We start from the raw sequence: 72,089 nt of genomic DNA on the forward strand, positions 1-72,089 counted from the left end.
AAGTCCATCTGGGCATAACGTCCCTAGGTGATATATCCAAAACGACTCTCTTCTTAATAATATTTTTTGTTTCCGCCCTTAATATCCAGATTTACTGCTTCTATACCCAAAAATTGCATGCATTGAGGCAGGGCCGGACTGGGACCAGAAATAGGCGCTGGCATTTTGAGCACACAGGCACACCAGACGTGGTCGGGACCCTTGCGCGCCGCAAAAAGGGGGTGTGACCTCATGGAAAGGAGGCGTGGCATCACAAAAAGGAGACATTACACATTATTGAAAACACCGTAATGCTCATTATACATTGCCAGATACACATGACCCACAGTGCCAGATACACATGCCCCACAGTGCCAGATACACATGCCCCACAGTGCCAGATACACATGCCCCACAGTGCCAGATACAGGCAGATCTCAGAAGCTGCTTAAGTTGAGCTGGCATCCCAGTCACTTATAGTCAGCCTCCACAGCAGTACCTTGGCGGATGTAGTGTCACCACAGGTCCCCCGTAGTTTGATCCGTCCCTCGGCGGTGTCCTTGTTGTAGCTGCCTCCTGCTTGCACTGCAGGCAGGCAGTGTCCATCCTCACAGCACAGAGCTCAGCGGCTTTCGGCCGAGACACTGCTCTCCGATGATGTCACCCGGCGTCGCAATGACCCCGGAGCTCTGTGCGCTCAACACAATGAAGGCATCAGCAGTGCTACTGCACTGCTGCAGTCTTTACAAAAAATCGGCCCACAAGGCCATCGGCCCTTCTGGCATTTGCCAGAAGAGCCAAATGGCCAGTCCGGCCCTGCCTCGAAGGGTCTCCCCCTTGACAAGTAAGAAAATGCAGAGGCACACTATGATTGGTCACTCGTTTTTTTTTATATTTCTATGGTGTTCCAATATATGTACTTTAAGTACCCTTTTTGTTTGCCCTATATAGCGCTTTCCACAAGGACAGATGAGAAGATAAACTAGATAAGTTGTATTACAGTTGATTAACCCTTTTATATGTCAGATTTTCTCTCCTTTACCTTCAACATCTTTCAAACCTTTTAGTCCATGCGGACACATTTTACACCGTCCACAACAACAAAAAATCCCTGTGAGGGGTGAGACAAAAAAAAGGTGCCAGGCTTACTTTGGGTTCCAAGGGAAACAGACTGGGTGCTAATTTATTTTGTACTAGCTGACCCGCCCGGCGTTGCCCGGGAAAACCTTTGGATTTCTTTATTTCCAAAATTGCTGAAAAATGTCATCTTACAGTATGCTGTGCCAAAGAACTAAGATTGTAATTTGTTATAGATTCCACCATAATGTTAGAATGTGTTTGCATTGATACTCAATGATGGCAATGAAATCAGGTGTGGTGTTGTTGTTTGAAACACAATGCTCCTGAGTTGATAACTTGTATGTGTTGATGAATTCCACATCCACTCCTGAGATTTAGCACCTACTGTATGACATATCCTCCAACATCTGAGGGTCAGAAATCGGTACAAAATCAGAAAGGGACGTGGCCACACCTCCATTTCTATACTTTCAATACTACAGTTTCTAGGGTGTGTAATTACAGGCACTGAGTGCGTGGGGACCGGGGTGGGCGTTACTTACCGCGCCATAATTAATAAAAAATTCACTGCTCCCTGCCACTGCCACTCCCCTCACCGAACCTGCCTGCAGCATTCTCTGAGGTCTGGGGATCTGTAAAGCACATGCACCGGGCATCTCTACCAAACAGTGGGGCAGCACCTGAGTGTGGGAGCAGGTCGGCGGGCCTGGCCACATGATGTCATGACGCGACGCACGCTACCCGCACCACTGTAATGCCCCACAGAGAATGGGTGCAATGGGCCAAATTCTTCCCTACACCCGCCGGGCCAATCCACTGATCCAGCCATCACAATCATCAATGGGTGCATTGATAAGGTTTGGAGTGTAAGAAGTTGAATTGCCATGTTACAAAGTGTATAATTTACTCAATAAATCGTGAAAAAAAATGTAAGTGTACATAGAAGTACAATCAAGAAATGAAAGTAGGATTAAATAATAAGTTCTGATTCAAACTGATAATTGTTTGGATGGGGTGGGTTGTGAAATTGGTGTTTGTTACACCTACAGGGGGCCCTCAATTGATGGGATTTTCACTACACAGATTGTCACAGTCACAGTGGGGCAGATGTATTAAGCCTGGCGAAGAGATAAACTGGAGATAAAGTGGAAGGAGATAACGCACCAGCCAATCAACTTTCAACTGTCATATTTCAAACACTGCTGATTGGGTGGTGCATTATCTCCTTCCACTTTTTCTCCAGTTTATCTCTTCGCCAGGCTTAATACATCTGCCCCAGTGTCACCATAGGGGGATTTCCAATTGAGGTCCAGGTGGTCTTTTAGGAACCCTTTAAAATCCTGTATGTCTCTTCTCCTTGAGCTTACGGTCTCCCTTAATGATAGTCAATCACTGAGGGAGACCGTAGGCTCCAGGAGAAAGACCAATGGGATTGTAAAGGGGTCCCTAAAAGACCCCCTGAACCCCAATTGGAAATCCACCAACGGTGACACTGTAGTGAACATTTCTCATCAACTGGGGACCCCCTGTAGGTGTACCAAACACCAATTATGCCCACAATATCCATACCCCCTCCACCTATAGATTTGTTTTGCAACCCACCGCCATCCAAACAATTATCAGTTTGAATCAGAATTTATTTTTTAATCCTACATTCATTTCTTGATTGGACTTCTATGTACACATATTTTTTCACGATTTATTGAGTAAATTGTACACTATAACGTGACAAATCTTCATCTCAGTCTTATTCTTCAACTTCTTACACTCAAAACATTCAAACAAATGCATGCAGCGCTCATGCCCATCGACCAAACATTATCTATGAACAAAAAGAGTCTGGGAAACCCTTAAGGCAGAGCAGTGCCTGATATCCAACTGACTAACAGGGTGAGTGCAGTGTACCCACTTTGTATTGATCAATGGGTGCAATGGCCAGGACAAAGATTTCTCAGTGCAACTGGCCGGGGAGCGCAGTGACAGGCTGGAGGACTGGAGAGACGGATATGGGGAACATAGTAGAAACGGTACATTAGGTATAGTTTTTGTTTGCCGGTACAGACTGTTAAATAAACTGCAACTAATTTTGTATGTGTTCTGTGTGTTTGTGTGTGTGTTGTACTGGATGTGGTTGTGTGTGTTGTATTGTATGTATCTGTCCAATGCGTAAGTGTGTGAGGTGTGCTACGTATATACAGTATGTGTGTGTTGTGTCTTTGTGTATCTGTGCAATGTTTAAGTGTGTGTTTTGTGTGTGTGTTGTACTGTTATTTGGGTGTATGTGGTGAATGTGGGTGTGTGTTGTGCTGTTAGAGGTATGTTATGTGTGTGTGTTGTGTGTATCTGCCCTATGTGTAAGTGTGTAAGGTGTGCTATGTATAAATCTGTGTGTGTGTGTGTGTGTGTGTGTAGTGTGTGTGTGTATCTGTGCAATGTTTAAGTGGGTGTGTTCTGTGTATTGTACTGTTTTTGGGTGTGTGTTGTAGTGAATGTGGGTGTGTGTTGTACTGTGAGTGTTGTGTGTATCTGCCGAATTTGTAAGTTTGTGAGGTGTGCTACGTATATATGTGTGTGTAGTGTGCTGTGCGTATCCTGGCAATGTTTAAGTGTGTGTGTTCTGTGTGTTTGTTGTACTGTTTTTGGGGTGTGTGTTGTAGTGTGTATAGATTTGTATTGTACTGCATGTGGTGTGTTGTGTGTGTGTATCTGTCCAATGTGTAGGTGTGTGAGGTGCTCTACGTATAAATGTGTGTGTTGTGTGCTATGTGTGTGTATGTGGTATACTGTGTGTGTGTGCGTGTACAATGTGTACGTGTGTATGTGTGTTATGTGTGGTCTATGTATATCCTCAATTATTTCCTAATTGTTTAAAGCCTTCACCATAATGTTAGTATGTGTCTGTCATACTCAATGACAGCAATGGAATCAGGTGTGGAGTTGTTCCTTCGCAACAGTTTCCTAGATCGTCGATCTTTTCCCCAGATCATCAATGAAGGAAAATTAAAACTTGGTGTTTTTTAAATTTCTAAGTGAAATTTCCCAAAAACGGCTTCGAGGTGCACACCACCGGGTCCAGAGGTATCTTGTTGCCGAATTTGGTGTCTCTGAGTGCCACGGTGTGTCCGCAATGCGACGGACACGCACACACACACACACGCACACAGACTCTTCAACTTATTATATAAGATGATGGTGGTGGCCTTTCTAAAAATGGGGTGTCTTTTAATACTTGATCCATTTTCAGGACGGACCAGTGCTTAGTTAAACTTCTACGAAATTCCAAGTTTTGAACATTATACTGGGTAACAAAAGGACAAAAGAATTCTGTGGTCTTCGGTTTTCTTTCTCTTTATTGGATAAGCTCTCCTCGGTCTAATGCCATATTAATAAGATTTTCCTCAAACTGCAAAACAAATATCTGCGCTTGTTGGTCAAAGAGTTCCAGAGAACTACAATTGCATCACAATCGTAGCAATTGTGAATATGGCAGGTTGGATTTCCATTTTTTTTTAAAGATGGCCTGTATTGCAACTTGAGTTATCGGTGAAATGTTTTAAATAGCGAGCATATGATTTGGAAGGGGGTGTGTGTTGTTTTGTTTAATTAAAAAGCGGTTACAGAGTAAGATGTACATGTGAGTTGCGGGAGGGGAGTTTGTGGGGGTCCGCAAATTGGGAGGGGGGGGGCGTGAGTCGAGTGAAGGGGGGTCCGCAAATTGCGGGAGTGGGGGTTGTGGGGGTCCGCGAATTGCAGGGGGTGCCGGGAATCACGGAAGGGGGGAGTGCGGGATGGGCGTGAATCATGGGAGGGGGGCGTGAATCCCGGGAAGGGGGGTCACGGGCATCCGCAAATTGCAGGAGGGGAGGTTGTGGGGGTCCGCGAATCGCGTGGTGGGGGCGCGAATCGCTGGAGGGGGGAGATGCTTGTCCGCAAATCTCGTAAGGGGGGCGGGGTGCCATGAATCGCGGGGGGGGTGCGTGACTCACAGGAGGGGGGTAGCGGAGTCCACGAATTGCAGGAAGGGGGCTTGTGGGGGTCTGCGAATCGTGGGAGGGGGGCCGCGAATCATGGGGGGCAGGGTCGCTGGGGTCCGCGAATCTCAGGAGGGGGGTCATAGGGGGTTCCGTGAATCGCACGGTGGAGCTTGAACCGTGGGAAGGGAGGGTCACAGGGGTCCACAAATTGCGGGAGGGGGGTTTGTTGGGAGGCGAATCATGGGAGCGGGGGTCCATAACACTGAAGCTGCCCAGCTGCCTGGCGTCCAGCTCCCGGAAACCGCCTGGTGTTCACCGCCGCCTGCCAGGTTCTTCGCCCACTGCATCTCCTGTCGGCACCACCGGACCAGCGTCTGACGTACCCAGTCAGGGTCCGGCACAATGGGACGTCCCGGCCTTGCTCACCTCCTTCTCGGCGACTCCATCTTCAGGATCTCCACTGCACCTCCAGGACCACCCACAACAGGAGTCACATCTCCAGATGGACCAGTGCACAGCGCCGGCGCATCGGTCACCGGGGGCTGCGGGAAATCCACTAACATCGGCTTGACGGGGTGAGTATTAACTCCTGCGTCACTCAGTTTACACAGTTGGGCTCTATATCAACCTCTCTCCTCTCTCTTCTCCTGGGAACCGTTTTTGCAACGTCTCCCTGGTCCCCTTATATCCATTTTTCTTTAGCTTGTGCAGTCTAACTTTATTGTACTGTTCTTGGACAGTCAGCACCAGCCTGCCCTCGAGCTTAGCTGGAGCACAGTCTGCCAGTCTCCCATGTACTGAGGCTGCTTGACCATGACAAGTCCCTGTGCTCTCCAGCTTCACTATATTTGGTGACATTAATACACATACATGTGTTAAGGTTTTCCAGTCAACTACATTATCACCCTACAATCATTTCTACATGACAGCATGAATTTTCAGGACATTACAACTTTTCCCGGCTAAAACAATGCCTGTCCTCAGGTACTCTATAATTTTCTACAAAACATTAACTTATTATCGCATCACTTGGATCTTCCACTGTCGTAAAGAGTCTATATGCGGTATCGCATGGGCAAGACGCCTCTGCTACTTCGCACTGGTCTCTCAAGTGGTCGAATCTGAGTTTTTCCCTCATCTTGCTCCACTAGGTCTACTTGATCTATTCTAGGACTCTGAGGGGGCTCATCTATTGAGTGGCAGTTACTTTTCTTTCTAATCCCAATCTGAGGGCTGCAGACAAGCATGAGTATGTTCGTGGGATCAGGGGTGGACCCGTTTCCGGTCCGTGGCATATCTTCACGTGACAATTGATCCAATGTTGCCTTGCACGGTTTCAATTGTTCTCTCGCCACAGTAATGATGGGGCCGCTCCGCCCTTGTTGAATTTGATAGACATGAACGTCCCCAGTCGGCACTCCAACGACAGTGTAAGGCTGGGTTTCCCACCGAAGGTCTAATTTGCTACTCCCTCTATTCTTGTTTTGCCACACCTGTTCACCAAGGCTGAGCGGAATTTCACATATATCGGAGTCATAGTTCCTTTTCTGCCGCCGGTGAACGCCTTCCATTCGTTTGTTCACCACTTCCTGAACCGCCTCCATTTGTCGTTGATGTTCACCGACCCAGTCACTTGTTAGACCTTCGGTTTCTGCGAAGTCTCTGTATAATTCCAGATCTTTTGGCAATTTGCCATGGCGTCCAAACATCAGATAAAATGGAGTATAACCCGTGGAGCAGTGGGTTGTGTTGTTATAGATGTACTTAAGGTTGGACAACAGATTGGGCCACCGACTACGTTGCTCTGTCGATAATGCCCGGTGCATTCCTATAACGGTCTGGTTGGCTCTTTCACATAGGCCATTCGCCTGTGGGTGATAAACTGTTGTTCGTATTTTTTTTACAGCCATACAAGGAATATAGGGGCAGATGTATTAAGCCTGGTGAAGAGATAAACTGGAGATAAAGTGGAAGGAGATAACGCACCAGCCAATCAGATCCCAACTGTCATATTTCAAACACAGCTGATTGGCTGGTGCGTTAACTCTTCGAAGTTATCTCCACTTTATCTCCAGTTTATCTCTTCTCCAGGCTTAATACATCTGCCCCATAGGCCCTTATTCTGGTTGGTGCGGTAATATCCGCGTGCGTTCGTGCCGCCGATGTTTTGTGTCTGCGCAAGTGCAGAGGCGTCTCTGCGCATGTGCGAGCGGGGCGTACGGCCAAATCCTGGATGAAATGTGAACACTCCGAACAGGGGGTGAAGAAGGGTGTGAAGGGCTATTTGGGCTCATTACCATATGCATACGCCCCGCGTTTAATGGGCGTTCCCATGCAAACGCTGGGCGTGCGTATGGTAATGCAGTCGTGACGCATGTGTAGGGGGCGGACATATGACATCCCGGATGTCAGCTGCCCGCCCAGATCCCTGCTTTTGCATGGAAAAATGTCCGTGTGGTCTGAGGTTGCGGGAGCTGGTGGACCACTCGTTCCTGCATTCGATGGTCTGCGACCATCGAATGATGGGGGAGGTTCCCTGAGATGGAGGAGGCGTCTTCCATGAAAAATACACGTGCGGTCCGTTCGGCCAGCTTCTTACCACGTACGGACGGAGTTGCCGATCCATATGGAAGGCGGGGTTTCGCACGCACGGTCCTGGCCGCATATTCGGATCCGGCCGCACCGATCAGAATAAGGGCCATAGTTTGTGGAACAGCATGGCTTCAAAGGCTGAACAGCGATCGGTGAGAACTTGTTCTGGGGATCCGTATGGTTGGATAAAATGCTTGAGGAACACTCGAGCTGTTGGTTTTGCAGAAACATCTCGAACCGGTACCACCACCAAGAATTTTGTAAAATGATCAGTGATGGTTAGCGCGTACTCCACCCCACTGATGCTCGCTTCCAGTTTCACATGATCCAGAGCCACCAGTTCTAATGGACGTTGACTTTTTATGGGGCACAACGGATCTCTCTGTTTTGGATCTGGTGTTATCTTCAATGCACACGTGACACAGTCCTGACACTATCGTTGGCTATCCTCCTTCATCCCTATCCAGAAAAAACGTGTCCGCAAGATCGCCTCGGTCTTGACCATTCCGAAATGACCGGACTGGTCATGATACGCCTGCAAGAGGGATGAGGCTTGCTGCCTGGGCACCACAATTTGTATGATTTTGTCGTGAGTGCCTGGATCGCAACTGACTCGGGTTAATAAGCCGCTTTGCATCTGTAATTTGGGCTTAGTAATTAGTAATTTAATCAATTCAGGGGGTGCCATTGACCTTTCCAACGCGTCCTCTGCGGTTTAGGGACAAACGCGGGTATTTCAATTTCCTCATTCTCATCTTCTCCTTCAGATGACATCACAGTCGGCATACGGGATAAGACAACCGCGTTAGCGTTGGATTTTCTGCTCCGGTAAGTAATGGTATAACGAAAGTTGGCCAACCGGGACATCCAACGTTGTTCCAAAGCACCTAAATGCTCTGTATCCAGATGAGCCAGCGGATTATTGTCAGTGATATTCTGGTTGGTGCGGTAATATCCGCGTGCGTTCGTGCCGCCGATGTTTTGTGTCTGCGCAAGTGCAGAGGCGTCTCTGCGCATGTGCGAGCGGGGCGTACGGCCAAATCCTGGATGAAATGTGAACACTCCGAACAGGGGGTGAAGAAGGGTGTGAAGGGCTATTTGGGCTCATTACCATATGCATACGCCCCGCGTTTCATGGGCGTTCCCATGCAAACGCTGGGCGTGCGTATGGTAATGCAGTCGTGACGCATGTGTAGGGGGCGGACATATGACATCCCGGATGTCAGCTGCCCGCCCAGATCCCTGCTTTTGCATGGAAAAATGTCCGTGTGGTCTGAGGTTGCGGGAGCTGGTGGACCACTCGTTCCTGCATTCGATGGTCTGCGACCATCGAATGATGGGGGAGGTTCCCTGAGATGGAGGAGGCGTCTTCCATGAAAAATACACGTGCGGTCCGTTCGGCCAGCTTCTTACCACGTACGGACGGAGTTGCCGATCCATATGGAAGGCGGGGTTTCGCACGCACGGTCCTGGCCGCATATTCGGATCCGGCCGCACCGATCAGAATAAGGGCCATAGTTCGTGGAACAGCATGGCTTCAAAGGCTGAACAGCGATCGGTGAGAACTTGTTCTGGGGATCCGTATGGTTGGATAAAATGCTTGAGGAACACTCGAGCTGTTGGTTCCAAAGCACCTAAATGCTCTGTATCCAGATGAGCCAGCGGATTATTGTCAGTGACAATCGTGAATGAGGCTGCGGTTAAGTAACTGCAAAACTTTTCGGTTACGGCCCAGATTACGGCCAGTAATTCCAGTTTAAAAGCACAGTAGTTCTCCGGGTTACGTTCCGTTTTCTTTAGGCCCCGGCTAGCATACGAGATAACTTTCTCCTGGCCATTTTGCATTTGTGCTAACACAGCGCCCAAGCCGGTGTTGCTGGCATCGGTATTGACCCGAAAAGGCTGGTCGTAATCTGGATAAGCAAGAAGAGGAGCGTCGACCAGGGACGTTCTCAACTGTTCGAATGCCAACTGATGTTGCTCAGTCCAATCCACCGATGTATTGCCTCTCCTTTTTGACCCCGATCAGCCCCTGAGCAATGCATGTAGGGGAGCAGCTATTTTTGTGAAGTGACGAATAAATCTTCTGTAGTAGCCTACAAAGCTGAGGAAGCTTTGCACATCCTTCACGGTCTTTGGAATGGGCCATTCAGTCACAGCTCTAACTTTCTCTGGGTCTGGCTGAACTCCCCTAGCGCTCACAATGTGTCCTAAATAATATACTTCGGGCTTTAGCAGATTGCATTTCGCTAGATTTAATTTCGGCCCATTCTTGGCCAGTTGTGTGAACACATCCCCCAGATGTTCAAGGCGTTTCTCATAGTCACCGGAAAAGATGATTATATCGTCCAAGTAGAGAAGGATCATTTCAAAGTTGCGATGACCCAAGCAATGTTCCATCAATCTTTGAAAGGTGGCTGGGGCGTTACATAGTCCAAAGGGCATTCGCTCAAATTCGAACAATCCCATGGGCGTCGTGAATGCTGTCTTTTCCCGATGTTCGGGGGCCACTGGAATTTGCCAATACTCGCTGGTGTGATCTAAAGTGGAGAAGTATTGTGCCATTTTCAGGGCAGTTAACGATTCTTCTATCCTCGGTAGTGGGTAGGAATCTTTGTGTGTCACATTGTTCAATTTCCGATAGCCTACACAATATCGTAGGCTCCCGTTCTTCTTTCGCACCAATACGATAGGGGCTGCCCAAGGACTGTAACTTTCTCTGATCACTCCAGGATGTTTCATCTCGGCCAACATCTCTCGTACAGGCTGATATAACGCCGGGGGCAAGGGCCGATGTCTTGTATGATCCACAGTTGAGATGTAATGGAAAACATTCTCTGCTTTTCCGAAGTCTGAGGGATACTGGCTTAAGGCTTCAGGAAACTTCTATATGACCTGCATCACTCCCTCCCTCTGCTCCGGGGAGGTGCACTGATCTCCAATCTGTATGGTGCTCCACCAGGGACTGCTTTCCGCCTCCTCTGTTTGGGAGAACCCTGCGACTTGTTGTGGAGCAACTAAGGCTTCTCCATCAAAAACATCTTCGAAATCCACTTTGGTTAACTTAGCGACTGGGCAATTCCGGAACAATTTGATCAGGAAACTATGGGGGTTAAGTACTCGCACAAACACCTGACCTTGGTGTACTTTGGCCACTGCTCTCGCCACAGCAAAGGGGTACTGTCCATCAGGATCATGAGGTTCGACTACTGCTTCATAATCTCCTCCGCCTACCCCAAAGCGAGCCTTACATCACACCATCATCTCCGAGTTTGGCCGTACAAGGACAGGGGTCCGATCGCTGATTCGGGCTTTACCGATCTCTCCCCGATCGTTAGTGAAACTTCCCACTCCTTTAAGGCACCTCACGGTCTTCCACAAGGCCTTCCTTTCTTTGTTGTTAGCCCTATCCATTTTTAGCTTGAGGGATTCCACCAACTCCTCCGGGCAGTGTCGGAGGACGTTCATGCCCAGGATAATTGGAGGTAGTTGTCCACTGCATTCTTTAGTGATCAAACACCCTTGGTGAGGAAGCAGGGCTCTCCCAATTGTCAGGTTAGCCTCCCAGTATCCGCAGTATTCGATGGCTTGACCATTACTGGCCAGCAATTGTAGCCAGTTATCCGGTGGTGTCATAATGTCATCCTTGTTCCAGTATTTCTCGAATTCGGTGATACAAATGGTTGACGGGGTTGGACCTACTGGGGCAGATTGTCCCGAGGGTGGGTCCTTGACCTCGGGTCTTCCCTGTTTAAACGCTCTTCGGGGCAATATCTCTCAATGTGGCCGCTCTGCTAACAGCGTCGGCAAATGGGCTTCCCCTGGTCATCGAACTTGTCCGAAAGTTGACGTCCTCTACCGGAGGTCGTTGACCATTGTGTTCGGCCTCCGCCACTTGCACCTAAATATTCTCCTCTGCGCTTGAGAATTATCTGCTCTTGTCGAAGGTCTTTGAGCTCTTTTCCCATTTCTGCTAGGTTCTTTGTAATAGCATCCAGCTTCTCTGCCAGAGGTTCGGAGAGGACTCGCCCCGCTTGTGACTGTTGGGCAATGATCCCTTTCCCCTTACGGTTAAACACTTTGCTGGTAACTTTTTGCAAAGATTATCGCAGAAACCCCGTACTGTGTTTAGGGACCATTAATTGTTCTACTATGAAAATTTTAGCAGTTTCATAAATGTGGTTACAGAACTGAAAGCATTTAACGTGTGACTTTGTATCTGTACATATTCTCCTTACTGTGCATAGTGGGTTAACCCTTTTAATTCAGGTTATACTGGCATCATTTCTACATGACAGCATGAATTTTCAGGACATTACACATTACCTTACAGGTATCATGGGTCAGGGCCGGCTCTACCATTAGGCAGCTTTGGGCAGCTGCCTAGGGCGCTGGGATCTGGGGGGCACCACCAAGTCTGCCTATCAAAAAAATCAATGCTGTCTTTGAGGATCCTTGTTGTACTTAATGCAGGTGGCTGCTGTGAAACTTCTAAAATCTCACTTCCATACTTTCCCTTGAAGCATACTGTATTTCCCTAATTTGCTGCACTATTCTCCTTGTACTCTGTTGAGGGTGGCAAAGTTAGGCCTTTAGGGAAAGCAGGTACTGGGAGGACCACACAATTTTGGGAGCCTTGCCCACAGTGTCTTTTTGCTGCCACCTCCAAATAAACAGCCATTTCGCAGATACTCCAATTCTTTAGTGTCACAATACTGGTGTCCCAGTATCGGTAATGTTAAATAATACAAATGCTTTGATGTGGGCAGGTCAAAGTTTGTTTTTTGGATAGTGCTTCTTGATTGGGTTAAAGCAGTCACATGACCATGTCTGTAAAGACATATGGTGTGATAGGGTAGAGGTACTTCCCCCCCAAGTGGCCTTATCTATTGATTTTTTAGCACATTTTGGTATGCAACTAAAAACTGGCGTGTGGGTTTTCCTGCATACCATAATGTGGTAAAAACCATGATACTGGTTTATAATAGTGCATCCCACCCTTAATATGATATTTTTACATAAGAATGTTTGTACAATGGACGAGTACTGTATATGGCAGGTGTGTGCTTTTGGAGTGTTCTTAGGTTTACCATCTTTGTTTTAAGAGATTACAGATCATAATCAAGATAAACCTGGATGCAGCTGAGTATCATGAGGTGTCTGAAGAAAGACTGCAGCATTTGGGTCTGTCATGTGATCACCATCCTCTCCCTGCTGTGGGCAGGTAAGTACATACTGACATAATACAGTGCTGACAGCCAGTGCACCTGTCATGTGATCACCATCCTCCCCCTGCTCTGGCCAGGTAAATACATACTGACATAATACAGTGCTGGCAGCCGGTGCACCTGTCATGTGATCATCAACCTCCCCCTGCTCTGGTCAGTTAAGTACATACTGACATAATACAGAGCTGGCAGTCAGGGCACATGTCATGTGATCACTTCCACCCCCTGCTCTGGTCAGGAAAGTACATACTGACATAATAAAGTGCTGGCAGCCGGTGCACCTGTCATGTGATCACTTCCACTCCCTGCTCTGGCCAGGTAAGTACATACTGACATAATACAGAGCTGGCAGTCAGGGCACCTGTCATGTGATCACCATCCTCCCCCTGTTCGGGCCCGGTAAGTACATACTGATGTAATACAGTGCTGGCAGCCAGGGCACCTGTCATGTGATCACCATCCTCCCCCTGCTCTGGCCAGGTAAGTATATACTGACATAATACAGTGCTGGCAGCCGGTGCACCTGTCATGTGATCACCATCCTCCCCCTGCTCTGGTCAGGTAAGTACATACTGACATAATACAGTGCTGGCAGCTGGTGCGCCTGTCATGTGATCACCATCCTCCCCCTGCTCTGGTCAGGTAAGTACATACTGACATAATACAGTGCTGGCAGCCGGTGCACCTGTCATGTGATCACCATCCTCCCCCTGCTCTGGCCAGGTAAGTACATACTGACATAATACAGTGCTGGCAGCCGGCGCACCTGTCATGTGATCACGCTCCTCCTCCTGCTCTGGCTAGGTAAGTACATACTGACATCATACAGTGCAGGCAGCCGGCGCACCTGTCATGTGATCACCATCCTCCCCCTGCTCTGGCCAGGTAAGTACATACTGACATAATACAGTGCTGGCAGCCAGTGCACCTGTCATGTGATCACCATCCTCCCCCTGCTCTGGCCAGGTAAGTACATACTCATATAATACAGTGCTGGCAGCCGGCGCACCTGTCATGTGATCACCATCCTCCCCCTGCTCTGGCCAGGGAAGTACATACTGACATAATACAGTGCTGGCAGCCAGTGCACCTGTCATGTGATCACAATCCTCCCCCTGCTCTGGCCAGGTAAGTACATACTGACATAATACAGTGCTGGCAGCCGGTGCACCTGTCATGTGATCACCATCCTCCTCATGCTCTGGCCAGGTAAGTACATACTGATATAATACAGTGCTGGCAGCCGGTGCACCTGTCATGTGATCACCATCCTCCCCCTGCTCTGGCCAGGTAAGTACATACTGATATAATACAGTGCTGGCAGCCGGTGCACCTGTCATGTGATCACCATCCTCCCCCTGCTCTGGCCAGGTAAGTACATACTGACATAATATAGTGCTGGCAGCCAGTGCACCTGTCATGTGATCACCATCCTCCCCCTGCTCTGGCCAGGTAAGTACATACTGACATAATACAGTGCTGGCAGCCAGTGCACCTGTCATGTGATCACCATCCTCCCCCCTGCTCTGGCCAGGTAAGTAGATACTGACATAATACAGTGCTGGCAGCCGGTGCACCTGTCATGTGATCACCATCCTCCCCCTGCTCTGGCCAGGTAAGTGCATACTGACATAATACAGTGCTGGCAGCCAGTGCACCTGTCATGTGATCACCATCCTCCCCCTGCTCTGGCCAGGTAAGTACATACTGACATAATACAGTGCTGGCAGCCGGTGCACCTGTCATGTGATCACCATCCTCCCCCTGCTCTGGCCAGGTAAGTACATACTGACATAATACAGTGCTGGCAGCCAGTGCACCTGTCATGTGATCACCATCCTTCCCCTGCTCTGGCCAGGTAAGTGCATACTGACATAATACAGTGCGGGCAGCCGGTGCACCTGTCATGTGATCACCATCTTCCCCCTGCTCTGGCCACGTAAGTACATACTGACATAATACAGTGCTGGCAGCCGGTGCACCTGTCATGTGATCACCATCCTCCCCCTGCTCTGGCCAGGTAAGTACATACTGACATAATACAGTGCTGGCAGCCAGTGCACCTGTCATGTGATCACCATCCTCCCCCCTGCTCTGGCCAGGTAAGTACATACTGACATAATACAGTGCTGGCAGCCGGTGCACCTGTCATGTGATCACCATCCTCCCCCTGCTCTGGCCAGGTAAGTGCATACTGACATAATACAGTGCTGGCAGCCAGTGCACCTGTCATGTGATCACCATCCTCCCCCTGCTCTGGCCAGGTAAGTACATACTGACATAATACAGTGCTGGCAGCCGGTGCACCTGTCATGTGATCACCATCCTCCCCCTGCTCTGGCCAGGTAAGTACATACTGACATAATACAGTGCTGGCAGCCAGTGCACCTGTCATGTGATCACCATCCTTCCCCTGCTCTGGCCAGGTAAGTGCATACTGACATAATACAGTGCGGGCAGCCGGTGCACCTGTCATGTGATCACCATCTTCCCCCTGCTCTGGCCACGTAAGTACATACTGACATAATACAGTGCTGGCAGCCGGTGCACCTGTCATGTGATCACCATCCTCCCCCTGCTCTGGCCAGGTAAGTGCATACTGACATAATACAGTGCGGGCAGCCGGTGCACCTGTCATGTGATCACCATCCTCCCCCTGCTCTGGCCAGGTAAGTACATACTGACATAATACAGTGCTGGCAGCCGGTGCACCTGTCATGTGATCACCATCCTCCCCCCTGCTCTGGCCAGGTAAGTACATACTGACATAATACAGTGCTGGCAGCCAGTGCACCTGTCATGTGATCACCATCCTCCCCCTGCTCTGGCCAGGTAAGTGCATACTGACATAATACAGTGCGGGCAGACGGTGCACCTGTCATGTGATCACCATCCTTCCCCTGCTCTGGCCAGGTAAGTGCATACTGACATAATACAGTGCTGGCAGCCGGTGCACCTGTCATGTGATCACCTTCCTCCCCCTGCTCTGGCCAGGTAAGTACATACTGACATAATACAGTGCTGGCAGCCAGTGCACCTGTCATGTGATCACCATCCTCCCCCTGCTCTGGCCAGGTAAGTACATACTGACATAATACAGTGCTGGCAGCCGGTGCACCTGTCATGTGATCACCATCCTTCCCCTGCTTTTGCCAGGTAAGTGCATACTGACATAATACAGTGCGGGCAGCCGGTGCACCTGTCATGTGATCACCATCCTCCCCCTGCTCTGGCCAGGTAAGTACATACTGACATAATACAGTGCTGGCAGCCGGTGCACCTGTCATGTGATCACCATCCTCCCCCTGCTCTGGCCAGGTAAGTGCATACTGACATAATACAGTGCTGGCAGCCGGTGCACCTGTCATGTGATCACCATCCTTCCCCTGCTCTGGCAAGGTAAGTGAATACTGACATAATACAGTGCGGGCAGCCGGTGCACCTGTCATGTGATCACCACCCTCCCCCTGCTCTGGCCAAGTAAGTACATACTGACATAATACAGTGCTGGCAGCCAGTGCACCTGTCATGTGATCACCACCCTCCCCCTGCTCTGGCCAGGTAAGTGCATACTGACATAATACAGTGCTGGCAGCCGGTGCACCTGTCATGTGATCACCTTCCTCCCCCTGCTCTGGCCAGGTAAGTACATACTGACATCATACAGAGCTGACAGCCGGTGCACCTGTCATGTGATCACCATCCTCCCCCTGCTCTGGCCAGGTAAGTACATACTGACATAATACAGTGCTGGCAGCCAGTGCACCTGTCATGTGATCCCCATCCTCCCCTGCTCTGGCCAGGTAAGTACATACTGACATAATACAGTGCTGGCAGCCAGTGCACCTGTCATGTGATCCCCATCCTCCCCCTGCTCTGGCCAGGTAAGTACATACTGACATAATACAGTGCTGGCAGCCAGTGCACCTGTCATGTGATCACCATCCTCCCCCTGCTCTGGCCAGGTAAGTACATACTGACATAATACAGTGCTGGCAGCCAGTGCACCTGTCATGTGATTACCATCCTCCCCCTGCTCTGGCCAGGTAAGTACATACTGACATAATACAGTGCTGGCAGCCAGTGCACCTGTCATGTGATCACCATCCTCTCCCTGCTCTGGCCAGGTAAGTACATACTGACATAATACAGTGCTGGCAGCCAGTGCACCTGTCATGTGATCACCATCCTCCCCCTGCTCTGGCCAGGTAAGTACATACTGACATAATACAGTGCTGGCAGCCGGTGCACCTGTCATGTGATCACCATCCTCCCCCTGCTCTGGCCAGGTAAGTACATACTGACATAATACAGTGCTGGCAGCCGGTGCACCTGTCATGTGATCACCATCCTTCCCCTGCTCTGGCCAGGTAAGTACATACTGACATAATACAGTGCTGGCAGCCAGTGCACCTGTCATGTGATCACCATCCTCCCCCTGCTCTGGCCAGGTAAGTACATACTGACATAATACAGTGCTGGCAGCCGGTGCACCTGTCATGTGATCACCATCCTCCCCCTGCTCTGGCCAGGTAAGTACATACTGACATAATACAGTGCACATGTCATGTGATTATACTGTATATTGTAATAGAATATATGAAAAACAAAAAAAAGTAGGGTGAAGTCTTTGCTGATAGTTTAGCTTTGTTTATTTATATAGCAAACACATATCATGCAGCACTTTTAAATAATATTTGAACATTTATATCAGTTTCTGCCCCAGTGGAGCTTACCATATAAATAAAAAAAATAAAATAAAAAACATCCCTGGTAGTGTCTTTTGATTTTTGGCCAGGAGCCGTGGGGGTGTGCAGGGGAAAATACAGGGGGGAGGGGAGTTTGGGGGCACAGGGGGAATCACCACCACAGACAGCAGCATGGATACCCGCCATCAGCGTTGTTTCACGGCTGCCCTGCTGTGCCATGGAATCAGCATAATGCATTATACAGTTACTCCCGCCCCTGACCAATGGGAGTATGGGGGATGGGGTTAAGCGTATAGTGCACTATGCTGATTTCGGGGCAGCAGCAATCAGAGCTGCGGTCCCCAGGGAATCAGAAGATGATGTAGCCTGGAAATTTTCTGGGTTAGCCAGCGCCAACAGCGCAGAATGGCACACTGTTCTATTCTCCATCTACAACATAGCGGATGGTGGGTATGAAATACCGTCTGTCGGCACGTCGGCTCAAAAAAAGTGAAAAACTCATGTCAACCTTTTAACAGTCGAGCTTCCCATTGTTGACCTAATGCTTATGTCGACCTTACAACCCTGTCGACATTAGTCATGTTGACGTATTTCTAATGCTAATGTCGACCTTCAGTGTTTGACCCAATGTATGTCGACCTTAATTGAGTCGACCTAGTGACCCTATAACTATATAGATATATCATTTTAATAGTGATGACTTATGGCTGACTGTGCGGCCAGCTGGACAGTTTGTCATCATCCTGCGGCCATGGAAATGAATCTCTATCTCCTTTTTGTTAGTCACTCCGTCTAAAGGGTTATACATGCGGGACTCGGCTCTGCAATTTCCACTAAGCCGAGTCCTTAATCAAGATGTAGTCAGCCGTCAGAGATAAGATGGGTAACTACATCCTGCCTTCCCCCAGCCCAGCCAAGTACACTGTGACAGGAAGCTTAGTGACCATTGCCTTGCCTGCACAGCCTACCGGGCAATAGTGACTCTTTGGGGGGGGGGGCTGCACATTGCTGTTGCCCGCTGTGTACACACTGAGCGATTCTGGCTATCCTTCTAGGCTTGGCCGAGTCACACTTTACGAACACCTCTTGAGTATCCAGTCAGCTTTCAAGTGTCAATTATCCAGCACAGTCTGTACAATGACAGAAGCTGATCTGAGTAACCTCTAGGCTTTCAAGGCCTGATACATCTCCCACTATGCACATACAGTAGCTCCCAACTTTTTGCTTGCCACTTAGAGGGACAAAAAAGGCCAAAATTAGGCGATGCTATGATTGTGACGCTTCCTGCAAGGCGATGTCCCGTTTTTACCAGTGTGGAGGCATGGCCAGTTCTCTATGAGCTGCTGGCCATGCACTCTGGTCTCCTCTCTCCCAGTGATTAGATGCTAATCAGAGCAGAGAGTGACAGGGAGTCTCCCAACTTCCCCCCTCCCCACATGAGGCACTGGTGCCCATGGGTGGGATGCAAGATAGTCACAAATATTGTAACTGTCCCAAGAAATTCAGTTGGGAGGTATGCGTGTATATTGTGCTGTCCTGCAGTGTATTACATAGGTATGTGAGTAATCAGTCCGTGCATCTCCCCACAGGTCACACGTGTCAGGATCGGCCTGGTTTTTCCATCCAGCTGAGTCGTGATGTCACTGTAGAGGAAGGTCTGTGTGTCACCATCCCTTGTAGTTTTACTGCTAAACATCGGAGAAAATTCACACGTTCCACAGGATACTGGAGGAGAAGTGACCTGGTGACTGTAGCCTCTAATGACAGAAATACTCCTGGGGTAAAACCAAACTTCCGTCTGACAGGAGATCCGGATACTGGAGACTGCACGCTGACAATAACTGGGGCCGGGAGAGAAGATACCGGGGAGTATTATTTCAGGTTTGAAAAATTCCCAAGGAGTAAATTCAGTTATAACTATCTACCCACAGTATCTGTGACAGTAACAGGTGAGCGTTTTTTTCTGTTTCCCATGTGTGCATGAATATGACTGATATTATATTTATACTGAAATGCATCCACATGCTCGTGCAGCGCCTATTAGCTGTACCCCATTATGTCACCTGAGAATACGCCACTATCACACCCAGCACAGAAGCCGATCTCCATCATCCTCCCCTGAGCCCAGCTTGTGTCATCAGGATGTGATGGTTTTACACACAGGAGTCTTGGGAGGTGGAATGGAGGGGAGTTTATTATAAACCAAAGAGCTTCTTAAGACCCCTAATCCAGGGGTATAGGGAGGGTGGCTCCAGTGGAGCTTGTGCTCCAGAAGCCAAAGAGGAGAGAGTGTGCACCTCCAGCTTCCTCTCCTCCTCCTCCACTTCCCTAAGTGATATAGAAGCTGGCTGAGGGAAGCAGAGCTGGGAGGGGGGTGCAGAGTCTCCATTCACATACAGTCAGAGACCCTGCACCCCTTCAAAAATGGCCTCCACCTTAGAGGGGACACAGACGCTAGAGGTTCTCCTGCATTTCTAGCATCTGGCAGGGAGAGCAGTGCAGATTCCGTAAGTGCTGGCATGCGGTATACCTACCCCTGAGCAACAAGCATGTAATCTCTCCCTGGGCCATTGGCAATGAGCATGTAAACCTCCCCCGAGGCAACAAGCATGTAGTCCTCCTTAAGCAGTGTGCCATGAGAATGTAATTATTTCCCGGGAGAACACACATGTAATCTCCCATGAGCACTGGGCAACTAGCATGTAATCCCTCCCCCCCCCCCCCCTGGCAGTGAGCATGTAACTTCACTGGCAACAAGCATGTAACCCCTGCTGGAAACGAGCCTGTAATCCCCCTGGCAACAAGCATGCAACCCCTATGACAACAAGCGTGAAACCTCAGGCAGGGAGCAAGTAACCCCTGGCAATGTCCATGTAGGTAAGCGGTACTTCAGAGGGCAATATGTGTGTAAGGGGCATTTTTGTATGTGGGACATAAAATGGTGTGGCAAAAGTAGCAGGTACATTATTATGCTGTTTGGCATAAAGTGAAATAAGCATTATGGTGTGTGGCATAATGTCTATTGGTCATCATTACAGTGTGGGGCAAAATGTGTAATGGGCAGAATGGTGCGTGGCAAAATGTGTAAGGGGCATTACAATAAGAATGACTGGGGGTGGGGGGGTGGGGGGTAATATACCATTGCTCCAGGCACCATATCACCTAGCTACTGGCTGTATCTCTAATAGGGTTGGGTGTGATATATTGACATTCGTCAGTTAGTGTAGACAGGGATGAAATGTGTTATAAGATTGAGATATGATTGTCCAAATGTAATAGCCAATAGTTCAGCGGTTGTGTGTGATGTCGGCTGAACTCTGAGTTTTATTTAAAGGGGCAGCCCTTTACAACACAAAACCACACCTAGTAAATGAGTGTCCCTTTAAAAAAAAAAAAAAGTATTTTGCCTGCATCTCGCACTGCCAACAAACTCAGAGGCTATTACAATTGGCCAATGGCCTTATTCTCATTTGAAAGTAAAACAAAAAAACAACTGGGGAAAACCATGCTGCATTGTAGGTGGGACAGATGTAAAATGTGCAGAGAGCGTTAAGCTGGCCATCCACTAGTGCGGTTTTGGCACCTTTCATCAGATTTTGTTAATTCCGATTTGATGCGCATCGGAGTCGGAAATCGCAAGGACTGCACTATAGAGTCATTGGATCCTTCATACCCACTGCCTCCCTCTTCCATCCCTCTGTCACCCTTTTCAATCCCCCCATTACCCACTTCCTCTGCAGTAACTTACTAGGGTCCTGTAATAAATGTATATTTTCTAATGGGGTCCCAGAAGACAATAGTATGGAAACCTCTGCTCTAGCATAATAGCAGGAGAATTAGATATTTGTGTTTTTATCTTTTTTCAGTAGTGTGAGGAGCCTGGACAGTGAACAAACTGCAGCAGAATAGCATCTATTGGGGGGTTGTGCCTGATGATATCTGTATAAAAAGTGAAGAGGTTTAGCTTTTCAAAACAAATGTAATGCCACCTCTAGATGGTATTGTGTAAACGGGATGCGGTCATTTGGTCTACTGCATTATGGTCGACAGTCATTAGGTCAAATCCATTAGGTCGACATGCTAAAAGGTCGACATGACTCTAGGTCGACATGGGAAAAGGTCGACATGATTCTAGTTCGAAAGGTCATTAGTTCGACAGGTCATTAGTTCGACAAGGTCATTAGTTCGACATTGTCTATGTCGACATTCACAAGGTCGACATGGGGTTTTTCACTGTTTTTTGAGCCAACATGTGCCGACAGGCGGTATTTCATGCCCTACCATCCACTAGGGCGTGGTGGGAGAATAAAATAGTGTGCCGAGCGTAGCGAGGCACCGTGCCCGACGCATCGCGAGCGCAGCGAGCGATGCGAGGGGATGCAGTGCACTTTAAACTGTGTCCATGTCGACTGTGTTGACATTCAGGTAAAAAAACAGTGAAAAACCCCATGTCGACCTTGTGAATGTCGACATAGACAATGTCGAACTAATGACCTTGTCGAACTAATGACCTGTCGAACTAATGACCTTTCGACCTAGAATCATGTCGACCTTTTCCCATGTCGACCTAGAGTCATGTCGACCTTTTAGCATGTCGACCTAATAGATTCGACCTAATGACTTTCGACCATAATGCAATAGACCAAATGATCCCAACCCGTTTGTCTGTTGTTACCCAGTTTGTTTTATGACTGTCTACTATTGTAAAGTACAACGGAATCTGCTGCGCTATATAAGAACCTGTTAATAAATAAATAATGCCACACAGTTATGCTGCTGCCATTATTTTATGTCCCACATACAGAAATATCACTTACACATATAATGTTCCCTGAAGTGCAGTTTACCTACATGCTTGTTGCCAGGTATTACATGCTCATTGCCAGTGGTTACTTGCTCCCTACCTTTGGTTACTTGCTCCCTGCCTGGGGTTTCTTGCTCGTTGCCATCAGGGCCAGATTAACAATGGGCAGGGTGGAGCTGCAGCTCCAGGCCCCCCATTAAAATAGGCCCAGTGGACTGCAGTGTTGCTGCAGCCAGGAATTTTTTTACCTGCTACAGGCTGCATCCTGCGGGTGGCTGTCCCATCCATCCACCCGCCCCCTTCTGGCCAGGACCCGATCTCCAACCATTCCCCCCATACCTCCCAACATGACCCTCTCCAGGAGAATTGTTCTGCTCCTGCTCTTCCCTCTTAATGTATGATTGCCATCACCTGTGGTGAAGCACCTTTCTTATCAATTACCTAGCTCCCCACCGGTGATATCAATCCTACATTACCAGGGAAGACCAGGAACAGAGCATTATGTCCATCCTGGAGAGGGTCCTGTTGGGAGGTATGCTCCCCCCACACACACGGTTGTGGCTGCTGCTAGGCACTAGGGACAGAGGCTGGTCCTGCTCCTGTAGCTGCTGAGCTGCTGGAGCTAACAAAAATGGCTGCTCCATATAGGCTTCAAAAAGATGGCTGCCGTCCACCTATCAGAAGCTGAGGTTTCCTTTCATAAAAACACTAGAGCTGGGTAGTGAGAAAAAAGGGGGTGGTGCTTAATGGAGTGCTATGTGCTGGGGAGAGGAGATTAAGAATGAAGTTATGATGCAACCTCAGCCCATACTTATCTACTTTTGAAAACTAGTTTCAGGGAGATTATAGTTGGTAGTAGAATTTGCTCCACTTAAAGGGTGTGTCTAGTTCCATATATGGAGATATTGTGAAAACAGATTGTGAACGTATTACAGGGTTGCCGGAGAGGAGACTTTCAGCAGGAGCTCGGGGGCGGGGCTTAAATGTGACATCATTAAGCTGCGCCCCCATGAAGGAAAGCTACTCAATTTGCCTATCTCTGTGGAGGGGGCGGGGCTAAATGACACGATTATGACGCTTTAGCCCTGTCCCCTCCCCGGAGATCTGCAGACATAAGGTAATTTAAACGCCGCGGTCAGGGGGGGGGGAGCCGCAATTGGGGGGGGGGGGGGGGCGGGAGTCCCCCAGAATCCGGGAGGGTTGGCCACCTTTCCGGGGGGGGGGGGGGGGTGACCCGATTTCCGATTTTCCCATGTATTATCTAGAAGCATGGGTGTGTACTGCTACATCTGAGAGGAATCTTTTAAAATTACTTATATCCAAAATGTAGTAAGAGATACTATACTTGGTAAAGTGCTGGGAAGTGGTGCTGATGATTCAATGTAAATGTATCTGTCCCTCATTCCTTTTTCCCCAAAAATGTAACAGTGTAATGTGGGCTAGTTGACTATCTATCTATCTATCTATCTATCTATCTATCTATCTATCTATCTATCTATCTATCTATCTATCTATCTATCTATCTATCACCATGGGTCTGCAATCTGTGGCCCTACATGTTTACACATACATTGCCACATTTTTCCTATAAGAGCATGCCAAAACTATCAGGGCAACAACATCTTGAGGGCCACAAGTTGAAGACCCCTGTCTTACACAATATATTTGTCAGTGTGATATATAAAAGCTCTGCGGGTGTGGGATGTAATTTAGCTAAGAATATGTGTCGGGCAGAATTCGGGATACATACAGATGACTGACAGTTGGAATGACGGGGTCAGAATACCGACGCCAGCATCCCAAAAGGATGCCGGGTGCCTGCCCGACAGTCGGGGGGATACAGTCATAGCGGTCTACAGCAAATAGGTCAACAAGCATTGGGTCGACACCAGTGGCGTAACTATAGCTCCGCAGCCCCCGCGGTGGCGGGGGGGCGCAGAAAAATTGGGCACGCCGCCGGGGGGGCTGCGGGGCTATAGTTACCCGCGGTCTGCGTCTCGCTTGGCTCTCTGCCGGGACCTGCCTGACGTCAAGGTCCCGGCCGGCTCCTGCTGCAATGAAAACTGACAATTAGAAAATGGCTGTTTTCTGTCTGCAGTATGGGGCAGCCATTTTCTAAGAGTCAGTTTTCATTGCAGCAGCAGGAGCCGACCGTGACCGTGACGGTCAGGCAGGTCCCGGCAGAGAGCCAAGCGAGACGCAGACCGCGGGTGCAGGACAGGTACAGGTAAGAAGGGGGGGCAGGTTAGGTGTGTGCGGGGGGGGAGGCGCCGAAAAAAACGTGCGTCGGGGGGGGGGGGGCGCAAAATTGTTAGTTACGCCCCTGGTCGACACCACTAGGTCGACACCACTAGGTTTTTCACTGTTCTTTGAGCCTCTTGTAATCTGTCTGTCTCCCCTTCCTACTAGATTGTAAACTCCTCCGAGTAGGGCCCTCTTCCCTCCTGTTGTCAAAGCCCACTTCTCTTCACATTTCACTCACAGCTCTCCTTTACTCCAACACTCAGTGACCATCTTCATACTCATCTCCATCATTGGCCTCAAGCCTCTAGTTGTATGTTGATTGGGTCCTCACTACTTACATTTAAGCTGTAATGTGTATTGAACTGTGGTGCTCTTTATTTGTACTGTATTTTTGTTATTTATTCAATGTTATGCCAAGTTTTGTCTCCCTGTATTGTTCCTTTGTACGGCGCTGCGAAACACTTGTGGCGCCTTATAAATAAAATTATAATAATAATAATAATAATAATAACTTACAAACAAACTCTGTTTAAATAATGAACACTGCGCGCTTCAGCCAGGGTCCACGCCCAGCCAGGCGGCGCTACCAGATGACATCATCAAACGTTACTAAGTTGCAATGTCTAAAGCAATATATCAACATAGAAAACATAATCAAAATCACCTACTTAGTGATATATAAAACCATCCTATACCATATAAGTCCATTGTAAATGAACAATTATTATAATGACAATTCGGACTAAAATCCTTATTCAGTATCATTAATTAAACGTGATATATAAATAGACACAGCAAAAAAATAACAAAATAACCAAAACCACTTATAAATAAATAACAAACAACATGTGCCCATGTGGCTTAAGCTACATCGGGAAAACTGAGTGTAGCTTTAAAGATCGAATGCCTGGACATCGATCTTCCATCTCTAAGGCTATTAAAACTGGTAAAAGTGAACAGCCAGTAGCTCGCCACTTTGCAATTGCTGGACATAGTATTGCATCTTTGAAATACCGTATGATTGACCACGTGGCACCCTCTCTACGGGGGGGTGATCGTGGTCTTCGTCTATTACAATGTGAATCTAGATGGATCATAAGACTAGACACAGTTGCCCCAAAAGGGCTCAACGAAAATATGGGTCTTAATGTTTTGCTGCAATGATTCTAGTGAATTGATTTCATAACTTTCATAATTTTTATGATTGATGTTTGATCGATGGTTCTTCGATATCCTCAATATTTGATCTGTGATTCACATCGTTGTTATGCTAACCCATTATAGAGACTGTCCGCTGTATGTTACATGTTGTTTGTTATTTATTTATAAGTGGTTTTAGTTATTTTGTTATTTTTTTGCTGTGTCTATTTATATATCACGTTTAATTAATGATACTGAATAAGGATTTTAGTCCGGATTGTCATTATAATAATTGTTCATTTACAATGGACTTATATGGTATAGGATGGTTTTATATATCACTAAGTAGGTGATTTTGATTATGTTTTCTATGTTGATATATTGCTTTAGACATTGCAACTTAGTAACGTTTGATGATGTCATCTGGTAGCGCCGCCTGGCTGGGCGTGGACCCTGGATGAATGGCGCGGTGTTCATTATTTAAACAGAGTTTGCTTGTAAGTTCAATGAGCCTGACGATAATACTTAAGTGTATTGAAACGTTGCTGTGTCATCGTTGTTTGCAATAAAAAGCTTTCTAAACGGGCTGGAGTGCGACACCTTTGTGGATTATAATTAGCGTGTTTTGCTGTGTGGGCACCCGCCGGAGCTGAACCTATAAGTGGCTGTGCCGGATCCTCTGTGGACTATATATATATATATATATATATATATATATATATATATATATATATATATATATATATATATATATATATATATATATATATATATATATATATATATATATAACAACATAAGACGTACATGTGAATGCACCTGCCATGCATCCCGCCCGGGGTCCGGTGACGTCACTCATGTGCGATCACACTGACTGCCGGACACCCCCAGGGGGCGTGGCTACAACCCAACACTCAGGTAGCATGGCAACCCATTGTATGCATACTTCTGCAACGTCTCCTGCCTGCTGGAGAATATCCATAGGGCTGTCAGAGCTACACTGACGGCCGGACTCCATCTGGATACGGTCATTGGGTCACCAGCCAGTTGTTAAGACAGTCATTAGGTCACCATGCATTTAGGTTGACATGCAAGAAGGTCGACATGGGTTAGGTCGACGGTCAAAAGGTCAACATGGGGATTTTCACTGTTTTTTTAGCTGACATGTGCCAACAGGCGGTATTTCATGCCCTACCATCCATTAGGGCGTGGCGGGAGATTAAGGCAGCAAGACATCTTGCCCGATGCATGGCGAGTGCAGCGAGCCAAGCGGGGGGGACACGGTGCACTTTATTATTTATTTATTAACATTTTCGTATATAGCGCATACATATTCGCAGCAATTTACTTTATCCCGTGTCCATGTCGACTGTGTTGACATTCAGGTGAAAACCCCTATGTCGACCTTTTGACTGTCGACCTAACACATGTCAACCTAATGACCCTGTCAAACTTATGACCCTGTCGACCTAACCCATGTTGACCTATACTCAGGTCGACCTTCTTGCATGTCAACCTAGACACATGTCGACCTAATGGTGTTGACCTAATGACTGTATAACAATTTGCTGGTGACCAACTGATCCACAGCCCTGGGGACAGTGATACGTATATAGTAAGCAATCCTGCAGTGCCTCTGATCTTAATGGCATTGTACAAGAAGACAAATCTTTACTGTATCCCAGGCTTGCCTACCCTCCAGGAATTGCCGGGAGGCTCCCGAAAATCGGGTCCCCCTCCCGGCTCCCCGGGAAGGTAGGCAATCCTCCCGCATTGGCCAGGCAGACCCCGCACCCTCCTTCCCTGCAGCACAAAATTATTATTTTTTCATGGGTCCGCAGCGAGGGGCAGGGCTAAAATGACACGAATCGCGTCATTTTGCGTAATTGTAGCCCCTTGCGTTGTTTGACTGTCATGGGGGCAGGGCTTGATAATGCCTGCCTGTCCCGCCCCCCTGACATGCTGCTGTCGTGTCTCCTCTCCGAACTTCTCCTGGAGAGGAGAAATTTTCTTTTGGCAAGTATGATGTATCCGCCAGTGGCGGAAATCCCGGAGGCAATGGAGTCTTCTGCCGCCGGGCGCCAGCCTTAAGGGGGGCACTGGCTCCATTGCCTCCTGATGTTCCAAGCCAGCAGGGACAGAGACTCCGCAGAAGTGCCCCGGGCACCAACACAAGTAGATCCGTAATTGTATGATGCAGCTGGGTCCTGGTCCCCGCTCATTAGATATGCAGGAGCGGGGACCCAAGACGGAAGTTGTACTCTCCAGGCTGTCAGTTGCTTGCAGCATCCAGGGCTGTGTGGGGATGATTCGGTCTGCAGCACTGTGCAGCGTGCACGGAGGGAGGCTGTGACGCCTGGTGATCCCCATGTCCAGGGCTTTGTGGGGATGCTGCGGCACGGAGGGAGGCTGTGACGCCTGGTGATCCCTGCGTCCAGGGCTGTGTGGGGCTGCTGCGGCACGGAGGGAGGCTGTGACGCCTGCTGATCCCCGCGTCCAGGGCTGTGTAGTGATGATGCGGTCATTAGCACTGTGCAGCGTGCACCGAGGGAGGCTGTGATGGCTGCTGATCCCCGTGCTGATGTGACTCCGGGACTCACTTTCTGCACTGCAGGTCAGAGACTGTAGTCTCCTGGGCCCAGCAGCGGCTGTTTGAACATCCAGGGCTGTGTTGGGAATGCTGCGTCCGGCACTGAGTGCTCTGCCACTGCACTTATTACAGTAAGTGGCTCAAGCTGCACAGGAATTGTTCAGATGCTGTACTATAGTTTTAGTGTTCCTGCATATTTCAAGAGTCAATTTAAAACCTTTATTTTGACGCCTGTTTGCACAATGCTGAACTCTCTTTCAAATGAACACTCAATGCTGTAGCAGCTCACATAGGTTACACAACAATCAGCTAAACTACCCTGTTGACATAACTTTACCTTTCTACCAGTCCCAAATGTGTCTTTCCCTCCACCCATCCGTCTGTGCCCCCTTCTCCTACACCCATCTGTTTGTGCATCCTTCTACTCCACCCTTGCCCCTTCCCCCTCCCCCTATCTGCCTCCTTCGCCTTCACCTGTCCATCTGTGCCCCCTTCTCCTTCACCTGTCCGTCTGTGTCTCCTTCCTCTTCACCTGTCTGTCTGTGCCCCCTTCTCCTCCACCCGTCCGCCTCCTTCCTCTACACCTGTGCCTCCTTAGCCTCCACATATCCACCTGTGCCCCCTTCCCCTCCACCTGTCCGCCTCCTTCCTCTACACCTGTGCCTCCTTAGCCTCCACATATCCACCTGTGCCCCCTTTATCTCCACCCATCCCCTTTACTCCCCATCCACCTATGCCCCTGAAACCTTCTCTTCCTTGATACTCTCTCTCATATCACTGACACCCTCTCTTCCTCTTTCTCTGTCCTATCCTCCCTGACACACTCCCATTTGCAGCCTTCTCTTTTGCACCTCCCTATCTCCTGAAATCCTCCCTCTGATGTCCTTTCTCTCTCATCCCTTTCTCTCTCTTTCTCCCTAAATCCCCCTCTTTCTTTTCCTTCCCTCTTTTTCCCTGAAACCCTCTCTCTCTCTCTAACTCCCATCTGTGCCATATTCTCCTAAGGGGAATTGTACTGACAAAGGATGGGGTAGGGGCTTTTCAAAATTTGGTATGGGGCCCACAAAGTTCTAGTTATGCCCCAGCTGCTAAGGCAGCAGAGAGCAAGGAGCCAGGCAGGCTGTCTGCCTGGCATGATTAATTATTATATATATTTTTTTAATGTAGTGTGCTGTGGTGTTATTGCAGGGGGGAGGATATCTGTGAGTGTAGGCCGACAAATTGCTTAGGGCCGGCTCTGTGCATCATATTTAATAAAGTGGTGGTGGTTGGGGGGGGCACAAAAAAAATCTTGCCTCGGGGTGCCTGGGACAAACTTACGCCACTGGTATCCGCGTATGCATAACTAATGCCTATAAAAATGTCAATATGCTATGAAGAAGAGAGATATCTGTATGGGAAAATCTCATATAGTCTGAGACTTTGTGATGCACAACCCAAACTAATAACGTCGCCAATAACAGGCAACCTTTCATTGTACTCACTGAACTACAAAAAGGCTGTGCAGTATATGACAACAGTTCATTCAGTCCTTTTGGCTGTACTGTTTGCAAAGTATAAATCCAAAAGGCTTCTCTTTGAAGTAAGATCCGACCCCTGTCACCTCCCCTTCTGTCAGGGGGTATCCAGTCAATCATTTTGAATTTAATATTTGAGATGTTGTGCTGGAACCAGGGGCGGATTGGTCCGCCGGGAAACCGGGCCATTTCCCGGTGGGCCAGCCCAAAACTCATTAAAAACAGGCCAGCCGCGCTCCCCCCCACCCCCCCCCTGGGCTGCCCAAGGCACTTTGCCCAAATCCAAAATGGCCATGGGAGGGCTGGTGCACATGCAAACAACACCACCCATGAGTCTTCAAGCTGGCTCCCAGCTCCTGTTCCCCTCCGCCCGGCTACCCGGCTAGCAGAAAGAAGATGATACTATCTATGTATAATGATAATGGGATTACTCTGCTATTCCCCTACTGTATTGTTTGATGTATTGTAATGCAGTGAGAACAATAGGCCTTGGCTCACCATAGCTCACCATGGCTATTCAGAGAAGGCTGGCTGGGGAGGGTTCCATCTGTATGCGTTACATATACATACACCGCCGCTGCCACCACCACCACACTACTTATACCGCTGCCGCCACTCGCCCCCCCCCCCTGCTTACACCACCACCACTCGTCCCCCCACCCACCTGCGTGATGATTCCCGGGCCGGATTCAAGTCCCAATCCGCCCCTGGCTGGAACTCCTTATAGTGCCGTCCTACTGGTTGGTACTACCCTCGACAGCTGCTCGGATGTGGGACCTGTGTAAAGCAAGTCTCTCTTTTATTTGTCTAGTGGTCTTGCCAATATATAGCAAGCCATATTTAATTTGATATGCCACAAACCGACTTGTGCACGTAAGCGGGAATTTGATTTTGTATTGTTTCCCTGTGTGTGGGTGACAAAATTTGTCACCAATTTCCATCGTGCTGCACGTCATGCAGCCTGTGCATCTATAATTGGCCAGTTTGCAGGTCAAAAAAATGGTTTGGTCTAATGAGTCCCATATCAGTGACGTCATAGTGAACCACTATGTTCTTGATATTTTTACTTCTACGATAGGATGGTAAAATGTTCACATCCAGGAAAGATTGTAAAGTTGGATCCTGTGTAATAATCGGCCATATTGCTTTTGCTTTTTGCATCAAATTGGAACTAGTTGTAGTAAATTCCTGTGTCCATACAATCGATTGTTTTGCAGACAGTTGTTGTTTGCCCGCCAAAGCCTTTTGTCTAGGCATCGTCAGAGCTTTAGTTTTAGCTTGTACCAATGTCTTATGGTTGTAACGCCATTTCAAAAATGTAAGCAGCATGCCATCCATCTGTTTACTGGCATCCTCTTGATCACTACATAACCATCTTACTCGCAAAAATTGCGAGTATGCTAAAGACCTTTCCAGTGACTCTGGAAGATGACTTTTGCTGTGTAGTGTGTTTTCCTGGAAAGGTTTTAATAGATAATCTCTCGACTAATATGATTTATGGGTCGCCTATTCAGAGTAAAGGGATATCTCCCCTAGATCCCCAGTATAAGACACAGAAAAAAAGTAATTTTACTCAAAAATTGGCGCCCCTTTCACGGACAATAGAATAGGACAATAAATGAATATTCAGGAATTATGTTATACTCTCCTTTTTCATGTATTCTCTCCACTGCTCCACTTTTCATAAACTTTTCTCTCTCTCAAAAGTGGTCCTCGATGTTTATATGTAAATAAAAGACATACAAGATCCAATGTGTAAAGTACGTTTTTGTTAAACTGTTGTAGTTATTAAAGTTGCATAACATAGGCGTACATCAACTCACTGGTAGTAAGCTGAAATACACATATCTAGGTTTCTTTAAATGGATTATCGTACCCCTACTCACGATCAACGTTTTTGTTAAACTGTTGTAGTTATTAAAGTTGCATCACGTACGCATACATCAACTCACTGGTAGTAAGCTGAAATACACATATCTAGGTTTCTTTAAATGGGATATTGTACCCCTACTCACGATCAAACACAGTTTTCTAAGCACATAATGGTTTCTTTCAAATCCTTTCTCATAAAAAATCGATTTATTGCAATGAACAATCAAACAAAATCCAATCCAAAAAATATATAAAAAAAATATACACTTTAAACAGACCTCAGGGTGAAGGCAGTGATATAATGCAGTCTACACACAGATTTCCCAGAGATCCGGACCGGAAAAACGTGTGGACAGTCACTTTCCCACTTACCTTCTTCCGTTATGGTCTGGTGTACAGGGATATACAATAAAACAGCTGCTGAGCACTAGTCCAGACACAAAATGTTTAGAGACTAAACTCTCTTCCTCAGGTCCCTGGATAGTGATATGGTCCATTGATATACCTTCCGGTAAAACTACTTCTGGTTTCGGACTGCCGGTATCGGAAGTACCGTTTCGCTCCTACTAACTTTAAAAACATACTGCATGCACAAATAGAAAGTATATGGACAACTTATTTGAGTGTCCAAAGATGTTTATGATAGTATGCGGCTAGTGTAGAGTCCCCACAGCCGATATTTCTGTTCGCCGTATATGCGACTATTGTACTTCCGCCCAGCGTGACATCACTTCCGCCGGATGATGCGGGGATTCACCTCGTGCATCTGGTGTTTATCTTTCTCCTGCGATTTCTGTGCATGTGCTCGGAATTGCTGGAATTTCTATACGGTATATCAATATTCATGGTTTTCCAGCTTCCCTTATGTAATCCCCTTATATGATAGCAAGTTAATATCTAGTTAGGAGTGTGTTCCTATCTGTGGACTTATAAGACATGGTACTGGACAAAGTCCGGTGGAATCTTGTGTGATCTTAATATCCAAAGAGTGTACTGTATCATAACTGCATTCATACAGATGGGGCAGGCCTCTTCTTTGCTGGCGGATCGCCAGAACGTCACCGCTGGCGATCTGCCAGCAGCCTGGCTCACCATCTGACTGAGATGCGCGCGCGTCTTACGCGCAAGCATTTCTCAATCTCCGTCGGCGGGGTGACGGGAACCCTGTCCGTCTCCGCTTCAGGGAGACCGACAGGGTTAGGGGGGTGCGGGCAGGCGGCCGACCCGGGGGAAGCGCTGGAAGCGCCGTCGGAAGAAGACGCGCACGCCTCTCGTGCGCGCGTGTCCCCTTCTCGCTATAGAGATGGCGCTGGTGGGGGATGGCGGTTGGCGTCGCCATCCCCTGCAAAGATGGGACCTGCCCCATCTGTATATCAGTTTGATAGGACAATCTATCATATTGATTTTTTATGATAGTTTCAAAGTCCTTCTTTGCACCAGGCACCAGGAGAAAGATGTCATCTATATATCGCATATATCCCATGATCTGCTTGGATATCAATGGGTCCGTGAAGAAAAATTTGTTATACAAGTCTCCTCCTGGGAGTGGTACAAGAAGTTAGCGATAATAGAAAAGAGCATTAATCCTAATGCATAATTGAATACAATCACATGAGGTACAACAATCTGTAAAAGAGTGCAACAGACTGGAACAACAGTTTATAATACTTTATAATAAATTATTTTACAAGAGAAGGGGATTGTTTATTGCTTTGTTGTGAATTATAAACTAAAATAGTGAATCATTTTTTCTCTCTTTTTCCAATTTACTATTTAGGTTTTTCCCAAAAACCAGAAATCCCAAAGCCTGGGGAGATAACTGCAGGTCAGGAGGTGACACTAACCTGTTCCTTTCCTGTGACCTGCCCTGGACTTTCACCAGCTTTCCAATGGACAAAGGATGGTCAGGAAATTAGTACAGACTCAACTGTGACATTTATCGCATCTCCGAGTGATAATAACAAATTTATAACCTGTAAGGTGACCCTACCAAATGTTGTGTCATCTACAGAGACATCTACAAAGTTATATGTTCAATGTGAGTATATCATTTCCCTTACACATACTGTTCCTCCTTGGCCAATCAATGTTTCATATTTTGTTTGCTCATAACTTAGGGCAACATTTAATTTTTGAAATCTTATTGTTGCTGACATCTGACAGAAATGTTATTAGCAGACACTCGGATCATAGAAACAACGAGACTGCGGTGTGGGCATAGTTACAGACATTGCCACCACTGCTTATCCTGATTGGCTGCCAGACCACGAGCTCCAATTGGCTCATGATTTAGTAATAGCCACAATGTCACCACTTTAAATTCTGCCCAGATGGCAGCTGTCGTCATTACCCCAAGTGGCAGCATTTACTCCCCCTTGACAATAAGCATTTTACTCCCAGTTGTCAACGAAAATGTAATCCCCTTGGCAAAGAGCATGAAACCCCCTTGGCAACAATAAAGCCCTTAGCATTTAGTAAGAAATATCTAGCAATGAGCATTTAGGTAAGTGGTACTTATGTGGCATAATATGTAATGGGCATCACAGTGTGTGGCATAATGTGTAATGGCCATCACGTTGTGTAACAAAATATGTAATGGGCATCATGGTATGTGACATATGGGCTTATTCTGGTTGATTCACAAGGCTGCGAACCCTGCCCGGCGAATGCCAGGCCACCCGACTCCCCCCATTGCACTGCGGGTTCACCCACACTGCCTGCGAATAGATGTTTAACATAAACATCCATTCGCAGGCTAAGGGAGAACCACCATCATTTGACCATGTTGAATGATGTGAAAGATGCACGCATATCTAATGCTGGTACACACCAGGACGACTAGGGCCCGATCCCCACAATCTAGATCCAATTCTGATCAATTGGATGTAGATTGTGTGCTGATCGGGCCCTTTTCTGACCTGGTGTGGACCGATACCGATCCGATGCGCGGTCCCGCGGGTCGGTCGGTCGTTATTGAGATCCTACCTGCTGCAGGTAGGATCTCAATGACGACCATACAGCCGGGTGCGGGTCGGCATCGGATCGGACCCGCTCACGGTGCACATCGTGAGCGGGTCGTGCCCCCCCGCGTCATCGTGAGCGGGTCGGACGAGACACTGACGACCCGCTCACGATGTGCATCGTGAGCGGGTCGTCCTGGTGTGTACCCCGCATAAGTGACTCTCAGGTCACTTAGTTATATGTGCACACTTGGCAAGGAGTAGAGAGGGAGCTGATATCCGGTGACATCAACTGCCATGTCCCCTGCATCCATGTCACTGGGCTATTGGCATGGGAACACCCAGCATTCTCATGGGAATGCCCATGAAATGCTGGGTGTTTCCATGTGGGAATCCCCTGGCACAATGCCCCATGCCCCCCACCCACAACCTTGGGTGCTTGTGCCTGAATAAGGTCCATAATGTTATTGAGCATCAAGGTGTGTAGCAGAATGTGTAATGGGGATCACAGTGTGTGGTACAATATGTAATGAGAATTATGGTGTGTGGCAAAGGTGTAATTGGGCAGTGTGTCTTAGGGGCTCTAGCTGGCGCAGTGTGTCTAGGGGGGTCTAGTCATGAGATGATTCGCTTGCAATCCCATTCCTCGCCACCAGGAAGCGTGTGAAAGGGCAGTAGGTCTGACCTCCAGCTCAGGTCCAGTGCGCAGAGGGCTGCATCAGACCTGAGGGGGACTTCAAACACATCCGATTTGGGATAATTTGTTGGCCCAAATTGGACTAGTGTTTGGGCACCTTAAGGGGCACTATTGTGTAATGTAGTATGAATTGGTACTATTATGTTGCCATGCCCTAAATTTTTGCTGCACACCTCCAGTGTTCACTGTCCCTATTTTTTATATCAAATTAGTACTCCACCCACATTGTAGCTCCACCCACAATATCCACCATAAGGGGTGCTAAAATCTATGTTTGCTTACCGAAAAAATTAGGCTCAGACCCGCCTTGCTCAATACTGAACCCAAAACAATTGAGGGTGGTTTTACAAAACTAAAAATAAAACACATTAATGATTTAAAACCAAATCCAAAACACAGTGATCCGCTCACATCTAAATCAAAATGATCGTTGGTCCAAGGTTCTAAAGTGTTTCAGTCAGTTGTGCATTAAGGGTAGGGTTACCAACTCATCCCTTTAATCCGGGACACATATTAATTACAAAGGTTCTGTGGCTGGCTTTCACCTGGTTTTAAACTGCCACACCTCAAGGCTCCATTTCACCTGGTTTTAAACTGCCACAGAACCTGTGTAATTAATATGTGTCCCAAATTAAAGGGATTAGTTGGTAACCCTAATTTAGTGTGTGATTCAGGTTGGCTTGCAAAGCACATATGGTTTGGTAATGGACAAAACCATGTGCAGTGCAGGTGGGGCACATGTAACACAGCGCCGGCGTTACCCTCTCAGCAAAGGATGCAGAGCAGGTAGGCGCTGGGCAACAGAGGCACAGTAAAGGCACCCTCCCTGCTCTACATCCCCTGCTGTCCTCTGTGGTTGCTGCTGCACCCGTCACACTGCATGACAGTCAGCGGCGCCGGCAGCATGAAGCTCCCTCCCAGCTCCCAACCTCCTTTGACTGCATGAGTGGAAGCAGGGCCTGGAAAGGGGACGGAGCTACATGGGACACAGGGGGCATATCTACATGGGATGGAGGAAGCGGAGCTACACGGGAGCACTGCTGATGAAAGGAAGGAGTAGATGATGAGCTGCCACACAATTTTTAAGGTAAATAAAGTGTGAGAGAGTGTACTACCATTGGCAACTGTTGTGGGCATATGTAAAGGAAGCGCTACTAGTGTCAGCAACTGGTGTGGGCATATGTATAGGCAGCGCTACTACTGTCAGAAACTGGTGTGGGAATATGTATAAGTAGTGCTACTACTGTTGGCACCAGAAAAAAATTTGAGCGCTAGGGACAGGTGTACTGTGCTGCCTACAGATGGCTGCCTTCTGGTAGAGGGATGCCGCCCTCACTAAAGGTAGACAAAGAGAACAAAGGACCAGTGGGCGCCTTCTGTACGCTAAAACTATTTATTAAACCAAAAAACACACAAAAAAAACACAGTAAATACAATTACAATAAAAACCGGTAATTTGCATGCATGCAACAATTCAATAAAAGAATTCTACAAAGCCATTTCACTGCATTAGTTTGAGAGGTATTGATAATTACCAGTTCCTGATTGGATGGAGTGTGTGTGTGTGTGTGTGTGTGTGTGTGTGTGTGTGTGTGTGTGTGTGTGTGTGTGTGTGTGTGTGTGTGTGTGTGTGTGTGTGTGTGTGTGTGTGTGTGTGTGTGTGTGTGTGTGTGTGTGTGTGTGTGTGTGTGTGTGTGTGTGTGTGCGTGTCCGTCGCATTGCAGACACCCCGTGGCACTCAGAGACACCAAATTTGGCAACAAGATACCTCTGGACCCGGTGGTGTGCACCTCGAAGCCGTTTTTGTGAAATTCCACTTAGAATTTTAAAAAACACCAAGTTTTAATTTTCCTTCATTGATGATCTGGGGAAAAGATCGACAATCTGGGAAACCGTGGATGAAGGAACAACTCCACACCTGATTTCATTGCTGTCATTGAGTATGACAAAGACATTCTAAAATTATGGTGAAGGCTTTAAACAATTAGGAAATAATTGAGGATATACATAGACCACACATAACACACACACACGTACACAGTGTACACGCACATACACACACACACACACACAGTACACCACATACGCACACATAGCACACAACACACACATTTATACGTAGAGCACCTCACACACTTAAGCTGTGTACACACGGGGGAGATAGGGGCTGAAATCAGTGGAAACACACCGCATGCAGTACAATACATATCCATACGCACTACAACACACACCCAAAAACAGTACAACAAACACACAACTCCTGGCTTCAATCAATTCTATGGAGACGGACCACGATAAAATGGCCGCCCCATAAAGCAGACAGTTCTCTGAAACTGTTTGCCCACAATATCCATACCCCCACCTATAGATTTGTTTCACAACCCACCCCATCCAAACAATTATCAGTTTGAATCAGAACTTATTTTTGAATCCTACTTTCATTTCTTGATTGTACTTCTATGTACACTTACATTTTTTTCACAATTTATTGAGTAAATTGTACACTTTGTAACATGGCAATTCATTTTCTCAGTCTTATTCTTCAACTTCTTACACTCAAACCTTATCAATGCACACATTGATGATTGTGATGGCTGGATCAGTGGATTGGCTCGGCGGGTGTAGGGAAGAATTTGTCCCATTGCACCCATTCCCAGTGGGGCATTACAGTGGTGCGGGTAGCGTGCGTTGCGTCATGACATCATGTGGCCAGGCCCGTGGACCTGCTCCCACACTCAGGGGCTACCCCACTGTTTGGTAGAGATGCCCGGTGCATATGCTTTACAGATCCCCAGACCTCAGAGACGGCTGCAGGTTCGGTGAGGGGAGTGGCAGTGGCAGGGAGCAGTGAATTTTTAATTAATTATGGCGGGGTAAGTAACGCCCACCCCGGTCCCTTTGCACTCAGCGCCTGTAATTACACACCCTAGAAACTGTACAATTTGAAAGTATAGAAATGGAGGTGTGGCCACGTCCCTTTCTGATTTTGTACCAATTTCTGACCCTCAGATGTTGGAGTATATGTCATACAGTAGGTGCTAAAACTCAGGAGTGGATGTGGAATTCATCAACACATACAAGTTATCAACTCACGAGCGTTGTGTTTCAAACAACAACACCACACCTGATTTCATTGCCATCATTGAGTATCAATGCAAACACATTCTAACATTATGGTGGAATCTATAACAAATTACAATCTTAGGTCTTTGGCACAGCATATTGTAAGATTACATTTTTCAGCAATTTTGGAAATAAAGAAACCCCAAGTGTTTCCCGGGCAACGCCGGGCGGGTCAGCTAGTACAAAATAACACACAAAACCACATACATTACAACACACACACAAAAACATTACATAACACACAAACACATAGAACACATAAAAAATAATTTGCCGTTTATTTAACAGTCTGTACCAGCAAATAAAAACTGTACCTAATGTACCATTTCTACTTTGTTCCCCATATCCGTCTCTCCAGTCCTCCAGTTGCACTGAGAAATCTTTGTCCTGGCCAATGCACCCATTGATCAATACAAAGTGGGTACACTGCACTCACCCTGTTAGTCAGTTGGATATCAGGCACTGCTCTGCCTTAAGGGTTTCCCAGACTCTTTTGGTTCATAGATAATGTTTGGTCGATGGGCATGAGCGCTGCATGCATTTGTTTGAATGTTATGAGTGTAAGAAGTTGAAGAATAAGACTGAGATGAAGATTTGTCATGTTATAGTGTACAATTTACTCAATAAATCGTGAAAACAATATGTGTATATAGAAGTACAATCAAGAAATGAAAGTAGGATTAAAAAATAAATTATGATTCAAACTGAGAATTGTTTGGATGGCGGTGGGTTGCAAAACAAATCTATAGGTGGAGGGGGTATGGATATTGTGGGCATAATTGGTGTTTGGTACACCTACAGGGGGTACCCAGATGATAAGAAATTTTCACTACAGTGTCACCGTAGGGGGATTTCCAATTGGGGTTCAGGTGGGTCTTTTAGGGACTCCTTTACAATTCCGTTGGTCTCTTCTCCTGGAGCCTATGGTCTCCCTCAGTGATTGACTATCATTAAGGGAGACCGTAAGCTCAAGGAGAAGAGACCTACAGGATTGTAAAGGGACCCTAAAAGACCACCTGGACCCCAATTGGGAATCCCCCTATGGTGACAATGTGACCGTGACACTGTAGTGAAAATCCCATCAATTGAGGGCCCCATGTAGGTGTAAGAAACACCAATTATGCCCACAATATCCATACCCCCACCTATAGATTTGTTTCACAACCCACCCCATCCAAACAATTATCAGTTTGAATCAGAACTTATTTTTTAATCCTACTTTCATTTCTTGATTGTACTTCTATGTACACTTACATTTCTTTCACGATTTATTGAGTAAATTGTACACTTTGTAACATGGCAATTCTTTTTCTCAGTCTTATTCTTAAACTTCTTACACTCAAACCTTATCAATGCACCCATTGATGATTGTGATGGCTGGATCAGTGGATTGGCTCGGCGGGTGTAGGGAAGAATTTGGCCCATTGCACCCATTCCCAGTGGGGCATTACAGTGGTGCGGGTAGCGTGCGTCGCGTCATGACATCATGTGGCCAGGCCCGTGGACCTGCTCCCACACTCAGGGGCTGCCCCATTGTTTGGTAGAGATTCCCGGTGCATGTACTTTACAGATCCCCAGACCTCAGAGACTGCTGCAGGTTCGGTGAGGGGAGTGGCAGTGGCAGGGAGCAGTGAATTTTTAATTAATTATGGCGGGGTAAGTAACGCCCACCCCGGTCCCTTCGCACTCAGCGCCTCTAATTACACACCCTAGAAACTGTACAATTTGAAAGTATAGAAATGGAGGTGTGGCCACGTCCCTTTCTGATTTTATACCGATTTCTGACCCTCAGATGTTGGAGGATATGTCATACAGTAGGTACTAAATCTCAGGAGTGGATGTGGAATTCATCAACACATACAAGTTATCAACTCAGGAGCGGTGTGTTTCAAACAACAACACCACACCTGATTTCATTGCCGTCATTGAGTATCAATGCAAACACATTCTAACATTATGGTGGAATCTATAACAAATTACAATCTTAGGTCTTTGGCACAGCATACTGTAAGATGACATTTTTCAGCAATTTTGGAAATAAAGAAACCCCAAGGGTTTCCCGGGCAACGCCGGGCGGGTCAGCTAGTAAGCAATATTTTATAGATATTTCCAGGTGGAATTGGGGCCTTCAGGACGGACCCACACCGTATATATCACAGGGATTCCTTGATGGTACTTGGTATCGTCTCCTCCGCTCACCCGGGCAGGTGCAAATTTGCTCGATGGATGTATCAAGTAGGTGCCTGATATATTTTAACACCCTTTTGGTCCGAGTGCTGCAGTAGCCGGTGGCCCAACTCTGGACTCTGTGCTCCACTGAATTAGTAGCCAGCCCAGCCTTTCCGTGTGCTGGTGTGGACAGCGTAGATATCCAGTGCACACAGCGGCTGACACACTTGCTTCCCAGCCGGCTGCCTGCGTGCACAGTATAGGCTTGAATGCCGCAAATCACTATCAGTCAGCTGGCATAAGTACCACAAGCTTCTGGTGCAGACAGCGGCTGCTGGACTCACTTCCCAGCCGGCTGTCTGTGTATGCAGTGGGGACCTGAATGCCGCAGATAAATATCAGTCAGGCGGCGGGCTGATGGTATCGGTGTAGCGCCCTACAGGTCCTCAACTGCTGATCCTCCTCTCTGGGCTCCTTAAAGATGCATTTCGCTGCGCTCAGGCAGCTTTGTCAATTTCCTGAAATGATATTTATCTGCGGCATTCAGGTCCCCACTGCATACACAGACAGCCGGCTGGGAAGTGAGTCCAGCAGCTGCTGTCTGCACCAGAAGCTTGTGGTACTTATGCCAGCTGACTGATAGTGATTTGCGGCATTCAAGCCTATACTGTGCACGCAGGCAGCCGGCTGGGAAGCAAGTGTGTCAGCCGCTGTGTGCACTGGATATCTACGCTGTCCACACCAGCACACGGAAAGGCTGGGCTGGCTACTAATTCAGTGGAGCACAGAGTCCAGAGTCGGGCCACCGGCTACTGCAACACTCGGACCAAAAGGGTGTTAAAATATATCAGGCACCTACTTGATACATCCATCGGTCCATCAAATTTGCACCTGCCCGGGTGAGCGGAGGAGACGATACCAAGTACCATCAAGGAATACCTGTGATATATATGGTGTGGGTCCGTCCTGAAGGCCCCAATTCCACCTGGAAATATCTATAAAATCTTGCTTACAACAAATCTGTGCGAGACTGTAACACCTGCCCACACCTGGCAATTTTTCCATCCAATCAGGAACTGGTAATTATCAATACCTCTCATACTAATGCAGTGAAATGGCTTTTTAGAATTATTTTATTGAATTGTTGCTTGCATGCAAATTACCGGTTTTTATTGGAATTGTATTTACTGTGTTTTTTTGTGTGTATTTTGGTTTAATAAATTGTTTTAGCGTACAGAAGGCGCCCACTGGTCATTTGTTCTCTTTGTCTACTACTGTTGGCAAATGGTTGGGGCATTATGTATAAGCAGCACGACTACTGTGGACAACAGTGGGCATTATGTATAAGCAATGCTACTAAAGTTGGATAGATTTGCCTTTATGTGTGCGTAAGGGTTCTACTACTGTGGGCATTATATGTGTAAGCAGCACTACTACTATGGACATTTTGTGCAAGGTGCACTACTGTGATGAAGCGGCAATGGCAGAATACCAGATGCTGGGCTCAGGGCTAGACTGGACTGGATTACACAGTTAGCAGTACTGGGGGCATACTGCAATGGGCACTACTCTGGGCATTGTGTAAGGGGCACTACAGTTGGCAAAATGTTTAATAGGCTCTACTGGTGGCATTTTGTAAGGGGTACTTTGGTGACATAATGTGTATAAGCAAGAGTACTTGGGGCATTATGCATAGCATAATGTAGGGCATAATATCATATGGGCATAAAAGTGTACAGCATAGTGTGTAAGGGGCACTGCGGTGTGTGGCATAATGCGTAATAGACATAACGGGGTGCTGCATATTGTGTAAGGTGCATCACAATGTGTAGCATAATATGTAATAGGCATTACTGTGAGGCATATTGTTGAATGGGCACAATGGCATCTGGCATAATGTGTAATGGGCATTACTGTGTTTTTGGTACTATTATGTGGCCACGTCCCTTACACATGAAGAAACTCTCTCTGTTTTAGCTGTGGTAATAGGGAGTCACCACTTCCCTGTCTGGCACAGGGCACCAAAATGTCTAGTTATGAAACTGGTGCTGTGTAAAGTGAGTAAGATTGTGCTAAGAAATAGGGTGGGGGTTGTGTATGGTCGCAAGCTTGCCATGCTCATGGCTTCCATCCCCCAGAGCCCCCATTCCTGGCCCCCCAGAGAACAAGAGAAGTGGAGACGGCATGCCAGGGAGAGTGGCAGGAGGTGAGGTCGGAGGAGGCCCCGGCCATGGCCCCTGTCACAAGACTTGCAGGATGCGGCTGCGGCCACTGATGAGGATCATCACTGATGTGGCTCCCGGCAAGGATGCAACCCCCGGCAAGGCTGAAGCCCCCAGTGAGGATGTGGCTGTGGCCCCCAGTAAGGATGTGGCTCTGACCCCTGGAGCAGGATGAGACAGCGCCCCCCAGTGGCAACAGCAGGAATCTGCATCCCAACCCATCGGCCCAGAGGACCACAGGCAGAGGAGGGGTAAGATGAAGGAGGGAGGCGGATGGTGTGGTGCCACCCCCCCCCCCCCCCCCCACATACAGGACAGCAAAACCCCTGGCCACAAACATTCAGTGTGCCCTGCCAAGGAAGCCCACGTGAGAGGAGGTATGGCTCGGCATTAGGCCATAAACGGTGGCCCAAGCTCCAACTCCTGGCCCCCGACCCCACAGCCTCACTGAATCTTTCTGACTACCCCCCTCTCCCTACACACTGGCTCTCCCCCCCCCCCCCCAAGCTGGAGCTCCAGCCATGACCCTGACACTCTGCCCCCACTTACATCCTGCTGTGTGCTGTAAGGAAGATGGCCTGTTGAGCTGTAAATAGCATGATCAAGATGGTGCCAGAAATGTTTGCCTAGGAACTGTGCACTCAACCATATGTAACCCCACAGCAATCTATAGCTGTACTGTCTCTGCTTATCTGTTACCTACCTGGCTGCTGCAAAGACCAATGGTGCCACTGATGGTTGCCTAGGCACTGTGTGATAACTGTACTGTCTCTGCTTATCTGTTACCTACCTGGCTGCTGCAATGACCAATGGTGCCACTGATGGTTGCCCAAGCGCTGTGCAACTCAGAGGGTTTGTGTTACCTGTGTGATCACTGTACTGTCTCTGCTTATCTGTTACCTATCTGGCTGCTGCAATGGCCACTGGCACCACTGATGGCTGCCTAGGCACTATGCAGCTCAGTGAATATATGTTCCATGTGTCTATGTTAACCAGGGTACATCTAGCGTATACCTGTATGTGTTATGTATATCTGTACTGTCACTGTTTAACTGTTACCTAACCGGATGTTGCACAGCAATCCACATAAATCTTCTATTATACGCAAATATACCTGGCCAATACAGCTGATTCTGATTCTATTGAGTGCCACATTTTGAAATGGGAGTACTATTGTGTGTTCACTCCCCTTCCTTGTCAGAAAGCGTCATTTTTTCAGTGTTAAGCATTATAGCAAATTTAAAGTTTGCAGGAGGGCGTTGAACATCCTAGCACCGGCCCAGCGTGCAGAGAGAACATTAAGCAAGGGCTGCCTATGCCAGAGCGTAGTTAAGAGGATTATATTTTTATTTTTGCAGTAAAAGTTGATGACTGCTATTTGTATAACGTTTGGTTACAGTTGCAATTTTTGCTGATAGCCTATCAGGGAGAAACAGGGCGTGACCTTAGGAGAGTGGTATATAGGTAGGATCCTGCAGGAGCTACTTTCTCTTTCAGAAGTTTCAGCACCACCAACCCTCCCCTGCCTGTCAGGCATCCAAATTGATTTCAGTACATTTAATATTTCTCTAAAATGGCGTAACGATCCAGCGGTCATTGTGGCATAAGAGGGCATTGGAAGACACTACCCCTTGAAAGACGGTGGGTTTGTCCCGCTTTTGCGGGGGACAATTTGGACATTCCTTTATGTGAGACTTTATGGTGAGACTTTATAGCGTCAGATTATGCATTAGTCAGATGGTGCGTCTCAGCCATCACCGTATTTAATAGTTGGGGCATTTAAGTCTCCTGCTATGTTATGTGGCTAGAGCTGGACATCACGTGACGCATTATTGCCAGCCCTTTACGACGAGGGGTCATACCAAATAATAAATGACTACAGGTATGACCATTAAATCTAATGCTATGTTGTCCGAGTCCTTATTGCGTCTGCATGTTTTATTTTAGATAAGATAGCTTAAGGTTTGTGTTCGGGTCCAAACTCAATAAATGTATGGATGCCTTATTAGATGTGGGTGAGTTGTTTTGTTTCTGTGCAGTGTAAATACTGGCTGATTTATTTTTACACTGCAATATAGATATCAGATTGAAGTACACCAAATGATCAAAAACAATTTGTAAACATTCCAATGTCATTTCATTACAGATCCACCTGGAAATCCAGATGTCACCATCTCCTCCTCCAAAGGTATATTGAGAAATTTGGCTTCATCCTGCTATAGTAGTGTTTTGACCAGTTCCTGTAACATAGAACAATAAGCATTTGAGTGTCAGTTGGTGTCAATTGGTTGAGTGGCAGTTGGTGTGTCTCATTTATTTGAATTTTGGACTATGTTGCAGCCACTTCTGGTCTCTTGAGATGGGTTAGTTCTGTGCGACCTCATGTTTGATACCAAATTACTGCCAGTGCTTAAAGTGGTACTGGTAAGGTGGTGAAACTCACTTACCCTGCCTCCCCCCCCCCCCCCCATATGTCACAGCCATGGTGGGTGCTAGGGTGTTTGTCGCCCCCTACAAGTGTTATATTTATGGCCTACCCCACATACCCATGAAATTAATAATGTGGGCAACATAGTAACACCCCTAATTCAAATTATGCCCCACAGTGCAAAACAACCCAACACCTAAAATAAATGGAACAGTGGGCACCTAAGGTGCACAGCAAAAAATTAGGGCATGGGTTTGTGGGACAGGGGATTATGCACACCGTAATGCCCATTACACATTATGTCACACACTGTAATGCAACTTACATATTATGCCACATAAGTGCCACTTACCTACATGCTCAATGCTAGGGTTTTCTTGCTCATTACTAGGGTTTTCTTGCTCAATGCCAGGGGTTACATGCTCAGTGCCAGGGGTTTCTTGCTCAATGCGAGGGCGTTTGAGCCAATCGGAGCACGTGGCCTGGCAGCCAATCAGGCAGCATGGCTCCTGATTGGCTGCCGTGCTGCTAACTCCAATTTGCTCTCGAGTCATGATCAAGGCTCGGTGCGTCATTTGAAATAGCTGTGCCGCAGAGTCGCGGATGGGTGGACCTGCGCTGATAGAGACAGCCGGGTTTCCCACCACTCTGCCTGGCTGTCCCTTTATAGCAAAGCAGGTTGCAGAAAGGAACAGATAGCGGGGCAAGGTGAGCGGACAGAGAGGCGGAACCGTTCTGCCTCCAAAATAGAACGAACAGAACACAGAAACATCCATTTCATGGAAAGTGTTGTCCATTCATGAACTGGAGCCCATTTTGGTTCATGCAGTCTCCAGTTTATGTTTTTCCACTTGCCACTGACTTGGATCCTGCCCCAATAATCACATCAATAAAGTCAAGGTGGTTTTATATTTCTTCAAATGGACTCGGGTGAATGGACTGTTGTAGGTGAAATACTGTAACTGGCTAAGTGGCATACATTATTATTACACTCAAACAGTTACACTTTGCTCAAAAACACACAATCCTGCAGCAAAACGTATTACTTCTACTTTGTGATGAATTAATTGCAAAATACAATGAAGGTTTACAGTTTCATCAGTACCCTATAGAACAGGGGTGGGGTACCTCAGGCCTGGGGGCCGTATGTTGCCCCCGTAGCCGGACTGAGTGGCCCGGTCATCGGCTTTGCCGGGAGTCAAGTACAGGGAAATTCTCGCGAGAGGTCGGTAGTTCTCGCGATATACCTCTTAATCAATAGCAGCCAAAGACTGTCAGTCCTATTCAGCAACAGCCGCCGGAGCGTGCGGCGGCTTCAGCAGGACAATTTGTAAGAGAAATTTTTACATATGGCCCCCAAAGGATTTTTCCCATGCAAACGGCCCTTGGCACAAAAAAGGTTCCCCACCCCTGCTATAGAACATGGTGCAATCACATATAAATGACTATAACATTGGGGCTGCACAATGTGTAGTGCACAGTCTAGTTGTATAGTACTCCTCCTGGGGAGATTGCCTGGATCCTTAGTCCAGAACTAATTACTAATCACTAGTTACCATCCTGTCAAAATGCCATGGGCTTTGTGCACCCGAACAGAGCAACATTTAGTTTGGTCTGTCCGGCCCCATCTAATAGCAGCCGACACACAACACTTGAATTTCGACCATAGAGGTGAGGAGCAGCATTAGCGTTTTCATATATAGGATTATAGGATTGCAAAAGTTGTTTTTCTCTAAGTAGAGCTGATGTTCCACCTTCCTGAATGGTAACAACTTGTAGCTCTCAGCCAGCTCTCCCTGGCTATTCGTGAAACACAAGTATCTGTTACTGACCGCCAAGGTATCTATTCCTAATAGCGCATTCAGACAGCAACGGCCAATTTACCCGGCAATTACCCGGCTTTTCAAGCACCAGGTTATTCGGCCGCCGCTGTCAGATCCCCCTTCACACAGGAGAGGAAATCTCCGGATTTAAAATTTAGACCTGGAGATTTCCTCTATTACACTGGGTTTTCCTTACTCTGGGTTTTTGCCTGTGTGAAAGGGTCAATCCGGATCTTAAACACCAGGAGCCTTTTGCAGGGTCAGAGACCCAGAGTTCATGATCTGGATCGACCCTTTCACACACAAGAAATGACCTGTGTTTTTAATGAAATTCCTGGGTGGAACTGCTTCACCAGGGAAATTCATTTTCTGTGTGAAAGGGGTATAACTATAACGTTTACTCTTGGGCGGTGGTGAATTTCCCATTAGGCACATATATAGATAGAGCCACGCTCGTTCATCCCGAAAGCATCCCATCTTGGGGTGCTGTTTGCCAAGGCTCGCCGAGAATGAGACTCATGTGTGTGTGTGAGCCACTCGCACAAATGGTGCGCCAAGGGGGATGCTCAGGCGCGACGGCGGGATGAATAATCGCGGCTTCATCTGTATGGTTACTAAAAATATACGGATTAAAGGGTTTGGGGCAGATATTCATGAAAACAGACGTAGTACACAGATAGACCGCTTTATTTTTACACTGCAATTTAGATGTCAGTTTGAACACACCCCACTCATATCTAAGGTTCTCTGCACATGTTACATCTACCCCCCCCCCCCCCCCCCTGCATCGCAGCTTGTTTTGAGTAGAATCAGGCCCTACAAAATTTTCTATCTATTGCTATGGGTACAACAGAATAAAACTATTGGTACTTGTTTAGTTTTGCGGCAGCATGGCCGTGCGTCTGAGTCCCTTTGCGGGGCTCGCTTCACTCGCCCACACTGCGGGCTCGGTGGCTCGCTACGCTCCCCAGCTATCTAAGATCAGCTCAATGCCAATGTGGACAGTTGGAGTATGAACTATCCATGTTGGCATGGAGTTACATTTATTTTAGATAGTTAGATAGTTTGGCAAGCGCACAACCCGGAAGTAGCCGGCGGCCATGCTGCCGCCGTGAAACTAAACAACCAAACTATTTTGTCCATTCATTATAAAGCCAGTTTGGTTTTGTGTCTAGGTGAACAGCTTGAAGCTAACCAGTCTGAGATTACAAATGTAGATGGAGGTTTGACACTACACTGCTCTGTGGACAGTAACCCAGTAGCTGCTCTGAGATGGATAAAGCAGGAAGTCACCGGATCAAACACTACGATTGGTGAAGGAGTGATGTGGTCACTGGTAAAAATAACATCGTCGGAGTCAGGTGTCTACTGGTGCTCAGCAAGGAACACGCAAGGGTACAGTGATACCCGCATCCAAATCAACAGAACACCAGGTACCTGATATACTCATATTTTTTTATCCGGCATAAAATATATAATGAAAGTTATTGGTTTACAGTAGTTTTGTTTGCTTCATTATAAAGTTACAGTATATTCAGACATTTCCTGAATTAATAGGTACATTCTATTAAAGTGTTGTATCTGTTAACAACTAGTGAATTCTTGTTTTATCAACATGTTTTTATAGCAGGGACGTGCAGTGAGGTAAATGGTTGAGGTGTCCCTGGCAAGTACCAGAGCCAGATATGCACACAATATATGAGCCATTGGGTATATGCTGGCATTATACACATGTGCAGCAGTATACACTGCTGGAAATTTGCTGAGTTTTGATAAGAGATGCACAGAAAAGGTAGCCAGGTGAGGCACTGCCTCATGCCATAGACTTTTTAATCCATACTTTTGACTATAAAAATGATTAGAATAATACAAATAAGATTTTTTTAATATATTCTTCTTATTATTATTCTGTATTTTTGACATACTTTATAAATGAAAAACTCCAGTGTATATGTTAGTATGACAGGAAAGGCTGTGCCTCACCTGCCTCACCCCACCGCACGCCACTGTTGTATAGATTACATGCAGGGGTGAATTGGCCATAGACGTTACAATGAAGATTCCCAGGAGGCCATCTCACATATGTGGCAGCCTGTCAGCCAGTGACTTTTTTTTAATGTGGCCCTGCCCAGAGTAGTTGCCCCACCCCCTAGTTTCGCACACAAGCGGTTCACTGAGCAGAGCCCCTGATGCTGCAAATACTCCTCTGATATGTATCCACCCTGACAAGTGTAAAGGGACTATTGGGTGGTATCTGAGGGTGCAACAATGTGGGTTTTTTCTGGGCTCCACTGGGTCTTATGCTGCGTTTATGGCTCAAGTTTGTAATTTATTAAAACCTCCACCATAATGTTAGAATGTGTTTGCATTGATACTCAATGCCAGCAATGAAATCAGGGGTGGTGTTGTTGTTTGAAACACACCACTCCTGACTTGATAGCTTGTGTGTGTTGATGAATTCCACATCCACTCCTGAGATTTAGCACCTATGATGCATTTATTTTTGTGTCTTTGTGTGCGTTGTACTGTTTTTGTGTGTGTTGTAGTGTATGTGGGTGTGTGCACTGTGGTTTAGTGTGTTGTATTGTATCTGTCCAATGTGTAAGTGTGTGTGGTGCGCTACGTATAAATATGTGTGTGTAATGGTCGAAGTGGAAATTTTGAAGTTATGTGCACACTCCAGAAAAAGAGGATGTCGCCACTCAAAAGGGGGCATGTCCTTGAGTGTAGTGTACCATGCTGTATGCCCCTTATACACATTATGCAAAACAGTAGTAGATCCCGTTACACTTGCCCCTTAATTATTTTGCCAGGCGGAAAGAGCTAAAATTCCCCTTATGCGACACAGAATGAGCAAAAAAATTCACATTATACCACCCGGAAAGAGACAAAATTCTCATTATATTACATAAATTGAGCCAAAATTCACGTTATGCAACATGGATTGAGGCAAAATTCACATCATGCCTCCCGGATTGAGACAAAATTCTCATTCTGCCACACAGAAAGTGCCAAAATTCACTTTATGCCACACGGATTGAGCACAAATTCACATTATGCCAACCAGATTGAGCCAAAATTCACATGGCGGGGTGACGCGTGGACAGAGATGGTAGGGTGATACAGGGCAGAGATGGCGGGGTGATGCAGGGACAGAGATGGCGGGTTAATGCAGGGACAGAGATGGCGGTTTGTTGCAGGGACAGAGATGGCTGGGTGATTCAGGGACAGAGATGGTGGGGTGACGCAGGGACAGAGATGGTGGGGAGATGTAGGGACAGAGATGGTGGGGTGACATAGGGACAGAGATGGTGGGGTGACGCAGGGACAGAGATGGTGGGGTGATGCAGGGACAGAGATGGTGGGGTGACATAGGGACAGAGATGGTGGGGTGATGCAGGGACAGAGATGGTGGGGTGACGCAGGGACATGCACCTCTATGTCACACTACATGTCACTACATTCATCCCACCTGCTAACTGTCACATTCATCTGACCCGCCTCCTGTTTACATCAATGGGGGAAGCCCAACCTCCAGACTGCAGCATCCTGTGGTCAGTATGGAGGTTGGATGGGGGTCACACACAGCCTCCACTGCTGTCTGCTGTACTCTGCAGACAGCAGCTGCGTCAGGGAGGAGGAGATTGGATGTCTGTGTGCGGCATCCATTCGTCTCACAGACAGGGGGGGGCACAGGGGCTGGGGGCAGCCCAGAAGCTTACTTTGGTGTTGGGCTTGCCCCCAGGGTAATGATCGGCGGTCCTGGCAGGGGTGATTGCGGTCCCAGCGCTTGGAGATAATGTAATCTTCAAGCGCCACCTCCGTCTACACTGCAGGTAGGCACCACAGTGTAAACGGTGCAAATCCCGGATCCGACTTGGCTTCAATCCGTTTTCCAAATGCCATGTCGGATCTGGGTTTTTTGGTGTAAAAGGTGTATAAGTGTGTGTGTTCTGTGTGATTGTTGGTGTTTTACTGTTTTTGGGTGTGTTGTCGTGTATATGGGTGTGTGTTGTACTGCTTGTGGTGTGTCATGTACTGTATGTGTGTGTTGTGTGTATCTGTCCAATGTGTAAATGTGTGTGGTGTGCTAAGTATACAGTATATGTGTGTTTAGTGTGCTGTGTGTGCTTATATGGTGTACTGTGTGTGTGATGTGTGTGGGTGTGTGTGTACAATGTGTACGTGAGTGTGTGATGTGTGGTCTATGTATTTCCCCAATTATTCCCAATTGTTGAAAGCCTTCACCATAATGCTAGAATGTGTTTGCATTCGTACAAAATAACAGCAATGAAGATGTAGTGTTGTTCCTTTTACTTCGGTTTCCCAGATCATCGATCTTTTTTTCCAGATCATTAATGAAGGCAAATTGAACCTTGGTGTTTTTTTTTACATTTCTAAGTGAAATTTCCAAAAAACGGCTTTGAGGTGCACACCACCAGGTCCAGAGGTACCTTCTTGCCAAATTTGGTGGCTCTGAGTGCTATAGTGTGTGCCCGCAATGCAACAGACATGCACTCACACACACACACACACACACTCTTCAACTTATTATATAGAAGCACCATTTGGAAGCTAATAGGTAGAATCAGATTGGTTGCTATGGGCAACATCCCATATTAACATCCTTGACTTCCGGTGGGGGCTGGAGATGGTTGCATGCTTGCGGTGCTCCTGGCTTCCATCCCTGGAGCCCCATTCCGGACCCCCAGAGAACCAGAGAAGCGGAGAAGGGGCACCAGAGAGAGTGGCAGGAGGTGAGGTTGTGAGGTCGGAAGAGGCCCCTGGCGCAAGGATGTGGCTGCGGCCCCCCGTGCAGGATGAGGCAGCGGCCCCCCAGCGGCAACAGCAGGATGCTGCGCCCCACCCCATTGGCCCAGAGGACCGCAGGCAGAGAAGGAATAAGACAGGAGGGAGCAGGATGGCCCACGGCACAGGCCACGGCCCCCAGCAGCATGGTGCGGCACCCCTGGCATACAAGACAGCAGGACTACTCCTGGCCACGAACACCTACAGTAGCATGACCTGAGGAGGAAACCCATGGGAGAGGAAATATGGCTCTGTCTCAGGCCAGAAATGGTGGAATCCAGCCCAGGGAGGGCCCAAGCTCCTCCTCCTGGCCCCCACCCTCATGGACTCTTCCTGACTACCCCCCTCTCCCTTCATGCTGGCTCTCTCTCACCCCCCCCCCCCCCCCCCAGCTGCAGCTCCAGCCAGGGCCCTGAAACACTGCCCCCCCCCCAACAGCCTTAGGATTCATCCTGCTGTGTGCTGTGAGGAAGATGGCCTGTTGAGCCCCTCTGCTGCTGTGAGTAGCATGATCAAAATGGCTCTGCAAATGGCTGCCTAGGAACTGTGTACTCAGCAATATGTAATCCTGTGTCTCCCCTATCTCGTACATTGCACAGCAATCTATATCTGTACTGTCTCGGGCCAATGCGTTTCAACTATGTACTGAAGTCTTTTTCAAGGCATAAAAGGCAGGCATGTACTACAGTACATAGTTGAAATGTGTTGGCCCGAGCAGGAGAACACTACTTTGATCTACCTGGAGGACGTGGGTATTACCATAAGCACAGCACAACTGGACTCTTGCCGTATTCACAATCTTAAGATCTCATGAAAATTGATGCCATCTAGTTCTCACCTAGACTTGGTAATTACCTTCAGCCTTTAGTTTCAGGATCCAGTGTGTTTCCTTCATTGTATATGCATTGTATAAGACTATATTCTTCTAGTTTTTCATTTACTGGGTCCCTTGCAACGGAGCTCCCTGCCGGTCCCCACCGCCTCAGCGGTGGTCCCTGATGCTCGCCCCCACCTCCGTGCTTCCACCTTAACCCTGCCCATCTCCCTGAAGTGGAGATGGGCAGGCTTCAAGAGAAGAAGAAGTATCGTGAACGATATCATCAAGTGTGTATGGTCAACAGTTAAATATATTGGCAGAGTTCAGCAGCAAGATGGCTGCAAATATCGCAGGAAAATAGTGCGGTGGCCATTTTTCCCATGATATGCACATGCGCACTGGAGTCTGAGTGCGCTAGTAAAAAAATAACAGGCGGAAGCTTCTCTATTACACCATACAGGGGCGTAACTCCCAGATGCAATGGAGACTGCAGCCTCTGGGCTCCAAGCCCTGAAGGGCACCTGCATATAAAATAACTGTTTCTATACCAGGAGCCCTGCTAACACCTGCAATAGAGGACAGGATGGCTCCTGCCTGGTACCACTCAGCCTGCGCTGCAGCAAGCAATGCTGCTGGACTCTGAGATGATACGCACAGGGGAATGTTGACACACACCATATTTGGGGGTGGGGCATCCATCTCCAACTTGTCTCCAGGCAACTGAGATTAACTTACACCTCTCACACCATAACCTTATATACAGTGAGTGTGTTTATGCAATGACTCTTTTCTGTTTTAGATTACAGGAATGTGGATTCTAAAGTCATTGCTGGGATTGTAGCCGGTAACGTCATTATCCTGATCCTGATTTCTCTGGGATTGTTCTGTTTTCTAAAGAGATACTTTGAGAAAAGACAATTAGGTAAATGATGATGATTTGTAATCATAGACCTTTTATATTCCAGTATTTCTTTATCTCTTTATTTGTGTGTGTGTGTGTGTATGTATGTATGTATTTATGTGTGTGTGTGTTTGTGTTTGGTGTGCGCATATATAAATATATTCTGTGGCAAATAATGGATAACTTGCTGCTGTGCCATCCAAAATACATCATTAGGGACAGAGGCGGATTTTTACCTCATGGGGCTCTAAGAAAGGCCCAGTTTGGGGCCCCCTTTCATCAAACAATCCATAGCACTTGTGGTTGTCAGCCCCACTCCCGTGCAGTCAGGATATTACCAGTCCCCCATAAACCAACCTGCGTTCAGCATATTACCGTACCCACTCCCTTACCCCCCTCAGGATATTGCTGTAGACCCTCACCCCCTTGCAGTCAGGATATAACCAGAACCTGAACTCCTGCCCCCATGGTTAGGATATTGGAGCTCAGCTAACCAACCCCCCTTTCGCAGTCAGAACATTTGTGGGCAACTACTCCCCCCCCCCCCCCTCAGTCAGGATATTACCGAAGCCACACACTCACACTGGTCAGAACAATTTCGGGAACACCCCCCCCCCCCCCCCCCCCCCCCATGTAAGGACTGCTGTAAAGATTTCTAGAAATAAACCACACATCTCTAATTAGGACTATTGGTGATTATCAGCTGTTTTAGCTGCTGGGTGTCTTATACCAAACTTCTACATCTGTATTACACAAACTTTTCCTGAATGTGATATATGTTTTCCAGGAACCGGACATGATGAAACTGAAGGAGCAGAACCTACTTATCAGGTATGATAATATATATACTGTATATTTCATATTACTATAGTATTACCCAGTGTTATAGTTATACATCATGTGAATATTCTTATGTACAGGCAGCATCTCAGACTGGATTACAATGAATCTTTAGTAATACAATGTAGCCATCTCCCTGATTTTGCAACATTGAGATACTTCCTTATGGGGCCTACACACGGGGCGATTTCAGAGCCTTTTCTAAGTGATCTGACTCGTTATCACCCGGGAATTAATATCCAACTTGCTGGATAAATCTAGTAATACAGCCTGTCAGGGGCGTAGCTAAAGGTTCATGGGCCATGGTGCGAACGGTCAGCTTGGGGCCCCCCTACATACAACAAAATTAAAATCTCGCCGCACAGTGATGCCAATTACACAATAAGCCACACACCGTGATGCCCATTACACCGCACACCATGATGCCCATTACGCTGCACACCGTTATGTCAATTACACAATACGCTGCACACCGTGATGCCCATTACACCACACACCGTGATGCCAATTACAAAATACGCTGCACACCGTGATGCCCATTACACCACACACCGTGATGCCAATTACACAATACGCTGCACACCGTGATGCCCATTACACCACACACCGTGATGCCAATTACACAATACGCTGCACACCGTGATGCCCATTACACCACACACCGTGATGCCAATTACACAATACACCGCACACCATGATGCCCATTACGCCGCACACCGTGATGCCCATTACACTGCACACTGTGATGGTAATTATTTAATACACAATATTCCCCATACCATAATGCTGCCCATTACACCCCACACCATGATGCCCATTATGCCACACACCCTGATGCCAATTACACAATACTCTGCACACCGTGATGCCCATTACACTGCACACCATGATGCCCATTACACCCCACAGTGTGATGGTAATTATTTAATACACAATACTCCCCATACCATAATGCTGCCCATTACACCCCACACCATGATGCCCATTACACTCACCTATGCCCCCTTAGTGCCAGACATTGATATTGTGTGCCCCGGCCCCACAGTGCCAGATATGCCCCCAAAGTGCCAGACTTATACCCGACACCATGATGTCCATTACACTCACATATGCCCCCATAGTGCCAGACACTGATACTGTATGCCCCCGCCCCACAGTGCCAGATATGATATGCCCCCACACAGTGCCAGACATATACCCGACACCATGATGCCCATTGGGCCATTACACTCACATATGCCCCATAGTGCCAGACAGACACTGATATCATACTGTATGCCCCTACAGTGCCAGAAGCCTCACCTGCTGCAGTGACCACTGCTTCCCTTAGTCCTCCTTTACTGATCCCTTCTATCCAGCATCATATACTGGCCAATACTTCCACCAGTACTCTTCTACTGACCCCTGCTTTCCCTAATCTACCTCTACTGACCACTGCTTACCTTAGTACTGCTCTACTGACTCCATCTATCCTGCATCATCCAGCGCCCCCCCTCCCCTTCGAGTGACGTCACAGGCTGCCTGCGCGCCCAAACAAGGTGGTCCCTCCCTCCGTCCCCTGGGGTGGCCAATCCCCACAATCGGCCGCCAGCCGCCCAGCCTCCCTTAGCAATGCGCCCGGGCCGCACCGCACCGCACACACAGCAGGGGGAGAGGGGGGCGGGTTGGCATAGCTATGCCGACCCGCCCCCTCTCCCCCTGTGTGTGCGGTGCGGCCCGGGTGCTCAATTGACATCATGCTGAGTGAGTGTGTTGCATGCTGGGACTTGTAGTCCCCCCCCTCCCGGTCTGTGCGCCGCCGCAGTCGCACACAGCCTGCTGCCATGGCCTGGCTGTCACTGAGAGTGACTGACAGCCAGGGCCGGGACAGAGAACACCGGACAACTCAGAGCTCTGGGTGTCACCCCAGAGACTGGTGACACCCGGTGCGGCCCGCACCCCCCGCACCTGGCTAGTGACGCCACTGGTCTTGTGGTCCGTGGCCCATCCAGGGGGGGGGGACCTGCTGCCATCGGCCCCCCTGGCTCAGGGGCCCGGTTGCAGGTGCGACCGCTGCGACCCCTGTAGCTACGCCACTGCCGCCTGTCAGTGTTCTTAGCGGAGAACACTGGCCCTGAAAGATTGCTCAGCACACAGCGCTGAAACATGGCTGTGCAGCAGCGTGCTGAGCGATCTTCCTGAGCAATCAGAGCGATTTACATTGCTCAGATTGCTCAGCAGCGTCGCCCTATGTGTAGGCCGCTCTAGTTGTCTGCTCAGGTTCAAATTCAAATCTGTTCCCAGCACAGTAAGATGAGACCAGAGGCTGCGACACTAACTCACTTGTACACGACTTGCTCACTTCCTGGGGTTCTATGTAGTAAACATTCTGTAAAAACATTTTACTGCAGAATTTTTCGGGGGGGGGGGGGGGGGATTATAGTACTGATGGTTCCACAGGAGCTCAGAATTAAATATATGAAGAATTGTAAAACTAGTATCATTATTTGCATATTAGAATGCTTATGTTGGATTTTATATGTGTGCAAAACTAAAAAACTACATTTATAATTGTAGAGAGTATTTGGAATATAAAAAATTAGCTATATAGAAAGTGGAAAGCTATAAAAGAGAAGGTGATTTGGATAATTCTCCAGGAGAGAAATGTATTGGTTACATTAAGGGGGTTGTTCTGGTTGACGCGCTCAGATGCGAATTCGCACCCTTGCGAGTCCACCAGAACCCGCCCCCCAGTCGCACGCAGTGCACGTTCACACGGCTTGCGAAGGGATGTCTTACATAAACATCTATTCGCAGACCTGAGGCAAACTCCCACATCTTTAGATGATCGGTGGCCATTGAAAGATGTGGTGCTACCCACCCCCGGCGCCCAAGTCACCCAGTGATTCAATGGGAACACACATGAAACGTTGGGCATTCCCATGGCGAGTACCCCAGCCTGCCGCCCCATGCCCCCCCCACCACCACCCGCTGCCTACAATGTTGGGTGCTTGCAGTTTGTTTGCCATGACCGCACGCACCCGGTGTATACTCATGCACAAGGTATCGGTCTCCGTGTGAATGAACGCTGGTTGCGACTGGATCGGAATAAGGCCCTAAATACCATTGATCCTATATAGAGGGGTGCTCAGAGGCTGGGTACTCAGGGCCGGTGCAAGGCACCGGAGCTCCCCAGGCGAGGGGGGGTGGGGCGCCACCTGGCTGCCGGATAGCACGCATCACTGCAGGGACCCCGCCGCCAGATCACACAGCGCTGCAGGTACCCGGCACGGACACCCCTGCAGCCTCCATGCAAGAGGCCAGGGGCGAAGTGCCGCCCTCCAGTGGCTGGCGCCCTAGGCACATGCCTAGATTTACCTAGTGGTGGTGCCGGCCCTGTTGGTATTACTTACCCAGGCTGGGGGGAGAGGCCCATGTGAGCTGCAGCCATTGGTTAATAATCAGTGACATTCTATCATTCAGTTATATTTTGGAAACTTTGTTATTTCAAGTAAATATTTACATAATAAGGCCAAATAATAGAAAATATATCTCACTAAATAATACACCTTTTCACAAAACATGAAATTGCAACAATTAATATTAATGAGTTTGCAATAAAAACATAATGGAAATATAAATAATTTAATGCAAAACAGCATAAATACATAATTAAACAATATATAGTATAATATGGTCCTAATGATTGGAACAGTATTATAGTAGTTTTATACTATATATTTATATAAATGATTAATATTATAGTATATCAATATCAGTGTACAAATTCTAACACTTCATATACATAAAACATCATGCACTGTACTGTACTTACATATATTTTATACATATTCACTTGGCGAATACAATAGAACTGAAGGATTAATTTCCATTATAGGAGTCAAATCATTTAATAACAAATAATTGTAAATTGTAAAATCGGCCTCCCTCGTCTTCTTATCTATCTTTGCTAGTCAGAAGATGTTCCTGCCCTACAGTCTCTCATTCTCTATCACAGCTGCCGTGTCTTTAAGGATAATCTGTTGTACTGTACAATGTTGTCCTGTGACCCTCGTCAGTGCATGCTATATTATACCTGATTACACATCCAAATCCACAAAGGTTTTCCACGCTCAACAAAATATATATATTTTTTTACGTGTTCCGTGTTTTTATTGAAACCAAATATTTCATATACATGTGATGTTTCTAAAACAAGGATCCTCTCTATGTTGTTATTAGGACACTTTAATTTGAATATTAATTCTATACTATTATTATACAGTAACATTTCTTTATGTTTGCTTCTATATTAAATACTTTCCTTTTTTTTTTTAAGGACCTAAAAGGACAGAAAAACGATATCTACACAACTATTACTATGCAATGAAGGCTGATATCTATGAAGAGATGTTATATGGAAACTGTAGTAAAAACTATTAGTTCATTAAGCTATCTGTATTCTGTAACATTGTACATCAGTGGTAGCCAACCCTAGCCCTCGAGAGCTACCAACAGTGCACATTTTTCAGACAACCTAGCTGCTGCACAGCTGCACTCATTAATCACTGACACATTTTAAAAGATACACAGATGGAGCTTATTAGCTCACTTGTGATTCTGGCCCTTATTCTGGTTGGTGCGGTAATATCCGTTATGCGTTCGTGCCGCCGATGTTTTGTGTCTGCGCATGTGCAGAGGCGTCTCTGCGCATGTGCGAGCGGGGCGTACGGCCAAATTCCGCATGAAATATCAACACTACGAACAGGGGGTGGAGAGGGGCGTGAAGGGCTATTTGGGCTCATTACCATATGCATACACCCCGCGTTTCATGGGCGTTCCCATGCAAACGCTGGGCGTACGTATGGTAATGCGGCCGTGACGCACGTGTGGGGGGCGGACATATGACATTGCCGGATGTCAGCTGCCCGCCCAGATCCCTGCTTTTGCACGGAGAAATGCCCGTGTGGTCTGAGGTTGCGGGAGCTGGTGGACCACTCGGTCCTGCATTCGATGGTCTGCGACTATCGAATGATGGGGGAGGTTACCTGAAATGGAGGAGGCGTATTCCATGAGAAATACACTTGCGGTCCGTGCGGACAGCTTCTTACTGCGTACGGACGGAGTTGGCGATCCGTATGGAAGGCGGGGTTTCGGACGTACGGTCCTGGCCGTATATTCGTATCCGGCCGCACCGACCAGAATAAGGCCCCCTGTGAGGAGACCTGCAAAACATGCACTGTTGGTAGCTCTCGAGGACTAGGGTTGGCTACCCCAGCTGTACATAGTAATGCATCGTGCCACACACAAGACAGCGGATTGCTGAGGTTTGGTCATGTGTAGTCATAACTCCAATACATCTCAATCTCTCTATCATATGCAGTCACAACAATGACATTAAGAATACCAACATTCTGGGGGTTAATATCACTGACAAAACTGAAAATCTGTATAAAATAAATTTTTCCCAATCCATTAACAAGTTAACTTCCCTGATGACTTCATGGACTTCCCTCCCTATTGCGCTACTGGGCAGAGTGACAGCAGTTAAGTCGGTGATATTCCCAAAGTTATTTTATTTTATCCAAATGCTCCCCATCGCCATACAACAAAAAGACATACTATTAATGAACTCTTCAATTTCTCGCATTCTGTGGGGAGGGAAGAGGCCTAGAATAGCATTGTCGAAATTGATGCTACCTAAAACACAAGGCGGCCTACGGCTTCAAGATTTCATAGCGTACACCATCTCAGTATTTTTTAGATATGCGAGGGGACTGGCTGCTGGAACATTCTGCGTACAGATTTACAGTACATCTTGATATAACTATTTTCCACCCTTATTCTCCCTCTGCCTTGTTGCACCTGAAGTCTGACGCTATCCCGAAAGAAATTTACTCTAATGTAATGTTCCGAGATACTTACTATAGTTGGTTAGGCCTACATAAATAAAAAAATTGAGATTTTGGATCTTCTCCTTATATTCCTCTATGGCAGGGCTGGGCAATTGCGGCCCTCCAGATGTTGATGAACTACACATACCAGCATGCCTTGCATCAGTTTCAGCATGGCCACATAGCAAAACTAATGCAAAGCATCCTGGGATGTGTAGTTCATCAACATCTGGAGGGCCGCAATTGCCCAGCCCTGCTCTATGGGGGAATCCAAAATTTCCACCACCACTCTTGTCAACTCCGATTCTGTCCCGGAGACAGAAAGGACTGTCACTAGCGTCTAAGGTCTTTGATCTGGGTGGAATTATTTTCCACTTGAACACTCTAAAACAGAGATACCTCCTTCCAGACACACAATTATATGTATATCCTCAGGTTAGACACTATTTTCAATCAATATCTCCCCCTCCTATTATCCTTAATACAGCCCAGCATACACAAGCTGCTACAATTTAGTAGTACCAGCACCTACAAACGTCACCATTTATACCCCCCTCTTAGTCGAATCAAAACTAACTACATCTAATTATTCTACTACTCTTCTATGCAACTGGTGGGATGGTACCTTCTAGTAAAGATGCATCAGAACAATTCTTAGAAAATTACTGCTTATACACCAAACACTTAGGATCAGCATATTTACAAGAAACTCACTTAAAGTTTCTCCATAGGGCCTTTATATCACCTATTCCAACTGACGGGGGCCAATGCAATAAATGCTCTATGGCAAATTCTAAGTTCCTACACTGCTTCTTGGATTGTTATAAAATACATACATTTTGGGACAAAAGTTTCCTTAACATTTCAATGCCTCTTTTGAAGGAAGCTTGTCTACTTTTCATATTTGGCAGATCAGTTTTAAACAGGTATGTTTCTCCCTATTTATCACTATTAGTAACTATCTTTACTATGGCAAAAAAAACTGATTTTATGTCATTGGACTTCAAAAACGGGACCCACTATCCAAAAACTAAAACTAAAGCTATTGAGCCTGTTGTACTACGACTTAAGAGCTATCATTTATCAGGACTCTTTACAAACCTGCTCCTTCCACATCAAATGGGATACTTTTATTTATTCCTTGGATGATAATTCAAAACACACCATACTAAGCTACTTCAAAACTCGTCACTGGTCCAAGGTCAGCCCATACATAGAAGCAAAACCTTGATCAATCCCTACTATCCATAAGGCCTACGAATCACATGACTTTAATACAGCAGGATTGAACCGCAATTTTCCTCCATCAGCAGTTTGTCCCTAGACAAAGCAGCTACATATTAATAAGGGAAATGTAGTGATTCTCCGAGACTTATAGGAACTAAGATGTGGACTAATTACATTACCTCTCTCACAGAAGTGCCCCAAAAGAATGACACCATTTCATCGCTGTTTTCACTGACCTTTCATAGAATCCTATTTTAATATGCCTACATTATGTCTTAATCACATTAATGTAAACTGCTGATTGTCCTTATACTAACAGCTGAATGTATGCCTACCTTGACCCCTCCCCCCCTCTTACCCCACCTTCCTCCTCCACTTTCCCTGTCTTACTCCCCCTACTTGTATTATCCCTAGGCAAAGCTATTGCATTGAGCTTAATGTTTTAGATGTCACTGTCAACTTAACAATCATTTTGTTGATATTTATTTTGACTATTTCGCATCTTATTGATCGTTTAAATGCTTTGTAATATTTGAAAATCCAAATAAAAAGTATATTAAAAAAAAAAGAATTCCAACATTCATAATGTTGACAGGTAAAAATTATGACATCATAAATGACAACCCCTGCAAAATGGCAATATTGATGAAATGTCGACATACTGTAGAAAAACTTGGCTTATTACATGCACAGTGGAAGGGCTGAATATAGCTATATTACCATACAGTGGAGAAAGATGCAATAAGATATTTCTATATTAATGAAGCACATGTGTAATTCCCAAGCATCCAATAAAAGCATAATGAACTGCAAACTTTGTATTCCATGAGAAGAGTTCTTTATAAACCTATAGAGTGGCCCCAACAGCAGCCCATAGCTTGGCATAGAAGCCCCTTTCAGCACCATGGACAGCTCAGGGTTAGAGATGCAGCTGGGGGCAGAGCAAGCTGGGGAGGAGCATTTACACACTGACCTCTCAGATAAGTCAGTCCTCCCTCTCTGCTCCCACCTCCTCGGTGAGGCTCCACCTCCTTCCTGTGCGGTTATCACGGCATCTACACAGTATTACTGGCTGCATTGCAATCTTCCATTTGTGCTCAGGGAGACTGCATTTCTGCCTGAAAGATTATTGGCAGGGTAATAAGAAACCAGGGTAAATATGTAATGCTCTTCCCTCTATGGGGGTAATTCAGACCTGCTCGCTGAGATGTGCTTATTTGGATCCTAGAGAGCAGGTTAACGCAATCCCGCCAAATGCAGCCCCCCCCCACCGCCTGAATCCCCCGCTACACTGCAAATGGATGTGTACGCTTTCACATCCACTTGCAAGGGCCCGCACAGATGAAAAATAATTTGATGGTTACTTACCATTGAATGATTTTTCCTCTATTCCAAGCCAAAAAGAAGCGCAGGACTTACTATTTGCTGCACAGACATCATCCACCTGCCCTGAGCAGGCAGGGAAATGCCTGTGTTCCATCACTATGGGCGCCCGCTGTTTTTGTGGCCACACCCCCTGTCTGTCAATCAGGCAGTGAGCACCGCAGAGAATGAAAAGTTTGCCAAAGGCGCTCACAGCGGGGTCTGCACATATGACCACAACCATCGACAGAGTATGCCCATCATGTGGGGGCTCTGATCTCCATATATGTCAGTGTACGCTGCAGGTGGGGGGCTCTGATCTATGTCTAGGAGTGTATGTGGCATTTGGGGGTCCTGACCTTAATGTCTTTTAGTGCATGCTATAATTGCTGTGGTTGGTACCTGATCGCACCACCCAATCATATTGTCCGTCAGTGCATAAAAAGAATTCTGGACACTTCAGAAACAATATTTACACATAATTATTATTAGATTAAAGCCGGCACAGAAAAAATATATAATGAGTACTAACATATGCATATTGAGAAAGAGTTACACGGGGAAGAAGGAATGTTTGTCATTAGGCTTGCGTACCTTGCTGTAACAATTAATTGTACCCTATGCACCATAATTGCTCTTTGACAACTTCTTGAGACAAAACGCACCAAATGCTTTGTCATTTTATTAAAGGTTACACATTACTACTAGTATATCCCTATTTGTTACAGAATATATACCAGAAATGGCCACATTCATGCACATTTCTAGATATATCTGCGGATTTCAATGGAAATCAACATAAATCTTTTGCTGCTCACTTTTTTAGCAACCGGTTTGAGCCATCGAGTTGTGGACAAAACAGCACTTAAGGTGCCCATACACGTCCCGATGCGGGCGTGCGTTCTGGGCTTAAATAGCACGCATCACATCGCATGCCTTGTGCATGCGTTGTGCATGCAATGCAATGAAAAGCAAGTACAAAAAGTATGGGCAGCACATACTTTTTGTACTGCACGATGAGGTGCCGCGGGAGCGCTCACCTCAAAGCACAGATCGCACCCCCGGGATCGGTGCGTGTATGGGCACCTTTAGATTTACGGTTCATAATAGTAGCCTTGTTACAGTATATACAGTATTGGTTATGGTATATCATCAATGTTTAGATTGGCAATTTATTGTTTAATCGCTAATGGTCAACCGTGACCAGGTAGATGCCTAATATCGACAGTTACAGAATATTGACACAAGCAAGAGGTCGACAGGACGTGGTCGACAGTGAAAAGGACAACACAAGTTTTTCACATTTTTTTTGTTTCCTGTTTCAATGTGAACAGCCAATTACAGCGTTTTCTGTGTACCGGCGAATAACGTTCGCCGGTGACACAGGGATCGGTGGTGATTGGTGCTGTTAAGTACAGCACCAATCACCACCGGGTGTAAGGGTGTCACTGGTGGTCACCCCACCTGCCCCCAAAGGCTGTGATTGGTCCGTCGGACCGACGGACCAATCACAGCCATTACACCTCAAATAAGATAACGCAGACAGCCCTGCAGCCGCCATTCCGGTCAGGAACAGCGTGCAGAGCGGTCTCCGTGCCCATCTGTGCCCTATACTGACCTGATCAGCGTTGGTGGCATCCGTGCTGCCAGCTACTGGTTGCTTCCTGGTTGCTCTTGCTTCCTGTCTGCTTGTGCTGCTGCTGCAGCGTCATTGTGTCAGAGATATAGATATTGTGTGATATAATTTTGTATCTGCTGCCCCCTGCTGCCCCCCTTTTGTGCTGATCAGTATAAACTAACTGATCAGCACCTTTTTTGGGGTGCAGGGTTTTTTTTTTTATATATACCCTGTCAGGTTGCACCCACAGTTAAGTGCCTGCTGCCCCTCACTGCTAATCAGTGTTGCATCACTGATCAGCAGTTTTTTTTTTTTTTGGAGAGTGCTGTGGTTTTTTTTTTATTGTTTTTACACCCACGGTGCTTTTGTGGGTGTCCTGTGGCCACTGAGCGCTGATCAGTGACGTACACCACTGATCAGCATTTTTGGCACAGGGATGATCTAATTTTTTTTTTTTGATCAAATTTCTGTTGCCTTTGACTCATCAGCAGTTATTTTTAATTTCTTTTTTTTGGAGAGTGCTGTGGGTTTTTTTTTTTATTGTTTTTACACCCACGGTGCTTTTGTGGGTGTCCTGTGGCCGCTGAGCGCTGATCAGTGACGTACATCACTGATCAGCATTTTTGGCACAGGGTTGATCTAATTTTTTTTTTTTTTTGTCAAATTTCTGTTGCCTTTGACTCATCAGCAGTTATTTTAAATTTTTTTTTTTTGGAGAGTGCTGTGGTTTTTTTTTTTTAAATTGTTTTTACACCCACGGTGCTTTTGTGGGTGTCCTGTGCCCGCTGAGCGCTGATCAGTGACGGACTTTACTGACCAACATCTGTGCTCAATTTTTGGCGCAGGAACTTTTTTTTTTTTTTCTTTTAACTTACACGTGTTAAATCACTACATATACACTACATACCCCCGTGTTGACATAAAGTTTGTACCCCCCCCTACACTATACACATGTTGAAACACTACACTTAAAAATAATAAAAATGTCCCAATCATCGCAAAGACTGTTTTCAGCGGAGGAGGCATATGCCCTTCTTGCCTCTGACACTGACACAGCCAGTGAAGTAAACGAAGAATTGGCATTTGTCTTAAGCTCCTCTTCCTCCTCTAGTGATGAGGGACCCCCTTTAAAGACGCCCCCGTAGAGCAGCTGAGACCCCCCCCAATGATTGATCTCGTATGGACCCCACCACCAGACAATTTTGAGCCCCAGGTTCCTGAGTTTTTGGCCAACCCAGGAATCCAATTTGATACTACAGGCCTCAAAGAAATTGACTTTTTCAAAGTCTTTTTCTCTGATGATTTTATAAATTTAATGGTGGACCAAAGTAATTTATATGCCCAGCAGTTTATTGCCCAAAACCCCACGTCATCATTTGCTAGGTGGACCCCTGTAGATGCAGTAGAGATGATGACGTTTTGGGGTCTGGTGTTACATATGGGCATAATTAAAAAGCCAGAAATTAGGCAATATTGGAGTACAGATGTTCTGTACAGCACCCCACTTCATCGTATGGCCATGACCCGGACTCGTTTTGAGACGATCCTTAAATTTTTGCATTACAACGATAATGCACAGTGCCCACCCAGAGATGATCCCACCTTTGACCGGCTATTCAAAGTCAGGCCGGTCATTGATCATTTCAGCGCCAAATTTGCTGAGATGTACATCCCCCAAAAATTCATTTGTGTAGACGAGTCACTTATACATTTTAAAGGAAGGGTTAAATTCCGCCAGTACCTTCCCAATAAGAGGGCAAGGTATGGCATAAAAATGTATAAGCTGTGCGAAAGTACCTCAGGGTACACCCACAGGTTTAGGGTATATGAAGGGAAGGACACAAGAATTGAACCGCCAGAATGCCCCCCCTCCCTCGTAGGTGTTAGTGGAAAGATTGTCTGGGATTTAGTGCACCCCAGTGGCGGAACTACCCAGGGTGCAGGGGGTGCAGCTGCTATGGGGCCCGGCGGCTGGGGGGGCCCGATGGACAGCAAGCACTCCCTGACCCCTGCAGCGTGCTTGGGTATTTTTTTTCAGGGAGCCACTGCAGCAGCCGACTAGGCTAATGATCTGCTCGCCGGAGCCAGGGAAAGTATGTAAGTAAAGAAGGGGGCGGGGCGCGAGTCCGGAAGAAAGACTGGGAGTCTGCAGCAGTGCAGCGGCAGCCTGGCTATGGCACGGTGACGGTAGTGGAACTGACGGCGAGGGGCGGCCAAGGTAGGATACTTGCCAGTGATGTATGGTGGTGGCTGGCTGTGTCCAGAGAGGCACAGCCGCTCACCACGGCCGCCACCTCCCCCAGCCTCCCACCGGGTGCCGCCGTTCTCTCCCCGCTGCCTACACCCACTGCGGTCCCCGAAAACCACCCCCCACTTCGGCTCCTCGTGCTCACCATGCTCCCCAGTAGTAAATAACATGTAGAGTGAGACATCACATCTGTCACGGAGATAGGAAACTGTATTTTTTTAAACTTCTGGAGGGGGTATGGGTAAAAACCGGGGTATGGGACCGGACATGACCCCGGAACGCCGGATATCTTTCATTCTGGAGCTTGTGGTGTCTGTCTGGTCTGGTGGGGAGGGAGGGGTGCATTGCCGAATGTGTCCTCTCCGATGGGGCTGCTGTTGACAGCTGTCACCAGGGAGAGGAGGAGGGGGAGAAAAAAGCCTCCCTGCATGGTCTGGGGATGTATTAAAAACCGGAAAGGTCCAGACCACACAGGGATGCTGTAATCTACCCTTCCCCATGTCCTTGGTGAAAGCTAAGCTATCACAGGCACCCCCTTCCCCCCCCCCCCCCCCCCCCCGGACTGGACATCAAACTGCATTCCGGAGTTTGTAGTGTCCGGTCCGGTGTTCCGGGGGCTTGTCCGGGTCCGGTTTTTACTTAGTCCCTTCTGGAGGAAGCTGATCCGAGGATACAGTATGTACTATTTATATTTAAGATACACCTGAAGTCAAACCAAAAGCAGATTCAGATTGTAAAAAGTTCTTACCCATAAAAAAAGACCATGTGTAATAGCATTGCGATATGTCACATAACGTGTAATGGCATAGCGGTGTGTCACATAACGTGTAATGGACTTTGCGGTGTGTCGCATAACGTGTAATGGGCTTTGCGGTGTGTCATAACGTGTAATGTGCTTTGCGGTGCGTCGCATAACATGTAATGGGCTTTGCGGTGTGTCACATTATGTGTAATGGGCTTTATGGTGTGTCACATAACATGTAATGGACTTTGCGGTGTGTCACATAACGTGTAATGGGCTTTGCGGTGTGTCGCATAACGTGTAATGGGCTTTGCGGTGTGTCGCATAACGTGTAATGGGCTTTGCGGTGTGTCATAACGTGTAATGGGCTTTGCGGTGTGTCGCATAACGTGTAATGGGCTTTGCGGTGTGTCGCATAACGTGTAATGGGCTTTGCGGTGTGTCATAACGTGTAATGGACTTTGCGGTGTGTCACATAACGTGTAATGGGCATTGCGGTGTGTCATAACGTGTAATGGGCTTTGCGTGTGTCGCATAACATGTAATGGGCTTTGCGGTGTGTCACATTATGTGTAATGGGCTTTATGGTGTGTCACATAACATGTAATGGACTTTGCGGTGTGTCACATAACGTGTAATGGGCTTTGCGGTGTGTCGCATAACGTGTAATGGGCTTTGCGGTGTGTCGCATAACGTGTAATGGGCTTTGCGGTGTGTCATAACGTGTAATGGGCTTTGCGGTGTGTCGCATAACGTGTAATGGGCTTTGCGGTGTGTCATAACGTGTAATGGACTTTGCGGTGTGTCACATAACGTGTAATGGGCATTGCGGTGTGTCATAACGTGTAATGGGCTTTGCGTGTGTCGCATAACATGTAATGGGCTTTGCGGTGTGTCACATTATGTGTAATGGGCTTTATGGTGTGTCACATAACATGTAATGGACTTTGCAGTGTGTCACATAACATGTAATGGACTTTGTGGTGTGTCAAATAATGTGTAATGGACTTTGCGGTGTGTCACATAACGTGTAATGGACTTTGCAGTGTGTCACATAACATGTAATGGACTTTGTGGTGTGTCAAATAATGTGTAATGGACTTTGCGGTGTGTCACATAACGTGTAATGGACTTTGCAGTGTGTCACATAACATGTAATGGACTTTGCGGTGTGTCACATAACGTGTAATGGGCTTTGTGGTGTGTCATAACGTGTAATGCGCTTTGCGGTGTGTCATATTATGTGTAATGGGCTTTGTGGTGTGTCACAATGTGTAATGGACTTTGCGGTGTGTCACATAACGTGTAATGGGCTTTGCGGTGTGTCATAACGTGTAATGCGCTTTGCGGTGTGTCATATTATGTGTAATGGGCTTTGTGGTGTGTCACATAATGTGTAATGGACTTTGCGGTGTGTCACATAACATGTAATGGTCTTTGCTCTTGTTGCATAATGTGTGAGGGGCATTAACCTTTGTAGCGAGGCCACACCTTTTATAATGCGTGCATTTTTTATTTTTAAAATTTCTATTGGAGGGGCACATTTTTACTGTTCCCACTAATGGTGGCCACACACGATGCGTACTGGTAGAGAACTTAGTTAGGGGGGCCCCATTATAAATTTTGCTATGGGGCCCACAAAGTTCTAGTTACGCCTCTGGTGCACCCCTTCCTGGATAAGGGTTATCACCTCTATGTGGATAACTTTTACACCAGCATCCCCCTGTTTAAGGCCCTTGGTTCAAGAGGTACAGCAGCTTGCGGTACTGTGCGCAAGAACCAAAGAGGCCTCCCAAAAACGCATGTTGCCCAATTACTGAGAAAGGGTGAAAGCAGGGGAATATGCACCGAAAATATGTTGTTGGTCAAATATAAGGACAAGAGGGATGTCCTTATACTGACAACAATTCACGGAGACAGTACCACCTCCGTCCCTGTACGAGGTACCAGTACCCACACCTCAAAACCTATTTGTATCCTTGATTACAATAAGTACATGGGCGGAGTGGATCTTTCAGATCAGGTACTGAAGCCGTACAGTGCCCTGCGGAAAACAAAAATATGGTATAAGAAGCTGGCCGTGTATATCATCCAGATGGCACTGTATAACGCTTACGTACTATTCCGTTCTACCAGCCAGACGGGGACATTTATGCACTTTCAAGAGGAAGTCATAAAGGGCCTAATATTTGGGAACCAGCAGGCAAAGGGCCCCAGTACTTCTAGTACTGTCCCCAGTACTTCTAGTACTGGCCCCCGTATTGTATCAGGGCAGCATTTTCCTAACGAAATCCCCTCCACTGGAAAAAAGGGCAAGACACAAAAAAGGTGCAAAGTTTGCTATAAAAAGGGAATACGAAAGCAAACTATTTTCCACTGTGAAACTTGCCCCGACAAACCCGGCCTATGTATGAAGGAGTGCTTTAAAATATACCACACATCTATGGATTATTAGGTTCATCATTTCACCGTGCTTCGGGGGTCTTGCTAATGCGACATAGCACCCACCATTCATTCCACCAGAATGTGTGCTGCAAAATCCAAATATCACTCCTTCCCTTCTGAGTCCTGCCATGCACCCAAATGGTATTTTTTGGTCACATATGAGGCATTGCCGTACTCGGGAGAAATTGGGGCACAGATTTTGCGGTACTTTGTCTCCTTCATTCCTTGTGAAAATGAAAGATTTTGAGCCAGAACTGCATTTTTGTGTAAAAAATGTAATTTTTCATTTTCACAGCCCAATTGTACCAAAATTGGTGAAACCCCTGGGGGTTTGAAATGTACACTATACCCCTAGATGAATTCCCTGAGGGGTGTAGTTTGCAAAATGGGGTCACTTGTGGGGGGTTCCACTGTATTGGTGCTTCGGGGGTCTTGCTAATGCGACATAGCACCCACCATTCATTCCACCAGAATCTGTGCTGCAAAATCCAAATATCACTCCTTCCCTTCTGAGTCCTCCCATTTTTTGGTCACATATGAGGCATTGCCGTACTCGGGAGAAATTGGGGCACAGATTTTGGGGTGCTTTGTCTCCTTCATTCCTTGTGAAAATGAAAAATTTTGAGCCAGAACTGCATTTTTGTGTAAAAAATGTAATTTTTCATTTTCACAGCCCAATTGTTCCAAAATTGGTGAAACTCCTGGGGGTTTGAAATGTACACTATACCCCTAGATGAATTCCCTGAGGGGTGTAGTTTGCAAAATGGGGTCACTTGTGGGGGGTTCCACTGTATTGGTGCTTCGGGGGTCTTGCTAATGCGACATAGCACCCACCATTCATTCCACCAGAATCTGTGCTGCAAAATCCAAATATCACTCCTTCCCTTCTGAATCCTCCCATTTTTTGGTCACATATGAGGCATTGCCGTACTCGGGAGAAATTGGGGCACATATTTTGGGGTGTTTTGTCTCCTTCATTCCTTGTGAAAATGAAAAATTTTGAGCCAGAACTGCATTTTTGTGTAAAAAATGTAATTTTTCATTTTCACAGCCCAATTGTACCAAAATTGGTGAAACCCCTGGGGGTTTGAAATGTACACTATACCCCTAGATGAATTCCCTGAGGGGTGTAGTTTGCAAAATGGGGTCACTTGTGGGGGGTTCCACTGTATTGGTGCTTCGGGGGTCTTGCTAATGCGACATAGCACCCACCATTCATTCCACCAGAATCTGTGCTGCAAAATCCAAATATCACTCCTTCCCTTCTGAGTCCTCCCATTTTTTGGTCACATATGAGGCATTGCCGTACTCGGGAGAAATTGGGGCACAGATTTTGGGGTGCTTTGTCTCCTTCATTCCTTGTGAAAATGAAAAATTTTGAGCCAGAACTGCATTTTTGTGTAAAAAATGTAATTTTTCATTTTCACAGCCCAATTGTTCCAAAATTGGTGAAACTCCTGGGGGTTTGAAATGTACACTATACCCCTAGATGAATTCCCTGAGGGGTGTAGTTTGCAAAATGGGGTCACTTGTGGGGGGTTCCACTGTATTGGTGCTTCGGGGGTCTTGCTAATGCGACATAGCACCCACCATTCATTCCACCAGAATCTGTGCTGCAAAATCCAAATATCACTCCTTCCCTTCTGAATCCTCCCATTTTTTGGTCACATATGAGGCATTGCCGTACTCGGGAGAAATTGGGGCACATATTTTGGGGTGTTTTGTCTCCTTCATTCCTTGTGAAAATGAAAAATTTTGAGCCAGAACTGCATTTTTGTGTAAAAAAATGTAATTTTTCATTTTCACAGCCCAGTTGTACCAAAATTGGTGAAACCCCTGGGGGTTTGAAATGTACACTATACCCCTAGATGAATTCCCTGAGGGGTGTAGTTTGCAAAATGGGCTCACTTGTGGGGGGTTCCACTGTATTGGTGCTTCGGGGGTCTTGCTAATGCGACATAGCACCCAACATTCATTCCACCAGAATGTGTGCTGCAAAATCCAAATATCACTCCTTCCCTTCTGAGTCCTGCCATGCACCCAAATGGTATTTTTT

At 47.0% G+C, this 72,089-nt stretch overlaps 1 protein-coding gene across 1 annotated transcript; it reads left to right on the plus strand.

Annotated features, from left to right (window-relative positions):
• The first annotated feature begins 17,833 nt into the window (after window positions 1–17,833).
• Window positions 17,834–58,926, plus strand: LOC146041465 (sialic acid-binding Ig-like lectin 13). The gene is made up of 8 exons (XM_083161442.1): window positions 17,834–18,008; window positions 19,152–19,511; window positions 33,507–33,767; window positions 45,047–45,088; window positions 48,327–48,584; window positions 53,577–53,699; window positions 54,466–54,509; window positions 58,837–58,926. Exons 1-8 carry the CDS (start codon window positions 17,834–17,836, stop codon window positions 58,885–58,887), a joined length of 1,314 nt encoding a protein of 437 aa, XP_083017568.1. The 3' UTR covers window positions 58,888–58,926.
• The last annotated feature ends 13,163 nt before the right edge of the window (window positions 58,927–72,089 follow it).

This window comes from Crinia signifera, chromosome 19 (assembly GCF_055691185.1).
Source record: "Crinia signifera chromosome 19, ASM5569118v1, whole genome shotgun sequence".
Lineage (NCBI taxonomy): Eukaryota > Metazoa > Chordata > Amphibia > Anura > Myobatrachidae > Crinia > Crinia signifera.

What these genes read in the sequence shown, in the direction of transcription:
- LOC146041465 (XM_083161442.1), top strand. Translation starts at nt 17,834, where the DNA reads ATGGGGGATGGGGTTAAGCGTATAGTGCACTATGCTGATTTCGGGGCA. An exon ending in CATCTACAACATAGCGGATG is followed by an intron (nt 18,009 to 19,151) that starts GTGGGTATGAAA and finishes ATCTCCCCACAG; the next exon opens with GTCACACGTGTCAGGATCGG. An exon ending in CTTTGAGAAAAGACAATTAG is followed by an intron (nt 53,700 to 54,465) that starts GTAAATGATGAT and finishes TATGTTTTCCAG; the next exon opens with GAACCGGACATGATGAAACT.